At 46.0% G+C, this 60948-nt stretch overlaps 1 protein-coding gene across 2 annotated transcripts; it reads left to right on the plus strand.

Moving 5' to 3' along the window:
- The first annotated feature begins 2753 nt into the window (after positions 1 to 2753).
- Positions 2754 to 54551, plus strand: RXRG (retinoid X receptor gamma). 2 transcript variants are annotated; one of them, XM_041003208.1, is made up of 10 exons: positions 2754 to 3183; positions 25876 to 26123; positions 36235 to 36379; positions 39293 to 39472; positions 44911 to 45071; positions 45186 to 45315; positions 46743 to 46875; positions 48045 to 48136; positions 49510 to 49615; positions 54074 to 54551. In XM_041003208.1, exons 1-10 carry the CDS (start codon positions 3135 to 3137, stop codon positions 54219 to 54221), a joined length of 1392 nt encoding a protein of 463 aa, XP_040859142.1. In that variant the 5' UTR covers positions 2754 to 3134; the 3' UTR covers positions 54222 to 54551. The 2 variants fall into 2 exon arrangements, with proteins under 2 accessions (XP_040859142.1, XP_040859143.1); XM_041003209.1 differs by lacking the exons at positions 2754 to 3183; positions 25876 to 26123 and having other exon boundaries at positions 36249 to 36379; positions 46743 to 46877; positions 48035 to 48136; positions 54074 to 54248.
- Positions 54552 to 60948: the final 6397 nt, after the last annotated feature.

A 60948-nucleotide genomic window follows, 5' to 3' on the forward strand; every position in this document is an offset into this window, starting at 1 on the left:
GCAGAGACAGTGGGCAGGGTAGGAATAAGTGATGGATTAGACTGTACTCATTTTTAAATTTGTGTTGGAAATGGGAACTCATCTAGCCTGCTCCATCATTTTACAAACATAAAGATGGAAACAGAAGGTAAACAAGTTGCTTAAAGTGAGATTGACATCATCATAAAATTCATTCACATCGATGGAGCATTGACTATGTAGCAGGCATGCTCTAAGGGATTAGCCTGTGTTGAGTCATTTAGTCCTCACAGCAACCCTATGAGGTCACTGAGACCCAGGGACATTCAGTAACCTGCCGATATAACACGGCTGGAAACAGTGGAACTAGGATTTGCACCCAGTGAGTGGTGCATTCTCGGAAGACAGAGCCTTTCTGGGACATAGAACAAGTAAGTGGCAGAGCAAAGTGGCACTAGCGAGTGACCCTTCGGGAACGTTGTTATGCCTTCGTTAGATTCTTTTGAACATTTTAATCAGTAATTCAGGTAAGACATAGAAGGCAGTTCATCATATTTTCAGAAGTCATGAAATGAGGGTAGAAATTAGAAAGGTACTAAATGCCAGAAATAGGGGTCCCCAAAAATTTAGGATGATGAATGAATTAAAAATGTTTCATTTCAGAGAAATATAGGCAGATAATGCAGGTAGGGCTCAAACCAATTGTCCAAGAATGGGGGAAAGATGTGTACAAGGCTACTGTAAAAAAAAAATCCTTGGAAAAATGGAATTCAGAGAGATTCATTTTGTACAAACATTTTTGTAAGCTACACATGATTTTTAAAAAATAATATGTATTTTCTATGATCTGTTAAAAGACTATCAAGGAAAGAACACAGTTTGGGGAGCAAGGAAATTTTAGCAAGTTAATCGTCCATTAATTGATATATAGAGCTGCCCAGATGGTAATGCGAGAGGCCAGTGCTCCTCCTGAATTCTGCACTGCTCATCTGCCCAGGTCTTTCTGAAAACAAACCAAAAAAAATGGAAAAGATTTATTCGGAAACTGGAGCATCAGAGATAGGGACGGGTGGGGAGAGATACCACCCATTTGCTGTTTTGAATCACTAGCCCCAAATGGCTGCAACATCCAGACCTGAGCCAGGCCAAAGCCAGGAGCCTATAACTCATGCCAGGTCTCCCAGGTGGGTGGCAGGGGCCCAAGCACTTGGGCCATCTGCTGCTGCTTTCCTAGGTACATCACCAAGAGTTTGGATATGGAGCAGTTATGCCTTGATGGGCACTTACATTTGGGATGGCCATGTCACAAGTGGAGGGTTAATGTGCTGCAGCACAGTGCTAGTTCCCTGCTTGGCTTTCAGCCCATGCTCTGAGATGCAGCAACCAATCCAAAGAGCTGTGGGTTCTCAAGCATTCTCACAGTGGGCTAGGAAAAAATTTCCTCTTTCCTGACCTGCCCTTGCTCTGATCCCTAACTTAGGCTTCCTTCCATTATGGTCCTGACTTTGTTCTTACCTCTAACCTTTCAAATCTTAGCTTGTATTCTAGGTTGTAACTTTGGGAACTTGGGTTTTTCTGCTGGGGTTTTTCTGACTTGACTTACCTCTTTGGCTATGTCTCCTGGGCTACATCGGAAGCAAACTCATTCTTACTGTAGCCTTTCAGTGCTCAGCCAATGACACCAGCCCTTGCTGAGTGTGCTGACAGCATCCCATCACCCTGCCAACACTTACATGAAGATGAAAAGATGTGGATCATATCCAGGCAATTGCATTCAAGTTTGGCTAACCTCCTCCCCAGCATGGAGGAAGTCTATGTAAGCTAGAGTTTTAGACAAAGGCTAGGTTTGAACAGACTTGAACACTCAGTGCTGCATGCAGTGACTGGAAGAGCCCAAGAGTGCCTTGCGAACGCTGTAATTATGGACACAGCCGATCTGTGCCTGAACTTACGGAAGTACAAATTTGCAGAAACACAGCATTTGCACTGGGAAAGAGCCCCCAGAGTCCTATGTGTGTGTGGCTCCGGGGAGCAGCGTAGGACTGGGAGCAGCAAATTTCAACTCCAGTAAAGCAACTTTCTTATAGTAAGAGCCTTCTAAAGACAGAAGGGCATAATAGTGAGCTCCCCGTGGTCAGAAACATTCAAGTGTAGGCTGGAGAGTGCCTTGTGCGAATGCTGTACAACACCCAACCATCCAAGGAATGTTCAGACTCTGATGTGTTTGGGGGTGGGGTGGGGGTTCCTTCCAGCCAGAAGACTCCGTGGCAAGGGGACCCCATGGGAGTTTTTAAAATGATAGCATGATGGCAGTGGTGTGGACTCTGAATCCATCAGAGTCTGACCACTACCTCCAGCCAACACCTCCCCACCCAGCAGTTTTTCAGGTGTGTGAGAGCTGGATCCCAACTGCATGCTCCAGCTTCCTTTGGTGAAGTATAACAGATGCTACCAGCTGTGAAAGCTGGAAGTTTAGTTTTCTACAGCTGGAGCTCCAGCCTCGTGCGGTTCTAATATTGTGCCTGTGAAAGGGCTCCCCTCTTTCTTGGTCCCGACCTCCCGCCGCCCATTCACAGATCAAATACCAAGTACATTGGGCAGCCAGACGCCAGGGTGGGGGGGAAACGGATTTTAATAAAGCCTCCATTGATTTTCGCGGGTGCAAGTCAAGGAAAAGGCACCTAGAGAGGCTGTCCCATTCCGCTTCTACCTCTCTCCTGACCTACTCCAGGTTATACATCGATTGGCTTTTCAGATAATAGATGGTGCCACCCGGTAGGCACCTCAGGGAGCCAGCCAGGAGCTGGAAGAGTCGCACGCAGCAGCCCAGCCCCGACTTAATCAAACTAGCAACAGGATCTCAGGCGGCAGCGTCGTGGTGGCAAGAGTCGCATTGGCGCGGCGGCGGTGGCGGCAGCAGCGTTATGCGTGGTTACTGACAGGCACCAGCTGCAGCCGCCACAACCGCTCCAACGCACTATGTGGACTCTCGGATCTCGAGGCAGATTCCTGACTAATCCCAGAGGGCTGGCCCAGCCCCTGCTCCCAGGGCTGCAAGGAAGCGATGACCACTCTTGTTAGCCCAAGTTGAAGGGAGCCCGGCTGCGCCTGGGAACCGGGAGAGGCCGTGCTCTTCAGCAGACGCACAGCAGAGGGCTATGAACTGAAGAGCAAACATGTATGGAAATTATTCTCACTTCATGAAGTTTCCCACGGGCTTTGGCGGTGAGTATGCCACTTGGGCTTCACGTGGGGACCTGTCCCGAGGTGGCAGGAGGAGAGAGCGGGGACTCGGCGTGTCTGGATGAGTGTTGAATGAGACAGAGAGCAGGACTGTTTACGTGCATCTATAGTGGTGCATAGCGTGTTTCTGCCAGTGTGTGTGCGAGCGCCTGTGGGGGTGAAGCAGAGGGAGTGAGAGGGGGCAGATAGAAAGAGAGGGAACTGACCACAGGAGGGGATACGCGGGCAAATAGAGTGAGGAGCGGAGGATGTTCTCCCCATAGCTCCCCAACAGCATGCTTGAGCATTTGCCTCCTGACAAAGAGCTAAAAGCATTGTTAAACCCTGATGTGTTTGCGTGGGTGTGAAAGTCTAAGAGTGATAGGCAGATTGCAAGGATGTACCTGTTATCCAAATTGTGACGGAAAAAAAAAAAAAAACTCGGCCAGAGCAGTTTCACCTAGGCGATGGGTCCCCGCGTTACTTTGTAAACAAGGGCGTGCTTGTTTTCCTTCAAAGCAGGTTTTCCTCTAATTGGATTTTTGAAAAGAAAACACAGCTCTTTAATTTGCCACCCGGTTTTCCTGCCTACGTTGGTTTTCCTTTTGATTTGCTAATAGCCTCTTCTCCCCTCCCCTGGGGCAGGTGGTTGGCAGGCCCCCTTCCCAACACTGGGATTCCCGCAGTTCTCCGACTCTGCAGAAGGTGGTCTGGGGATGGAGGTCTGGGCTCTTAGCAGAGAACTGGCAGGCTGAAGATCCCAGCCAGGCAGGGCAGCCCTGTCACACTTTATGGAAGCTTCCGGAGCCTGTGTCCCCCAGCTGCCTGGACAGGCAGTCACATCCTTGACTTAGTGACAGAAGTAGCCTGCTACCCTCCCCCTATTTCCCTTTCCCCCAGCTTGAAGGTACTAGAATCAGTAGCTGACCAAGGGGCCTCTTGCTCCTTGGTGACACAAAGCTTGTGCTCCTGTGAGGCAAAGGGGGAGCCTTTGCCCTATAGATTCTGGCAGGCAGGACAAAGCAGACATTTTTTGTAAGGTCTTGAGAACTGAAAAGTTCCCACTCTGCTGACCTCCCCTGTGGACAGACAGCCAATTCATTGGAAGGCTTGGGAATAAACCTTGCCTGCTTTGCAGGCCAAGCCCTTCTAAAGGGCTTGGTGGGACGTTGCAACATGGACTTGGTCTCTGCCCTGGAGGGGTTGAGCCCCACGGTTTGCTCATTCATTCAGGTTTCTGAGCCAGGCACTGGGAATGCAAATATGAATGAGAGATGGTCTCGGCCTCCCTGACTGGGCCAGTCTCATTAAGCAGGCACATTATAATATTGGGAGATGTGTGTAGCATCAGAGGCATAAGGAGGTTGCTGCTTGGACCTGGAGGTAAGGAGTCATGGAAATGTTCCAGAAGGAATGTTCAAGTTGTTTGGGCCCATCTGATGACGGAGTGAGAGTGGCAGCCAAGGCTGTGACCTGGACATTTGATCTCCAGTGTAGAGCTGGGCCCCTTACAGCTCCATTCTCAGGCTGACTCAGAGCAGAGCATTGCTTCTTTCTTTGCATCTGAGTTCCCGTGTTGGTATCCGCTGCAGCTGGGGTCTTAGAACCCCAAGCTCCATGAGATTATGGCTTCACAAATGCCAAGGAGACACTAGGAGACAGGTGGGGAGAATGGAAGTGTTGAAGGTAGAAGGATTAGGGAGGGAGCTAAGGTAAGGGCTGGAAAATAAAGATCTAGTGCAAAGTTCTGGCATGGGAGGAGGGGGACGTGGGGAGGCTACCTGCATTCTAAGGGAACCTCCAGAGGATATTAGCACTTCCGGTCTAGGGATGTGTAAACTGAGGCCTGAGGGAAGGGACTAACTCGGGCTGCATAATTGAGGGGTAGAGCACTTCCACAGATGCCTCTTTCTCAAATGTTTGATAGTGTTTCTTTAATATTGATACAGTGAAGAGAGAGTAACAGGGAGATGAATTTAGCTCCTAGTTGGTTGCTCACTAACTGTGTGACCTTAGATGGGCTCCTGAACCTCTCTGTGCCCTAGTGTCTTCATTTCTAAAATGTGATGCAGCATCTCAGCCTATAATGTGGGAACTGAATGAGCCAGCACAAGAGAAAGTGGCTGTCCCTGCAAGTTAATGTCGTCATCTCCTTTGTTTTGCTAAGACACTAACCTGTTCATTAGTGTAACAATAGGCCATGAGTATAGAATGATGAATTAGAAACCTGCCAAAGTAAGTGAATAAAACCCATGTGTTTTGCAGTTGGAGGTTTCATGATTGAGAGGACTCTAGTATTTTAGTGAGATTATGTTTCAAGAACATCACGGTACAGCAGGGAAGAAGCAGTTTGTTGCAATGTGGGAATGCCGCCTCTTCAGCTACTTTTCCTTGTCCTTCCTGAGGGAGGTGCACAATGTGGTTAGTTTTGTTGATGTTTTCCATTTTGTTTGCGCATATCCATTAACAGGAGGCCAGGAAGTCTGAGAATCCACAGTGCTCAGGCAGGGAGGGAGCAGCAATCCTCCCCACCAGGTAACAGGGACTTCCAAGTGGGCAGCTCTGCAGCTCTAACCACCTTCTCCCTTGTGGGCAATTTACTAAATAATCTGGGATGTGACTCCATGCTCTTTCACACATTAGCAATGGAAAGTTAGAGGGCCCCTGTGGTTTGTGTGAGAACTTCCGAGGAAGCCATGTCACCCTTGGGAAACAGCACCCAGGATTTGTGTCCAGAGCCGGTGCTCCCCGGATTGGTAAAGTGCCCTAGGATCCATGAAGGAGAGACGGGCCAAACTGGCTGGAGGTGGCAGCCACCTGGGTTGCGGTTGCCCCACCAAGGCGTACATTCTCCCACTTCTGGGCTCTGCGGTGAGAGCCTTTTTTCTTTCCCTGCCAAATCCTGGGTGTGCCAGCTGCTCAGTAAGAGATTTGTTTTTCTGGGCTGAGACAGTTGCTGCCTCTTAGAAGATGGTAAAAACAAAGCCTGTAATCTCCCCATCCAATTGTGCAGTAATCCTCAGGATGAGAAGCAGCTCAGGGAGAGAGGGGCTTCACACCTCTCGTTGAGCAAGTGCACTGTTTCAGGCAAGCCCGCTGCCCCTCTAGGCACTTGTCCAGTTTCCATTCCCGTAATCCTCAGAACAACAAATAGGTATTAGTACCAGAATCACCATGCCCCTTTTGTGGGTGAGAGAACAGAGGCGTGGGAAGAGAAATAACTTGGTTAAGGTCTTACAGCTGGACAACGGCATGACCTTCGAGTCTCAGCTCTGTGGAGCTGTCTCTTGTGATTCCTGTGTGGCACATATGGTTGATGACAGCTGCTATCCACTGAAAGACGGAAGCCCCATCCACTCTGTAGCCTCAGCAATGACTGGTGGCTACACATGCGATGGCCTGGCCATTGAGCAGTGAGCTACAAGGGGAGGGGTAATAGGGAGTTAACTGGTGACTTCTCCTGAGCTTCTGCTGATGTGCACAAGAGCTGCCTGGCTCACTCAGGTCAAGTGTAGAATGCTCGCTTTTCACCCGAGAGGAGCCCCAGGGTGGGGTTAAGGCAGTGGTGCTTGTATAGATATGTATTTGTGTATATACATGAGTGTGTGTGCAGGACGTATTTTTCCCCTTGCTTGGATATGTGGGTGGTTAATTGGAGCCTCTATGGGTGTAAGTGGTTAGGGTTTGAGTAGGAAGGAGGAACTGTTTATGAGACGAAGGAAGGAACATATTTAGTGTAAACTATTTTCTGAAACATTTACAATCTCACCAAGAGATGGGGAGCTGAACAGAAACTGAGAGAAGACATTCTGTAAAGAGGAGTCAGAAAGTCCCAGCCCTCCCTGCCCCCTTGTTATGTGGCTTCTGGATACACAGGGAATTCAGCCACCAGAATCAGACGGATGCTTGGCAGGTGCCTCTGGAGGAAATTTGTATCCGCTCCTCTTGTTTGGAAGTAGAAGACAGAGCCTTGGCAAATAGAAGCAGCTTATTTTGTACAATGCCTGGGTTTGGGTGGCTCTCTTGAGATTGATTCAGTCTTGGCTCAGTAATCCTCTCAAATGATTCAGAATAGTAGCCAACATTTTTGAGGCACCTGCCATGTGCCAAGCTTTCCTCCAAAGGCATTGTATGCATCATCTCATTTAATCTGCTCAAGGATCTTTGTGGGGAAGACACTATCATCAGCACCATCCCCATTTGACTGAGCCAATGGTCCAGAATCTCCAGGCTGAGAGAAGAAGATCCAGGGCACAAATCCAGGCAGGTTTGTGCCAAGGAAGCAGTGCCGGGAGTTCTCCTGGGGTTGTCGTCCCATGATGGGGTGGGTAGTAGTGGCAAGGGGTGGAGTGCCCAGTTAGCTCCAAAGGATTGCATCATGTGAAAGAACATCTTGGATATTCCATTCTTTCCTTATGTTTTTCACAATTTATGTATCATAATACTTTTTTTTTCTTTTTAACATATAAATGTTCGGCAAAGAAAGAAAATTACTTTGAAAGGGGGCAGGTGACTGGGCCCTCAATGGTACTAATTACACATAGGCTAATATGCTTTTCCAGTGGATTGCTGATTTTACTGTGGAGGACCTGCCTTTCCATTCTGGAGCAGCAGGATTTGGCAAACTTTCCCCCTCCAGGGCCAGATAGCAGACATTTGAGTCTCTGCTGGCTGCCTGGTCCGTGACAGCTGTTCACATGCTCAGGTCATTTGTAACACCAATGCAGCCGTGGTTAATGCATGAACACATGTGGACGGATGTAGCTGTGTTCTGGTGGGCCTACAGATCACTTGGGAGTTTTCTTTCCATGTCCCATCTCTGATTTCTCCTCAGCAGCGACTGCCACCACTTCAGTTTAAAGCTACTCTGCCTCCCACTTTTCTGTCGAGATGCTGAACTTTCAAACGCAGGCAGAGCAGCCTGCCAATCATCTGGTCTGTGCCCTCAGTTGCAGGGAGGACACCTGGGAGAGCAGGTGTGATTGGCCCACGATGCCGTGGTCTTCAACTGGATTTCCCCATATCCCTCAGAGACACCTGGGATGGCAGCAAAAGCAGTCCTCCTCCAGGCTTCAGTAAAGTAGCTCGATGCTACAACCGTGTAAGGAAAGGCTGTCCCTCAACTTTCATTTAACAGGATTAAATAAAAATAAAGCCCGACAATTTTTTAAATTTCATTTCATTTATTTATTTGTTTATTACATTGCATTATGTGACACAGTTTTTTAGGCACTGGAATTCCCCCTCCCCCAACCCTCCCCCCGTGGTGGATTCCTCCACCTTGCTACATTGCCACAGTTCAAGTTCAGTTGAGGTTCTTTCATTGCAAGCATATGCCAAGCATAGAGTCCAGCATCTTATTGTCCAGATAAGTTCAACGTCTTCTTGGGGAGACTATCTCTGGTCTGAAGGTAGAGTCGGCAGAGTGTCATCCTGACCAATCAAAAGCCCCAACATAACATCCGCAACAATCCACAACGTCATGGAATTAGTGGACATAGTATTGAGTAACCAATATGTTAAAAAAAAATTTACGTTTTACAGGTAGTATTTTTCATACTGACATCATTTCATCTTAAATTAAGGCAAACGTGGTATCTAACCTTTTGGGATTGGCTCATTTCTCTTAGCATTATGGTTTCCAGGTCGGCCCATTTAGCCACAAAGAACTGCATTTTGTTGGTTTTTTTTCTTTTTTTGATAACAGAAGTATTCCATGGAATATATGAACCATCGCTTTCTTATCCAGTCTTCTGCTCATGGGCATTTCGGTTGCTTCCATGTTTTTGCAATTACTGATTGTGCTGCTATGAACATAGAGGTGCATGTTGGCTTCTTGTGAAACAGGTGTTTTGGATATATTCCTAGGAGTGCTATTGCTGGATCATATGGTATGCAGATTTGAGTTGTTTGAGTGTCCTCCATACTGATTTCCATAGAGGCTGTACCAACCTGCAACCCCACCAGCAGTGGAGCAGTGTTCCCTTTTCCCCGCTTCCTCGCCAGCAAGTGTTGTTGGTGTTTTTTATGTGGGCCAGTCTTACTGGCGTTAGATGGTACCTAATTGATGTCTTAATTTGGATTTCCCTTATTGCCAGGGAACTGGAGCATTTTTTCATATGTTTGTTTGCCATTTGACAAATTGTAAATACACAAGGAAAGTTCACTTTTTCCATGGAAGAATTGGAGACTGGTACTAAATCCAGCTAAAGGAAATACAGCTGTTCTGATAGTATCACTGCATTGTGAAATGTGAGCAGAGCCAAGGAAGTAAGGCAGTGTGAGTTGTGGGGAGGAGTATTCTGTCCAAATGAAGTGCTGTCTTCAGAAAATTAAAATGTTGGGGCCAGCACTGTATTATAGCATGTGAAGCCTCTGCATGCTTCATCTGTACCCCGTCTGAGCTCCACTTCAAATCTAGTTGCCTGCTAATGCACTTAGCAAAGAGGAGGATAGCCTAAATACTTCGGTGCCTAAACCACTGTGGGAGATCCAGATGAAGCTCCTGCTACCTGACTTCAGCCTGGCTCAGCCTTGGCGATCAAAGGCATCTGAGTATCTGAGGATTAGGCCAGTGAATGGAGAGAGAGAATGAATTACAGCTTATTCAAGCTCATGGCAGAGCATGAATTCTTGAAGTGATGCAGAATGGAAACCAGAACCTAGGACTTCAAACCCTATAGTTGTCACGGTAACCTGGTCCCAGGCCAGTGACCTTGGTGAGGGTCTGTAACACTGCAGAGTGTTCAACCTGGGGTCCCTGCTCCCTTTCATCAGTTGTCATTACCAGATGGACTGTGAAGGTTGGAGACAGATGGTTATAACACAGTGTTAGGCATTCATATAGCTTCACATATCTAAACACAGAAGGGACACAGTTTAAAAAAAGGAAAGCAGGAGTTTGCAGGTTAAAGATGAATTGTAAACTCCTTGGAAGATTTCAGAATTTACTACAAAACTTTAACATGGGAAGGCATGTGGTCTTTATTAAAAAATATTTGCAAGAAATCAGAGACACATCACAGGAAGTACAGAATAAATATGATTATGTGTCTTGAATGACATTTGGTCAGTGACAGATTGTAAGTATGATGTTACCTTCTATAACAGTATAAGAGAACTGGAAAATTCTATTTGCTTAGTATTTCAAAAATGATTATTTTTATCTATGTAAAAGCAGAAGGAGAGACAGGGAGAAAGACAGCCTCCATCTGCTGGTTCACTTCCCAAATGGCTGTATTGGTAGAGGCTCAGGCTAGGTTAGGCTCAAGCCAGGAGTTAGGAACTCCATCTAGGTCTACAGGGACCCAGGTACTTAGGCCATCTGCTGCTGCTTTCCTAAGCACAATAGCAGGGAGCTGGATATGAAGCAGAGCAGCTGGCACTCAAATCAGTACTCAGATACAGGATGAGTGGTCCCAAGTGGAAACATAAACCACTATGTCACAATGTAAGCTCCATTTTACTATTTTTTAGAACTGTGCCCCTCCTGTGTTTATACATGTGTAGATACTTGGGTATTTAATGCTGGGTTACAACCATCTGCAATATCCAGCACAGTATCTTGTTTTGCAAGTTTAAAGCTTAGATAGAGCAGGCTGTACCACATAGCGCAGGTGTAGCATGAGGCTATGCCATCTCGGTTTCTGAACACAAACTCTATGATGTTCCCCCAATAACATCGTTGTGCTTTTCAGAACCCCTCAGTGACGCCTGGCTGTTTAACCATATCCCCAAAAAGGTTGATTGCGTGGGTTTCATTTCTGAGACTCACCATCTCCCTTATCTCTCTTGGTCAAGAACATCACAGCGAAGCAGGCTCTTAGAGCTTTGCAGCTCACGACACCTGTATTTTCTGGGCCCAGGAATGCAAGTAACAGAGCAGGGAAGAAACGTGCTAGTCTGATGAGAGATACGTCTACAAGTGAGTCATTCATCACATACTAGCTATGCACTGTGCGGAAGCTGTGCAGGACATCAAGAAAGCAAGAGCCTCCACCTAGTTACAAACTCTGAAGCCCCAGAGCATTGTTTCTGGATTTTTTTTCCCCCTTGGGACTGAGTTTAAGTGACGGAATCCAAAAAACACAATATATTTAGAAGCAGAGAACAACTAATGGCATGTATGTTACCTAATGGTAACAGCACGCTAGGAATAGATGTTGCTGTATTTTAAAAGGATTGCAATTTTTAGAAAAGTCGGTAGTTAAGAGACTGGGGAGAGCCATCTGGAAAATGAGTCTATGGAGACAGTGAAAAGGATGGAGGTCAAGGATTCCAGAGCTGGGTGTGGACAAAATTGCTGTTCATGGACTTGAGGAACAGGAGGTGAGCTGGGTGGGCCCTAGATAAAAGCCTTGCACATTCCTGGTAGACTAACAGGCGTATACCTGATATCCCAGCATGCAAAACTGGCTTCCTGGGTCAAAGTTGTTCTTTTCTTTTTTCTCTCACTCTCTTTTAAAAAAATTTTTTTTTAGTTTTTTTTTTCTTATGCTACAGTTTCATAGGCTCTGGAATTTCTCCTCCGCACCCCCCCCCCTCCAGTCTCTTTCTCCCCCTGATTTCCCCTATATTACTACAATAGTATAGTGCTTCACAAGCAGTGAGAAGTCCATCATTCTGCTATTGAAGCGTATCCTGACAGTGGCACAGAGTCCAGCATCCTATTGCTGAGATAGATTGAACAGTTTCATTGGGAGTCCATCTTCAATTTGGAAGCACAGATGCAAACTGCAATATAGCTTTACATCTGAGTATGATAGTCTCTATTACACAGCTACTATATATCCCCTTAAATGAAAAAGCCAGAAGACAAAATCAACAACTGTAAGAAAAATGAAAAATTTACAGCAACATGAAGTAAAATGCTACTGAATGACCAATGTGTCACTGAAGAAATGTAAAAGAAAATCAAAAAGTTTCTTGAAGAAATGATGCTACCATATGACCTCCCTGTTGTCACTGAAGAAATTTATAATAAAAAGACTTCTTTGAAGAAAAACATCAAAATCCATGAGATGTAGCAAAAACAGTATTGAGAGGGACATTTATAACATCAGTTGCTGTATTACAAAAATAGAGATATCTTCAACAAATGATGTGATAATGTATCTCAAGGATTTATGAAAAACTGAAAAATGAAGAAGAAGAAAGTAATTATAAAAAGGCCTAGAATACCTTTTTCCATTCTTTCACTTTCACTTTTGCATATCTTTGTTAGTAAGATGTACCTCCTGTAAGCAACAGATAGATGGATTTTGTTTTTTCAATCATTCTACTCATCTATGACACTTGATTGATGAGAGTTTAAGCCCTTTACATTCAGTTTAATATTTACAAGTAGTAATTTGGTCCTATCATTTTAGCAATTGATTGCTCATTGTTCGATTTGGTCTTTTGCTGTTTTACTGGGAAGTTCACTTTTGCCTTTGGCTTTGGTAGATGCTATTTCTTTTCTCTGTCAATAGAACATCTTTAAGTATTATTTGTAGGGCAGGTGGATTATTAGAGCTTTTTTTTTGCTGTGGGAGAATTTTATTTAATTTTCAAAGAACAAGAAAAGCTTTGCTGGGTAAATTATTCTAGGCTGACAGTTTTTCCTTCTAGAATCTGGAATATGTCACTGCATTCTCTTTTGACCTCTAGGGTTTCCTGTGAGAGGTCAGCGGTGAGTCTGACTGAAGTTCCTCTATATGGTATTGCTTTTTTTCAAGTACATATTTAAGAATCTTTTCCTTGTGTTCAACTGAGGAGTGCTTAATTATCATGTGTTCTGGTGAGGGTTGCATTTGGATCATCCCTATTTGGAGTTTTGGGTCCCTCCTATACTTTGGTTCCCAATTCTTTCTCCAGATTAGGAAGATTTTCATTTATTATTTCATTGATCACACCTTTAAATCCGGCTTCTCTTTCTATGCTTTCTGGAGCTCTCATAACTCTTATATTTGGCCTTTTATTAGTGCTCTGTAATTCCTAAATACTCTTCTTAGCTTGACTCAGTTTCACCTCCAGCTTTTTGATTTTTCCTGATTGCTGAGGAAATGTTTTCTAGTTCTGAAATTCTTTCTTCTGCCTTGCTTATTTATCCTGAGGCTTTCAACTGAATTTTTAATATGCCCCATTATCTCCTTCATATCGAATAATGTGCCTTGATTTTGCTTGTGTTGCTATTCCTGTGTGATATATTCCTTAAATTTTTTGAACTCCTGTATGTGCTTCTCATTGTTTTAAGAAGGTTTATAACAAGTTTTAAGAAATTCTTGATCCCTCATTACCTTGATGTCTTCCTCGGGTAACTTTGAGGTTGACAAAGGCTTTTGCTCCTTTGCTGGGGAAGTATCAGTAGTATTCACTGTGTCTCTGTGTCTTGTTTAGCTCTTGGTCATTGCTATTCTGGTTACCAGATTCCTCTCCTTAGGATCAGTTTATAAGCTGAGTTGCCCACGAGTCTAAAAGTCAGTTTTACTTTGGTACCTGGTTCTTCATTTAGAGTCACTTTTGCCAGCCCTCCAGCAAGTTTCAGGCCTGGGCTGTTGTGCTCGGTTTTCAGCATGTTTCCATAGCCCCAGCTCCTGGCTCACCACTCTCCATCCCCTGTGGCCCTGTGCTATGGCTGCACTGCTGCCTTCACTGCCTTTCTCCCAGCCTTGATTTGAGCAGTTCCTGGGATAGGGAGACAACAGCTGTGCTAAATCACTGGGCTGTCAGTGGTGCTGGTCTTGTTGGAACCTGCTGGTTATTAGATCTATGGGCCACCTGGACCTATTTTGGGTGGAACCCATAGGATGCCAAGTCGGTACTGTTTTCCCTGTGAGACCAGTGCACTGCATTGAGATGTAAGTGAGTTCTCTCCTGGCTCAGGGCCTGTGAGCTTGCTGTTGCTTCTTCAGCCCCACAGCCTTTTCCGCAGCACACAAAATGGTGCCCAGTGTGGCACCGGTTGGGGGTCTGAACTATGAAAGCCACCCTCTTCCTGCACTGCTTCTTTAGATTTTGCCACTCTGCTTCTGCTTAGGATTGAACTCAGCAGGATGAGCAGTTCTATGGCTGGGTTCACCTGCTGAGCACCTGGCTGCTGCTGAGCTCTGATCACAGATCTCTGACTGCCACTGGGGTATCTACTCATTGCAACACCACTCCACTGTCCCTGCAGCTTCCCTGTGTCCACAGGTCTCCAGGTGTCCCTCTGCTGTTGGCCTGTCCTCTCCTGTTTCCCAGGATCAAGGGCTCTCTGCTTCACCCTGGCTGATGATTCTCCATTTAAATGTGTCCTTACCCTATTCCACCATCTTGACTCTCTGTTTTCTTTTTTTCCCTCTGCCTCTTTCTCTTTTTAAGTATTTGTTTTAAAGGGTTATTTGAAAGTTAGAGAAGACAGAATGGAAGGGGGAAGACAGAATGAGAGAGATCTTCCATCAGCTGATTGACTCCCCAAATGGCTACAACAGCCAGGGCTGAGTCAAGCTGAAGCCAGCAGCTTCCTCTGGATTTCCCACATGCATTCAGGGATGGAGTCACCTTTCATTGCTTTCTCAGGAGCATTAACAATGACCTGGATCTGAAGTGGAGCAGACAGGACTTGAACTGGCCGCATATGGGACACTGTTGCTGCTTGCAGCCAGTTAACCCTCTATACCACGGTGCCAGTTCCTATAGAAGCATTCTTTGTGCAGTTCCTAGGTGATTCTGATTTGTTAAGGGACAGCACATTCCCCAACTGCCCAGCAAGGCTTCTAATTTGATCCTTAATTTCCTGGGTGGAAAGGGAGTGTGGAAGCAAAATGGCACTAATGTGCAGAAAGATTGAAGAGATACTGTGAAATCAGCCCGGTTTAGATCTGTTGTGCTTTGGGAGCTCGGTTTCCTTATCCATATAATGGGTATGATTTGTGCTTTACACACTGTTAAGTTGAAACTCAAATGAAAAAAAGTGGCTTCCAGGTGGCACACTATGTTTGCAGTGCCTACTACAGGGCTGACACATAAGTAATTGGCACTCAACCAATATTTTTTGGGTGACTAACTTGTTGGAAAAAGCATACATGTAATGAGTTTTTTGAGTGCAAGTGGGTGAAAGGCCTGGTGTTTTTGTTGCATGTGAGCCTATGCAAGCTTCTTAACTTCTCTGAAATTATTTCCTCTTTTATAAATTGGGTGCTCCCTTCGCTCCTCAAAGTCTGGTTTCTAAACAAAAGCAGTGGTGCTTATTAATTCATGACACAATTAAGTTGAAACGGTGATAAAATTGGTCATGTTACGAACTGCTTTGTATTTGCTCATTCACAAAAAAATAATACTAAAGGGGAAAAGGTTTGTTAAGCAAATAAAATGGTAGAAGTGTGGCCTCTATTTAAAATACATCTGTTTTCAAGCAATTTAAAAAGCAGAGTGGAGCATCATTAGCATATTAACGGGGTGTTAATTACCAAAGACTCTTTGAAAGCAGGTTTTATAAAATCCCCACTTAGTAACCATTAGCTCACGGTGCTTGAAGCGCAAACTATTCACGTGTGTTACTTAGAAGTAATAAAATTGCAATTTAAAAGTAATCTGCCAACTTGTCACGAATTTAGACTGATTTTTCTCTCAATTGATCCAAATGAGTGAGGTTTTGCTATAATTACTTATAATGCCAGTAATAATGAGGCTGGGTCTCATTCTCCCTGCTTTTCACTACCTCCATCATTGTGGATTTGAGCATGAGGGGAGTGAGGAGGGATGGGAGTGATGGGGTGGGGGAGGTGTTGAGGACAGGGACAGGGGATGTTACTTTCTCTCTCACCCTCCTTAAAGAGCTGGAGGAAACAGCCCAGACCACACCCTGTACAGCCAGTCAGCCCTCCTCTGGGGTCTGCAGGAATCCAGGTAGCAAAGTTTTCCTCTGGAGCACTGTGGGCTGCCCTGGGTTGGCATTGCATTCAGTGGGGTCAGCTCAGCAGCTAAGGCATGATTTTGCTCTCATATTCCCAGAGACAGAAAGAGGGTCTGTCCTACATGCTAGATGCATTTCTGTATTGCCCTCATTGGGACAGCCAGAAAGGGCTGTGGTTATAGAAAAGGCTTCCCACCAAACGCTGGAGCTTCTAAGCCTGGCTGCCCACCTGCAGGGTGCTTAATACTCAATACCTTCTTCTCCCATCTGTTCAAATGTAGTGCTTTACCCCAGTACATGGGTCTAGCATCCCTGCCAATCTCAGTGTGATGAACCCTAATGCTTTCGTGATAGTGTTTTTGGGTGCAAATGCTGAGAATTATTTAAACCTAAAAAAAAAAAAATGCATCTTAGCAAGTTCCTGGTGCCGGGGTGGTTCTTTTGTGGAGGGAGGAGGCAGGAGAGGGTTAGACTGTGCTGGAAGACTTGATGAAGGGAAACAGGGCTAGGCTTTGAGTTGTGAGGGGCTGGGGTCACTACTGGTGTGTCCAGGTCAGCATTCCAATGGAGGTCAAGAGTTGGATTGGGTAGGAGCAGAAAAATCTGTCCTGAGAAAATGCTAGAAGTTGCGAAGTTGAACAATGCACTGCACAATGGAGCTAGGATTAGAACACATATCTGCTGGCTTCTCCCGAGCTAGAGTGTTGCTTGCATGATTGGTATCCTTGCTTTGCAAGTTATTTAATTTCTCTATCCTTGGACGTGTGCCTCTGTAGCACAGGAATGATAAGCATATCAACCTCAGAGCCAAGTTGCCAGTTAGAAGTGAGTACATCTACACGAGTGCTTAGAGCCATGGTTGGCTCGTGACAGTTGCTCAGTGAGTGTTAGCATTGGCTGTTTCTTTAGCACAGACAGCGTTGAAGGGCCTTCACAGGTCAGCCCCCTGTCCATCTTCCTCAGCAGCCCACCTGTGTGTTAAGTTCCTTAGACAAAGAAGAGCAATCAGGTGTCTGAATATTCCTTGGTTGTCAGCCTTGGCACGATGTCACTGCGTGGGTTGAAGGAGGTTGGCTGTGGTGTGATTGTTCTCTGAGAGGGAGAGATGCTGCTGGAATTCGTTCCCGAGATGCTCTGGGCACTTCAGGTGGACGGTACTAACTCCAGGAAATAGCAAAGTTTTGGCTCTGTCCCCTTCTCCATGGGTGGGCATTAGCCATTGTCAATGATTTATGGCAAGTTTCTTCTCCATCCTGAAGTGGGTTGCTAATGGGAGAGTGAACTCTCCATCCTGGCACAGCAGCAAAAAATGCCAAGCAGTTTGCTCCCATGTCTGACCAGTTAAAAAGACTGCGTGCTTGACATTTTATTTTTATTGGCCAATGATGAGGTTGCTAAGCAACTTCTTACCTTGGTAAAAATTCTGTGGTTCTAAGTACTCTAGCCTTGCTTCTCTCTCAGTAAGTCTCTCTCTTGCACTCTCTTGCCGACAAACACACACACACACTCAACTTGTTGTTCAGAGATTTCAGTTCTGGTAAACATCAGGGATGGTAGCTTCTTAGGCAAATAATTTTTGCTGGTGAACTCAATAGTTATTGTATTCGTTGATTAGTCAATAAATAATTTTTGGCAAGCATTTGGCACACTGGTTGAGTTACCTCTTGGGATACCCACCTTACAATATCTCCTGGTTGCACTTGCTTTCCATTCCAGCTTCCTGCTAATGTGTATCCTGAGAGGCAGCAAGTGATGCCTTAAATACTTGGGAAACTGAGTTTCTAGTTCCTGGCTTCTGCTTGATTCAGCACTGGATGCTGTGGACATGTGGGACATGAATTAGTTGAAGGGAGATATCTCTCTTTCTCTCAGCTTTTCAAATAAACATTTTAAAGAAAATATTAATTTTGGAACATCTACCATGTTTCAAGCTTAGTGCTAAGCATCATAATGATTATTGTTACTGGTAATGGGGTGACATTCAAAATAGGTCACCACCAGTAGGGCACAAGGAACTTGGGCATGGGGGGTCTCTATGTCAGGCTCCATCGTGGGGAGATCTGAGGGGGTTTGTGGAAGCGTTGAGGTAGCTGGGGGGATAGAGAAGCACTGAGGCCTCAGAGCAATGGTTTATAAACTAACCACGCAGATAACTCACACTGATGATAAACAGCTGTCTTATCCTTAACAACGTATGACAAGGATGACCCTTAACTGAGCACGCGCCCTTTTCCTGGCTTGAGATAAGCTCTTTACATACATAACCTTCCTCTGTGTTTTTTAAGCATACACGATCTCCCCTTCCCCTTTGTAGGACAGGAAGTAATTATAGCTACTGTCACTGGCCAGTGGACCTCTAGGATAGGCATATTTGTCTCCCTTTGTGGGTGAGGAAGCTGTGGTTTCAAGCTCAAGTTTCTTGCTCAGGTTTACATGGCTGGAAAGTGGTAAATCCTTGAGTACAACCTTGGACTTGCTGGTTTCAGAACTCTCATCTTCTCCATGGCAGTGCACTGCCAGAGCTGCCGTGCCTCAGTGCGCACAGGGACTGCAGAGACCACTGTACTATACTGTGCTCTGCGGGGTATATTACAGCTGTGACTGGCAATGAATGCCAAGCAGCCTCCAATTTTAACATGGCCAACTACATTGGCAGGGTCCCATCAGCAAGTGGTCCTGCCTCAGACTGTTCCAGACATTGACCCTCTCCTGTTCCTGCTCTTCTCCCTTTTCCTTTTCAGAAAGCCATATTGTACCAATGCCCATGAAGCCAGATGTGATCTCAGAGGCTACCAAATGAGATCCACTGGGGATGAATGATCTTAGAATATGAGACGTTTGCCTTGGGTCTGTTACCAGAAGAGACGGGAACCTCTTGAGAAATTCTGTAGTGCTTCCCAGCAGATAAGCCATTTTTAATGAAACCATTGCCTGCATAAAGAGAATTAGCCCCAAAGAGCATGAATTTGCCTATTTTCCAGGCTTGTCGGCAGAGGGCCTGGAAGATTATGCAGTAGGGTGTGTGTGTGTGTGTGTGTGTGTTTGTTTGCGTGCATGTGTGTGTGTGTATGTGGTGGGAGGTAGGGTGGGAGATACAACATCAGGGATCCAGCAAGGCAGGCGGGCTGCAGAGGTCAAAGGTCCTCCAGCTGGGATTGGGCTGAGGAACTGTCTCAGTCTAAATACCTCAACCTGTGTGATTTACCAATCACAGTGTTGATTTCCCGGTGCTGGAGGCTGCCAAGTGCAGGGTGAGGTGACTGCTAGCAGATGAAGATGTGTTGAGGAGTCAACTTCTTACTTCCAGTAAGCTTCTTTTGAGTTCTTACAGGACAGAGGGGGCAAAGGGAAATAAGCACTGTGTCCTGTCATTGCTGCTAGGAGATGGAAGGGCCAGGCAGCTCCCCCCTCCTCAAAGCTTTTCTTACAAGGATACTTGTCTCACTCCTGAGGCTGGAGCCCACAGGGCCACCTCACCTCTCAGAGGTGCTACCTGCTGATACCATCACTGTGGGGTTCAAGTTCTAATCTGAACATCAGAGAAACAAATACATTCAAGTTGCAGCAAAGGCCAAGGAGGGGTATTAGAGGAAAACCTGGCTTTAGATTTGGATGAGCTGTGCTCTGGGCTGAGGCTCAGAGTCCAACCTGAGTTTGTAGCAAATGTTCCTCATCCTTCTAGAAGCAGCTGACCCAAAAAGCAAGATTTTCTGTCCTTTTACATCAACCTGACTGCCTGGTGAGGAAGGGAAAGAAAAACATTACAACCATGTTTCTAGAAAATGTGAGGTGCCTTTTGGTATTGGCTCTAGTTACCAGGTGACTGGAAAGAAGAAGAGGAGGACTGAGAGAAGCAGATAAAGATGTAATTGACAGGCCTGGCGCAATAGCCTAGTGATTAAACCCTTCCCTTGCATGCTCTAGGATCCCATATGAGCACTGGTTCTTGTCCTGGCTGCTCCAATTCCCATCCAGGTCCTGCTGGAAACTGTGGAGGACAGTCCAAAGCCTTGGAACTCTGCATCCATGTGGGAAACCCGGAGGAAGTTCCTGGTTCCTGGCTTTGGATCAGCTGAGCTCTGGCCATCACGGCCATTAGGGAATGAACCAGTGGTTAGAAGATCTTTCTTTCTGTCTCTCTTTCTCTTGGCATATCTGCCTGTCCAAAAAATAAATAAAACAAATCTTTTAAACAAATGTAATTTACAAGGGTGTACTACTGTCTACTTGTGGGAGTGGATTCATTTCCCATTGAGAAACATAACTGTCAAAAGTCATTATTCCCCACCTTTTTGGAGGGGTGGGTATTTTAGTAATAATTTATTTCTTCTTTAATTCATTCTCTGATTTTGAGGCTACATTTTAAAATCTTATTTTATGCTACAGTTTCATAGGCTCTGGAATTTCTCCTCCGCACTCCCCCCCAGTCTCTTTCTCCCCACTGATTTCCCCTATATTACTACAATAGTATAGTGCTTCACAAGCAGTGAGAAGTCCATCATTCTGCTATTGAAGCGTATCCTGACAGTGGCACAGAGTCCAGCATCCTATTGCTGAGATAGATTGAACAGTTTCATTGGGAGTCCATCTTCAATTTGGAAGCACAGATGCAAACTGCAATATAGCTTTACATCTGAATATGATAGTCTCTATTACACAGCTACTATATATCCCCTTAAATGAAAAAGCCAGAAGACAAAATCAACAACAGTAAGAAAAATGAAAAATTTACAGCAACATGAAGTAAAATGCTACTGAATGACCAATGTGTCACTGAAGAAATGTAAAAGAAAATCAAAAACTTTCTTGAAGAAATGATTCTACTATATGACCTCCCTGTTGTCACTGAAGAAATTTATAATAAAAAGACTTCTTTGAAGAAAAACATCAAAATCCATGAGATGTAGCAAAAACAGTATTGAGAGGGACATGTATGCCATCAGTTGCTTACAAAAATAGAAATATCTTCAACAAATGATGTGGTAATGTATCTCAAGGACTTATGAAAAACTGAAAAATGAAGAGGAAGAAAGAAATTATAAAAATCACAGCAAAAATAAGTAGAATTGAAACTAAAAATCTACAAATTGCAATAAGAAAGAGCCATTTTTTAAGAAAATGATCAAAGCAAACTTAGCCAGACTAGCAAAGAAGAGCAAGAGAGAAAAAAAGAAATAGGATTAGAGATGAAAAAGAAAACATCCTAAGAAACTAGTAGGATGATCTCTTCTTGCTGAATGGATCTTTTGATCATTATGTGGTGTCCTTCATCGGTTTTAATACTGTTCACAGCCTTTCTCCTGCTCCTGATTTAAGCAGTTCCTGGAATTTGGGAGACAACAGCTTAGCTCTCAGCTGTTGATCTTGCTGGAATCTGCTGGTTATTAGATCTATGGGCCACCTGGACCTATTTTGGGTGGAACCCTTAGGATGCCAAGTCGGTACTGTTTTCCCTGTGAGACCAGTGCACTGCATTGAGATGTAAGTGAGTTCTCTCCTGGCTCAGGGCCTGTGAGCTTGCTGTTGCTTCTTCAGCCCCACAGCCTTTTCCGCAGCACACAAAATGGTGCCCAGTGTGGCACTGGTTGGGGGTCTGAACTATGAAATCCACCCTCTTCCTGCACTGCTTCTTTAGATTTTGCCACTCTGCTTCTGCTTAGGATTGAACTCAGCAGGATGAGCAGTTCTATGGCTGGGTTCACCTGCTGAGCACCTGGCTGCTGCTGAGCTCTGATCAAGGATCTCTGACTGCCACTGGGGTATCTAGTCATTGCAACATCACTCCACTGTCCCTGCTGCTTCCCTGTGTCCACAGGTCTCCAGGTGTCCCTCTGCTGTTGGCCTGTCCTCTCCTGTTTCCCAGGATCAAGGGCTCTCTGCTTCACTCTGGCTGATGATTCTCCATTTAAACATGTCCTTACCCTATTCCACCATCTTGTTTCTCCCATTTAAAAAGAAAAAAAAGACCAAAAAAGCATAGTTACTTTTTTTCTGAGAACAATTGGGTCACTGTGATAAGCCAAGCACCAAAATATGTTTGCATAAGGCAATTAATTCTTTTAAAGTTTTATTTTAAATCTGATAATTAATGGCCATGTCCTCTGGGCCATTGACTCAGCAGCAGGGGAAAACAACATTTTATTTTAAGATTTATTCATTTTAGTTAAAAGTTGGAGTTACAAAGAGAGAGGGGAAAAGCAGAGAATGAGGTCTTTCATTGCTGAATCAGTCCCCAAATAGCTGCAATCACCAGAACTGAACTGATATGAAACTGGGAGCCAGGAGCTTCTTCTAGGTTTTCCACATGGATGCAGATGCCCAAGACATTAGGCCATCATCCACAGCTTTCCAAGGCCACTAGCAGGGAGCTGTGCTGGAAGTAATACAGCCAGGACTCCAATGGTGCCCATACCAGATGCTAACCATTGCAAATGGAGGATTGCCTGTTATGCCACCATGCCTGCCTCACAGACCATATTTTTAAGTGAAACCGAACTTGAGCTTATTTCATTCTGTCTCAGCTGTGTGCCAGCCTTACCAGCATTGAGTAGTCATACTGCCTTATTATTTTACTAGTCATAGTAATAAACACAGCAAGAAAGATCTTGGAATCTCAAACCACTTGCAAATCATCTCATTTTGTATTTTAAATATCTGATAAAATTTTCAAAGTTCATGGTTGGAGGTAGGTCTTTGTGTGCACGTTGAGGTTTCTCAAATATCATCCATTTTCGTGACATTTTGTATGCTACGTATCCCATATACTTAGGCTAATTCTTATTTAAGTTTTATGATTTACTTTTATTTGAAAGGAACAAAAGAGACGGAGGGAGAAAGACAATCTGCTAATTCACTTCAAGATGCCTGTAATGACTAGTGCCCAGCCATAAATGTAATCTGATTCTCACATTGCTATTGTCTCCCATGGTCTAACTAGTTCAGGAGTTGGAACTGGGCATTGAACCCAGGCATTCTGAAAGGGAATGTGGGCATCTTTACTATGGGTTAAAAATGCCTTTCTCTGGACTGATTCTTTAAATCAATTTAGTCTTTTTCTTAAGCTTAAATAATTACCTTTAGGAGGATAATTTTTATAAAGTGAGGACACAATCATGAGCCATAAACAGAAGAAAAGTAGAGAAGAAAATAGAACTATCACTATTATCTAAAAGTTTGCCAACACACCATCAAAAAGTTTTTGTCCCTGGTGATACATACAGGTGGTCTCCCTTGGGAAGGCTTGGGTTGATGAATGTGCAAAGCTGACTCTCTCGCTGCCTGTCTCTTTGTTCTGGTGTCAGGACCTGGTTTTGACCCTGGAGTCTTGCAATAAAAGGCACATTCTCAGGGAGGTCTGTTTAATGCAAACTCCAAAGAGCCCTTTGGTGCATTTGGGAAGGCAGAGCTGGAGGGGAAAGTCACTTTCCTTCAGGTGGCTTGGCCATGGAAGCAGGAGAGCTGCCGGTTTGGTGGAGTTCATGGCTCCTTACCCATCAAGTCAGGGCTGAACTCCTAACTCACCTGTCACAGTTCATATTAGTCACTGACTCAAGGTATCCATACATGGCCAGCTTCAAATGTCATGGCCTTCCAGTGACTCAGAAGAGTTTAACATTGTTCTTTCTGCTGGTTGGCTGCCTGAGAGGCTGTTAGGCTTCCCTGGCCTGAGTTCTGAGAAGTGGCCCTTTTGCTCTCTCCTTCAGAATGACTTTCAGCTTAAGATTGTCTGGTGATTGAGTCATCTTTTATTGGGTCATGTGGCTGGCTCCCCAAATCGCCCAAATGTAGGCAAGAGTGTGGGCTTCAGATTGACGATTCCAATCTCGATTTTGCCGCTTACTACCTGGGCAATGCCAAGTATCATAGTAGAAATGGAGGAAGAGGAATTGACGCAATTTCTCTTCTGTCTCATGGAAAAGACAGGGAAATAATCGGCAGGGCAATATTGTGAAGTGTTAAGAGGGGAGCAAAAACAGGGTCACCAACTGTAAGATAACAGACATGGCATTCGACCAGACCAGGGGTGTCATGAAGGACTTTGGGACAACTGGACATTTGAATCAGATAAGCATTATCTTTTTTTTTTTTTTTTTAAGATTTATTGGGCCTGGTGCGGTAACCTAACAGCTAGAGTCCTTGCCTTGAAAGCACCAGGATCCCATGTGGGCGCTAGTTCTAATCCCAGCTGTCTCACTTCACATCTAACTCCCTGCCCATGGCCTGGGAAAACAGTTGAGGACAGCCCAAAGCCTTGGGACCCTGCACCTATATGGGAGACCTAGAAGAATCTCCTGGCTCCTGGATTCAGATCAGCTCAGCTCCGGTCATTGTGGTCACTTGGGGAGTGAATCATCAGACAGAAGATATTTCTCTCTGTCTCTCCTCTTCTCTGTATATCTGCTTTTCCAATAAAATAATATCAAATCTCAAAGAAAAAGATTTATTGACTTTTTTATTTGAAAGGCAGAGTTACACAGAGAGAAAGACAGACAGTAAGAGAAAAAAGAGAGATTTCATTTGCTGGTTCACTCTCCAAATGGCCACATCAGCCAGGGTTGGGGGCAGGCTGAAGTTGGGAGCTAGGAGCTTTATCCAGGTCTTCCACATGGGTGTTGGGACTCAAGTACTTGGTCATCTTCTGTTGCTTTTCCAAGCACGTTAACATGGAGCTGACTGGGAGTAGAGCAGATGGAACTCAAACTGGATCCCATGTAAGATGCTGGGATTGCACACAGCAGTTTAACTCCCTGAGCCACAGCACTGGCCCTTATAGATGTACATTTCAATTCAATTTTCCACTAAGTTCTTAAGTGCCTTGTATTTTGTCATAACTTTGTTACACATATTCTTACATGCCTGCTGCATAGGGATCCAGAGCTGTGACTCAGGACAGGATGGTTCATCATGTTTCCCAGGTTCTACTTTGCTGCTGCAGATCTCCTGGTGTTTAGAGTTCTTCTAGAGAGTATGTTTTATGCTGGAATCTAAGATGACAGAAGGGTGCCTTTGTCCCTTTCATCTTGAGATAGCTACTGGCTCAACTGGTCTGAGAAAATTGGTACCAGGTGGCCACCTGCTGTCATGCTTGTCAGTTCAAAGCCCATTCCCCAGATACCTGTGACCACAGCATCCTGTCTCTGAAGACAGAAATGGTTGCCTTCGGGTCTGTCTGCCTTTTGATTCTTGGGCCTCTGTGGCCTTAAAACCAGGCTCAGCCATTTCAAATCTCTATCCCTAAGTATTGGAGAAGTGAGTAGCAAAAAGAACTTGCCAGGCCTAGAACTTCAAAAGATTTGGGCAGTCAGGCATGTGATGGCAGCCACTTCTGCCCCATCATCGTTATGGAGTGAGACCCTTGGACCTGGAACTACGTTCTCTCCAGCTCTGACTCCCTTGCTTGCTGAATGTGGGTGAATTGCTCAAATTTCAGAGCATTGTGAGTTTGGAGTGGGGAATTCTGGGGCAGCCTAGGCACCTGTTCACTCCATACCTCTCATTGGCGTTTGGTGTTGACTTACCTTCCCTGTATGTTCAGACCAGACCCGGGCTTGTGTGTTGTGTCCTTGTTGTACTTTTCATGGGTCCAGAATGGACTCTAGGTGAGACTCCAGTGAACAAGCACATCTTCCTTCCTCTTTGTTTTTTTCTTTCCTTTTTACTTCTACCTTTTCATAGATGTGTGCGCCAAGGTGCATAGGTGTGTAGATGTGGCTAACAACAGGGAACAATACAAGAGACAAAAGTCAGGGTGGGTCCAGGTCCCTGCAAGTACTTCTCTATGCTCCTGTAACCTCTCATCACCTGTTCTTTTCCCCTTACAGGCTCCCCGGGTCACACTGGCTCCACATCCATGAGCCCATCAGCAGCCCTGTCCACAGGGAAGCCCATGGACAGCCACCCCAGCTACACGGACACTCCAGTGAGTGCACCAAGGACTTTGAGTGCAGTGGGGACCCCCCTCAATGCTCTGGGGTCTCCGTATAGAGTCATCACCTCTGCCATGGGTCCACCCTCAGGAGCGCTGGCAGCCCCTCCAGGAATCAATTTGGTAGCGCCGCCCAGCTCTCAGGTGAGTATCCTTTCTCCCAGTGATCTTTCTAGCTATCTTCAGTGGACTCACTAGAGTGGTCCTGGAGCAGACTCGGCATTCTGCAAATGCTTAGTGAGTCTCTCGCTGGAGGGCTGGGGTTGCCTCTGCAGAATTCCCTTCTGCAGGGCATTGGTTCAGTGAGTCCTGAGGTTGATCAGTCCTGGGGAGTGATGACGGTTTATAGCCTGGGAGGCAGTGACCAACTCCATGAGTCTGCCTCTTGATTACAGTTCTGAGGGGTGGAGCCCTCTTTATTCTTCTCAAGTCAATAATGAGCATTTATTGAATCCCTGATGTGCCACATGTTATTAATAATGGACCTTTAGAAATATTCAGGGCATATTTGGTCTCTGTAAGCTTGCAAGTGATGGGCAGACATCATGTGTGGATAAATGTGGAGAAGGTAAGCTGTGAAATATTCCTGCTGCCCCTGAAGCCATGGGGACTCAGGAAGGAAACTATCTTAATTCCGGGCACCTTGTGTTATAGTGGAGCAAGAGGATGTGTTGATGGCAGAGACTCGCTTGCTGCCCTGCAGGGCCTACAGGACTGCCAGGTGTCCTTCCACTCTTTCCTGCAATATCACATCAAGAGCATCATCCCACCTCCATGTCCCTGCCATGTAGGTTGCCACTGCTGCATTCAGGCTGCATATTAAGCAATTCTGAGAGCACAATCGCCTACAAAACCAGGCATTTGCCTATTCGTTCTCAAGTCTGTAATAGGCTAGGATGACTTCGCTTCAGATGTGGGTGAGCCGGGTTCAGCTGCAGGCTGGGCACAGATCTGCTCCTCCAGTCCCAGAAGTTTCCTGGAGTATTCTTTTTTTATGATGTCTCACAGCACACCCCAAGGCTAAGCCACATTAGACAACAGGGTGAAACCTCTGCTTACACGTGTCTAGTTTTACTGCGATCGCAAGAAAATCATGTGGCTGATTCCAACATCTCTGTGGCAGGGATGGCTGTGTCTCATCCCAAAGCTAAAAGACAGGGTGTAGAGATGAGGAATTTGGCACATATTTTCCCTCTCCCTGGATTACAATGGAGGAACCACACTGTCCCAACCCCAATACATCTGGGGGAAGAATGATAGAGTGTTAGAATGCTCAGTTATATGTGGCTGGGCCATGGGATATTCAGATGTCTAATCATGCATTACCGAAGGTGTCTGAATGATGCTAACCTAAGCAGGCAGATTGAATGAAGCAGCTGGACTTTTCCAATGCAGGTGGGTTTCTTCCAACCAGTTAAAGGGTAGAATAGAAAAGATCAACCTTCCTCTGAGTAAGGCAGCACTTCCCTGCCCAAAGACTCACTAGATGAGGTATCACTTTTTCCCCGCCTTTGGATGTCAAATATTGGCTGTTCTTGGACCTCAAGCCTACTGGTCTTGAGCTGGTGCTGCCAGCTCTCCTGGGTCTCCAGCTTGTCCATTCCCCTCTGGAGCTCAAGTTTGTGAACCTCATGGTTCTCATGAGATAATCTCTAAATAGATATGCACACACATGGGCACACACAGGTACAGATGTCACCTACTGGCCCTGTTTTCCTGGAGGTCATTCACACGGTCCTGAAGCCACCTTCAAATTTAGATTTCAAAGACAAAATGGGACTCCCCTTGTGCCAGTAGTGTTTCCCACTAATATGGAAGAAACTCAGAGTCCAAATTTGGACTTTTTCCTGAAATACCTCACACACTAGGGGTGTGAACGCAAAGCTAGGGGGAGTCACAGAATCTTAGAGCTAGGAATAACCTAAAATAACTGTTGCTTTGGGTTGGAGACCCTCAATTGTAATGATTCCAGGAACTGGGAGCCAGGTGAGTGACACGGATGAGTGAATGATGGTGCATGGAAGTCCACACAGTTACTGGAGACTGTGGATGTCATTCAAGTTCAAAGGCTTTAAAACACTCCACCAGCTTGGTAAAGAACTTCTGTGAGTCACAGTTGATCAGTGTTTTCCACCCCAATTGTGAACTGAATGGATGTCTGTAGGATCTTTTTCAAAATATACATTTTCTCCCATTCTGTATTTTGACACTTGTAAAGATTGCAAAAGCCCCACAGTTCTTCCTGACTACCCCAGCCCTGTCTAAGCAGGGATCGCTCAGCTGGTCTTGTTTTAATCTATTTTTCCATAAATGAAGCAACCAGGCTTGTTGAGCCTGTGTGATTTGTTCAACTTGACACAGCCTGTCAACAGCACAGGCAGGGTCAGGACTACAGGCTTCTGACTTGGAGCTCTGCGTTCTCTGATACTGTATGCACCTCATGCTGACTTCAGCAGTGACCTTCCCACTAATTGCTATAACTTAAAGATTGGACACTCAGTGTGCCTCCAGGGACGAGTGCAGATAGGGTGCAATGAGAGGGTGTGTCTGCTGTCTTAGATGTAGAAGCAGAACCCAAGAGGAGCCGAGAGAGGGGCTGTTGGAGCTGCCAGCCACATTCCTTGCTGCCAGTAGAAGGGGCTGTCCAGGGCAGAGGGGACCTGACAGCAGTGCTATGCCCACCTACTGGCAGTAGCAGAGTGAGTGCCAGCCTCCCCTCCAGCATGCTCGAGGTTGATGATGTGCTTTCTCTCTTGTAGGCATACTCCAGGGGGCAAGTCAGAGCCAGTGCTTAGAAAGACACACTGAAATTCTGACGTGAACACGACTTGCAAAGAGCATTGATGTTCACTCAAGAAAACCATGCATGAGGATCTATGACACATAGGGCCTTACCTGGTGCTACTCTCAGGGGGATAAGCTCTGAACAAGGTGATCTAAGGTCGTCAATTCTTGTGGCAGACAAGGCAGACAAAAGCCTATAGAATACATGAGATGGTTTTAAATAGTGAACATTATATGAAGAAGTAAAACAGGGTGAAGTGAGACAGAGTGGCAGGGCTCATGAGTAGGAAGTGGGTAAGGCACCGTCCCTCTGAGGCCGCTTTTAGCAACCACACTCAAGTCTGATTGGGCCAGACCTGGCCAGTAAACTCATCTCCATAGCCGTGTGAGTGGCAGGGCCGCTATTCCTGGACTGAATGTCTGTACAGAGGGCTTGGGGTTGAAAGGTCAGCTGAAAGCCATGGGCCTGGCCAAGTGGGCTGGGCGCAGAGGCCGAGGCCAACAGTGGCTTTGGGAAGTGATATTAAAACTTGCCAAGTGCTGGTGAGGCACAGCAGCCTCAGATGCCGAGCAGAGTCCTGGCCTTGGGCTCCGGAGCTCATAGCAGGAGGACTTGACCCTGGCAGCTGGTGCCCCAAGGCAGCAGGCCTTGGGGTGAGCTCCGGTGAGCGGCCCTCTGCACTTTCTGGGCTGACTGTTCCCATGCATCGTGCCTTCCCAGCCCAGAACTGGTTCAGAGGGGACTCTTGGGGAAGCCCACTCCTCCCATGGTGACCTGGTAAGTGAGGGAAGGGGGCTCCATGTGGGGGCAGCAGGCATGTGTCCGGCTCTGTCCTTCTGCTGTCTGAGCTTCTCTTTTGGCTCTCATTGGGCTTCCTGGTTTGAGGAGGTGAGAGCTGACCTAGAGCGATGGGGGTTGAGACCCAGGTACCTTTGCAAACCACTTTTTGTTTCAGTTTCTGTTCTTCTTGTATGGACTTACACATCCTGGCGCTGATAACCGACAGGTAAAGGAGATGTGGATTTATAAAATCACATCATCAGCTCCACAGTATTTTATGGCGGGAAAGCGTCATTGTTAGTATTGCTTGGGGTAGGTATTAGACACATGGATTACCATGTCTTCAGGTGAAAAAGTTCTAGAGACATCCAGTTCAACAAATGCTCATTGAAGCAGGCCCAGCAGTAAACACTAGAGAGACCCAAAAAAGGAAAAACTATCATTTATTCTCTGCTCTGGGAGAGTGGGTGGGGGGTGGGACAGGATTTAGGAGGAGAGAGCAATCTCCCACCCACAACAAATGCTAAACATTTAGTTAGGGAGACATTTATGTACCTTACAGATATAGTGATCTAGGCTACATTCGGAGTGTGTGTGTGTTTATGAGAGAGAGAGTCTGCTTTGTACGCTGAGCAGACCCTACGTGTCTTCTCCCCTCCTGAACCCTGGAACCCTGCTTACTGACCTGGGTTCTGTCCTTGGTAATTGCTGCTTAGGTATTTATTGGTAACTGAGTTAGTATCCTTTGAAACCTGTTTGCATTTTTATAGAGAATATTTAGATAATTAAAATTGCAAATGTTAGAGCTGGAATAGACCTTAAAGGTCATCCAAGCCTGATGATGAAAACAAATAAAGCCATAAAGCCTTTGCTTCCAATGAAAGCATATTTGGAAGCCCGACATACATGCTAAATAAAAACAGATCTGGGTGAATCGGGGGTGGGAGATGGGAAGCCTCCACCACCCCATCCCAACCGACTTCTGCACAGCCTCCCTCTCTCTCTCAGTTTGAAAACCACTGATTTAGAGACGAGGAAGCACAATCTATGCCAAGTGAAAGGACCAGGTCAGGATCACACAGGGAGAAAGGAACAGTTGTAGAGAGGAATCCAGGCCCAGGGACCAGGCTCATTACCCAGCATGATAAAGTTACCAAGCTAAATGGCAGGAGCTAAATGGGACAGGAGCACCTGCTTGTAGCCTGGACGTTTTGAATCTGGGCTGAAGACATTTCAGATGTGTGGGACCTGTTGTTCCATGATGGTTCCAGAAGCATCCAGAAAGCATTTGGTCTCTGTGTCTGCATGGGGGAGGCAGACAAGCCAGCAGCCAGGCAAATTTCTATCCTGTTTTCAGGCAGCAGTCGGCTGGTGTGCAGGACCACCTGGTAAATCTTCGCTCTAAAGTGCCTTTTCCAGCAGAGCTGCCTCTAATGGAACAAGACAGCAGTGGGTTAGGGGCCTCAGGGCCAGGCAGCTAATGGGTTTGTGCTCAGATGGTTGCCTTTGCTCTTAGTCCACACAAAACCCAAACCACCCAGAAAGATGGGCAGAGTATAGAATAGCAACACAACTGTCCCAACCTCTCTCTCCCACCATCTCCCAGACTCATGAAGAGTGGATGTGTTAGGGAGTACCTGCTCATTCTGATCAGGGAGAGTATACCCCCAATACAGACTGCTTTGCCAGGGGTTCCTCGCCAATGCTTGAGTTGCACAGGCAAATGGAAATTGAGAATCTCCTGCCACTCAAGGCAGACAATATAGTGATGGAAGAACAATTACCTGGGACCCCTCTAGAACCCTGGAGTTCTTTCTACCTCCTTCCAGTTAGACCTGGCAAGGAAGCTCACTGGATACCTAACAGACTCTCTTGGAACAATGGCCTGAATGTCTCCTTTGACCTGTTCCCATGCTATTGTCTTCTTCATATCTCCACAGTAGAGTCTCAAGGTCTTTATTTTTTTCCCCTCCTGCTTCAAACCTCCAGTGGTTCTTCATTGCCTCCCAAACTAAATCCATCCTCCTAACCCAACAATCAAATCTCTAAACTCCATTGTAGCCCACCTCTCTCCACTGCTCACTGGACATACCAGCTTCCTTCTGGACTTCTGGTCTCAAAGCCTTGCTGCCCAGTGTTGGCTCCATCCAAATCCTACCTGTTTTTGAAGGCTTTCCAGTCCCAGCCCGAATGCCACTTCTTTTAGAACGTCTTTCCAGGTCAGAGTAGTATGCAATCTTTCCATCCTACACTATCTCAACCGATTTTGAATCTTGTAAATGGCCAGTTTCTTGAGGTGATGCCTGTGTCATCTGAGACCTAAATGGAAGCAATAATTCTCCTGTGGTTGCTGCAGCATGATGGCAATGAGATCAGCCCTTCTGGAGACCGGGTGGAGGAGAAGAAGGTGAAGTCCTCTTGAGCCACAGGTGACAGTGGCCTGCTTTTTTCATTCCCTTGACCTTACTTGTCCACTTGAGTATTTGAGAACAGTGCTGAGGTCAGCTAGAACACTTGTGTTTTTCTGTTTGAGTCAGTCAGGAAGTGTTGCTGCCTAGGAACACATTGATTGAGTTCCCACCACCCCCATGGTTCTTAACCCTGGCTGCACATTAGTATCATCTGGAGAATTTTAACAAATGCCAGTGCCAAGACTTTAGTTCAGACAGACTGAGTCACAATCTCCAGGCAGAAGCCCCAACCATTGGTTTCACAAAGCTCCTTTGCATGCATCGAGGATTCAGAATCACTGTACTACCCCAAATTAGAACAAAATATTGGTCACAGATTCCAGATGTTGTGTCTTAGCCTTGAAAGGAGTGGAGAAGGTTGTGGTATATTCTAGTGGCTAAGATGCCTACATCTGGAGTTGAGTGTTCGACGTTAATAATTAAGATGCTGTTTTGGAAACTTGCATCCCATATGTATTGGAGTCCTTGGGTTAGAGTTCTGGCTCTGTTCCTCATTCTAGCTGATGTGCACCCTTGTAAGGAGCAGGTGATGAATCGAATGTCTAGTCCCTCCCACCCATGCGGGAGACCTGATCATGCTGCTGGCTTCTGATTTTGGCTGGGACCAGTTCCTGCTTGTGGTCATTTAGGGAGTACATCAGGGGAAGGGAGATATATCTTTGTATCTCTGTCTTTCTGGTTGCCTGCATTTCAAATAAATATATATCTTAAAAAGATTGCAACATCTTCAATCAGAGTACATGGGTTTGATAACCAGCTCTGCCTCTTAACTCCAGGTTCTTGCTCAAGTAGCTGCTGAGAGGCAGTAGGTAATGCTTCCAGTGGTTGGGTCCCGGTCCCCCAAATGGAAGGCTTGGATCGAGTTCCTGGCTCCTACCTTCAGCCTGGTCAAGTCTCAGCTATTGTAATCCTTGGAAAAGCAAGCCAGTGGATGGAACCTCTGCCTCTCCCTGTGCCCCTGAAAAAAATTAAACTTTTAAAAGATTTTAAAAGGATCATAAGGATTTCCTATCACTTATGTGTTTTCATCTACAGTAAATTATTGCTAACAACAACAACAACAAAATTCCTATGCTGTTGATTGGTTCTTTAGTGTGAAGCCAGTACAGAGTTATTTTCTAACCCGAATGGCATTTAACCCACAGTCTCTGTCCACCTCCTGTGCTTAGTGCACTGAGGAACTAGGGACTTAAGAAGGAATTTAACTCAGTCTCCACTGTGGGTTATGTTTTATTGATCACTCCTTCTATTTTAAAGGTCTTAAAAAGAGGGGGAAAGCCCTACTTTTGGGTCCGTTTACGAAGTACAGTTGTTTGAGTTGTATGTTGCGAAGTCAGACAGACCATGGCAAATCAGGGACCCTTCCTTGGGCTCTGGATATTTTGTCAGCTGGTTTCTACTAGGCAGATGCACACCAATGCATGCTTTCACCATCTTCATTTAAATCTGCTTGTCAATTTTCTTAATCTTTGCACAGAATCTGATTTCATGAAATGGTGCATTTTTGAGGCTTTGCAAAGATACCTACTAGATTTTGTTGCTCTGTACCCATGGCACTCAAATAGTGCTGATTGGATGACTGACTCATGTCTATTTGACTTGTTTTCTTTGAGGACTATAAAATATTTATCAGCATCGTCTTAGTTATCTCCCCAGGAGCCCTGGGGAGCTCAGGGGTGGTGGTAGGGAGGAAGTACACGTTGGTGATAAAGATGACTGGAATGACCATTTATTCAGCCTTTCCCAATCTACCAGCTGGACCCCACACTGGGCACTGGGAAGTCAAGGTATGGTATATGGCTCTATAGATTTTGTAATTTCTCAGAAGAATACTCTGTTGCTTATAGACAAGTTCAAACTCATGATCTGGTGCTTCCTGTCGTGTGTGTGTGTGTGTGTGTGTGTGTGTGTGTGTGTGTGTGTGTGTGTGTGTTGCTGTAACAATTTGTGCATCAGGATTGGCATTTTCAGTGGGCTCATGAAAATGACCATTTTAGCTCTCCTTCGCTTCCATGACCTGTGACCTCCTGCTAGAGATGCACCTGTGTTTCCCTCTGTACCCCAGAGCCTGGCACAGTCCCTGGCAAGGTGAACACTCAGGGAATGTCTATTGATTGATTAATGAATGGATTCACATTTCTTGCTTGCCTCTCTTAGAGTCTCAGTCTTGCCTGAGGGCCAGAGCTCTTCTTGGAGCACTGCTGAATAGGTAGTGGGGAGTTGATAAAAAATTTACAAAATGCACAGCTGACATTGTACTAGGTGTGCAGTTCAGCATGGATTTCCAGCTCAGTAAAATGCATGAGTTAAAGGAATAAAATCAGAGAGATTCTGCTATTGTCTAATGCTGATTTGAGTCTGTTGTCTATGAGTTACCAGTTATAATTCTGATAGTTTATACTTCCTGTCTTCCTCACACCTTCTAGGGTGATGTAAGATTTCTCTGCTCTCCTTCCCCATTTCCGAGCAGCATAGGGCCTCACAAGTATATTAGGTTTTACAATTCTTTGATGTAGATCAGAAGCAGTCTGACTCATATTGATTGTTGATTCATTGGTTACTTCACAATATCTTATTGCATGAGATACAGGCTGTTTGGGGTTGAAATAATATTACTGTTTCAGATTGACATCATTTCATAACATCCACATCAACAACAACAACATCAACAACAAATCATATCACCCTGAAAAAAATAACGTGCCACTGAATAACCAACACATGCATGACAAAAGGAAACACAGAAGTCTCTTGGGAAAAATGATGCCATCATATACGGAGCAGGCAGACAGGAGGCGGTTTGTATCCCAACCCTGAAGACTCCTAGATCCTCACTAAGGACTATCAGTATGAGGACTACATCCCAACCGCCAAGGAGACCACGGGGAATTGGAGTGCCTTCGGAGGCCGAGAACTCTGAGGTCACCCACCTCCATTTGGATCTCCACATGGGTTGGAAGAAGCCCAAATCCTGCCTTGCAGGATCCAAGGTCATCGGAACGACAACCAGGAGCACTGAGCGGTCTGCAGAAACAGAACAGTAAACTTCCTTCGGGACTAGGGAGAGGAGCTTTCTTTGGTCCTTGCCTGGTTCCAACTTTGGATCCCCACCCTCTCTCATAATGACCATCAGGATCACTCCAGAAACCCCTCAAAACAAACTAACAAACAAACAACTAAACAAAAAAAAAAAACCCCTAGAATAGATAGACATAGAACTGCAAGGAAAGCTTAGAAACAGACGGGAAATGGGCAGTGGGGATGCACTTATAACTCACTGGGTGGGACACAAAGATTAGTTACTCCTCACTAGGGTATTGAAGATTTCTCTGCACACCCCTCCGAAAACTGTTCACCTAAACTGTTGACATATGTCTTGTTAGAGTTATAGAGTTAGACTACCCGAAAAACAGCGAGGCTCTGCAAAATCTTGCTTCAATGCTATAAACTGCTAAATACTAAAATTAAAATAGACATGAGACAGCTGAATAGTAATCTATAGACATTCTCAGGTGTATAGCAACCAGTTGTATATAAACTAATAATTGAAATGTCAATGTAGAAGTCATAGGATGTGGTTCAGAACTTGCACTCTTTTTTTTCTCTCTCTCTTTTAACATGTTGGTTACTCAATACCATGTCAACTAATTCCATTACATTATAAATTGTTACTGATGTAATGTCGGGGCTTTTAATTGATTGGGATGATACTCTGCCGGCTCTATCTTCAGACCAGAGATGGTCTCCCCAAGAAACCGTTGAACTTATCTGGACAAAAAGATGCTGGACTCTATGCTTTGTAGATGCTTGCAATGAAAGAATCTTGACTGAATTTGAACTGTGGTAATGCAACAAGGTGGAGGAATCCACCATGGGGGGGCAGATTTGGGGGAGGGAGGAATCCCAGTGCCTATAAAACTGTGTCACATAATGCAATGTAATCAATAAAAAAATTAAAAAATATTTTAAAAAATCAGAGAGATTCTAATGGAGGTGTGTTGTGATTTTAGGTTTAGATTTTGGCTCTGGAAGTGATTTCATTTCTGTCATGTTGCCTTTTTCCCCCCTCCCTTAAATTCATATCACAGATATGCAGGTGCTCTGTACTTAGAAATGGCTTTCTGAAGTAGAGCTTGTCTTGAGTGTGCCCTTGTTGCATTGGGCCTGGGGATTGGGGTGAACCTGGCTGTGGACTTTATTGTGTGTTTTTCTCTTGCAGCTGAATGTGGTCAACAGTGTCAGCAGTTCAGAGGATATCAAACCCTTACCAGGGATTCCTGGGATTGGAAACATGAACTACCCATCCACCAGCCCCGGATCTCTGGTTAAACACATCTGTGCCATCTGTGGTGACAGATCCTCAGGTACATGCTGCAGCAAATGCTCTTCTGGCTACCCAAGAACACAGTCCTAGGAAGAGACTTACCCTACCACATGCCTGGACCAGTGCATCCTTTAGGATGGCCAGCTGGAACTAGCCTCTAAATTTTTGTCACTGACTTCATTTCATAGACTACACTATCTGTGTGCTTATTTTTATTAAAAAAAAAGTTACCTATTTGTTTATTTGAAAGGCAGAGTTACACAGAAAGATACACACAGAGGAAAAGAAGGGAGGGATAGAAATAAGAAGGAGGAGGAGGAAGGAAAGAAGGAAGGAAGGAAACTTCTATTTGTTAATTCACTCCCCTACATGGCCACAACAGCTGGGGCTGGTCCAGGTTGAAGCCAGGAGCCTCAAACTCCATTTCATGTCTCTTATATTGGTGCAGGGGCCCAAGCACTTGGACTGTCTGCCATTGCTTTCCCACAAGTGTTGGCAGGGACCTTGGTTGGAATTGAAGCAGAAAGGACTCGAACTGTTACTACAGTATGGGATACCTGCATTGCAGATGGTATCTTTACCCATTGTGCTCCATTTTTAAATTTATCTTAAAGACTGAATAATGAAGAGTTGTGGTAAGGTGGGGAGAAATGCACACAGAGAAAGAGAAAGAGAGAGAGAGAGATCTTCTATCTGTTGGTTCAGTACCCAGATGCCTCTAACAGGTGTGACTGGGGTATATAGAAACCAGAATCCAAGAGCTTTATCTGAGGCTCCCCCGTGGGCAACAAGAAGCCAAGCACTTGGCTCATTGTTTGCTGCCTCTTATGCACATTAGCAGGGAGCTGGACTGGAAGCAGACAGGACTCCATCCCAGACATTCTAATATGGGATGGAGGCATCCCCAAAGGCACCATACATAACTCACCACACCACAATGTCCACTCCAGTATATATGAATGAGGAGCATCATTTTACACTGGAGGAGTAGAGTCACAGATAGCTGCTTTGAAGGTTCCCTCTGGGGTGACCCCGCTGCATGTATTACTGGGAAAGAGCAGCTGTTGTGCTTGCCAAGGAACTCATATTTTTAACATTAAATTCAAAAACATTTTTAACATCGTAAAACAGTTCCAAACAATTATGAAAATAACACCTCAATAAACAGACATTTGGAAGAACTAGAAAAGTACAAAGCAAAATAAAAATCATGAGAAATGTCCCCAAGAACGATAAGCCCCTTAATATTTTAATATATTTCTGTGTTTTACAACATTCCAGATTTAAAATAAGTTTTTAGAGTCAAAAACAAATGTGCTTTCACAAATTTATTTTCTTCGATCCTCTTCACTTCATTCCCTTGCTTTCCACTCCTTCTGCTCCTTTCCCTGCCATCTACTCCTCTCTGCACCCATTTTGAGTGCATTCAAGTGTCTCATTTGCTTGCTTAAGAGATTGAAGGTTGTTTTTTTTTCTATAGCTGTCTGTAATGGCTGACTGAATGTTTCTCATCCTCTCATTGTCATTAAAGCCACTAAAACTGTGCCATGCCACGGAAAGTTCCAGGCACCTGGAATTTTGAAGCTCCATGGGGCTATGCTTGCTTGATATCAGAGCCATTTTTAGATTGTGCAGACTTCGCCATTGCCATAACAGAAAGCCAGTCTCAGTTCAACAGAACATTTTGCTTGCCATGGTTATTTTAGTGCAAAGTCTGGGAGGTTAATTCATATATTGAAAAGGCATGGGAATGACTGGGTCATAGAGTTGACAAATTGTTCCCATGTTTTTTAAAGACAAATATTTCAGAGCTGAGTGCATTCATTTCTTTGTGCCCAAGATAAAATACTGTATTTATCATTGCTGTTGGCTCGCTGAATTAGTAGAGTCAGCTAATCCAGCTTTCCCAGCCACCATTTCATTTTAGGGTGATTTCCTTTGAAATATAAGCCCTGGGAAAGCAGATGTTTACATCTGCTCCATCTCAGGGACTTCACATGCATTTTAAGATCAACCTAAACAAAACCGATTTAGAATATCATGTCAGGTCCATAGCTACGTGTCATCACATATCAAGTTCAAAAATCAGATATAAATGTGTTTGCAATAATCTGTTTTCTTGTATTTGTCAAGTTCTACAATTCCGGGTACCTGAGCACCACTGCCAGGTGTGTAGTACAGAGAAGGCTTCTTTTTAGAAAGAGGATTATGATTGATTGATGATGCCTGTGTGGGGATGGGCATGGTGGCTATCCTGGCACAAATTAGACATACTTACCTGGGATGATGAGAACTGAATGATTGGGGTAGCTAACAAGGCAATGAAACATGCAACAGGTAATTTTGGGTCAAACAAAACCAGATCTATCAGATGTTTATGTCATCTTGCAACACCGAGTGTCCTATTTGCTGTAACTATTATTTACCAATTTATTTCTTCAGTGGGCAGTAGCCTTTACAAATTCTTAATTCAGAATCTGCTCATAGTTAATGATAAAGGACACTAATTTCCTAAGACCCTGGGCCTCAATGATGAGGAATATTAGTTTGGCTATGATTCTTCACCTCCTAAGTAGTACATGCCAACTGCATATCTTATGTAGTATATATACACTTGCCTTGAACTGAGGAAGACCATTTGCTTCATCAAACCCAAGAGTTGCCTTGATCAAATGAATGTAAGTGTAATCTTGCGCCAAGAATCCTTCTACTGGTGCTTCCTGGAATTAGCGAGCCAGAAGGAAGACAGGAGAAAAGTGGACTTACTCTGCTGTTATGGGTTCTGTGATCCAGTCCGTGTTTTTCTACTGGTATTATTTGCTATCTGTCCCACTGCCCAGATGACATTCCTGTTCCCATGCTAGGGGGGAGGAGGGAAACCCAGGGGTTCTTATGAACCAAAGACCCAGATAAATACAGCACGACTGATAGCATGCTCTTGTCTTGCAACCAGGAAAGCACTATGGAGTGTACAGTTGTGAAGGCTGTAAAGGTTTCTTCAAGAGAACCATAAGGAAAGACCTCATCTACACGTGTCGGGATAATAAAGACTGCCTCATTGACAAGCGCCAGCGCAACCGCTGCCAATACTGTCGCTATCAGAAGTGCCTTGTCATGGGCATGAAGAGGGAAGGTGAGGCTCCCCCAGCATACCCTTCCACTTAAGGGAGAAGAGTTTACATCTGAATAACTGTAGGAGATGAGTATATAGGAAAAGAACCCCTGTGCATTGGACTGTGTGCAAGGAAGAAGTTTACAGTAAGGGTTAGGATGACTTGGGGTAACATGACTTTTCATGAATTGCAAATGAAGGTCCCCTCACCCCCAGGAGGTGTCTCCAGAGTAAAGGGAGTGAAAAATGTCTTCCTCTGCTAGGGTCACCCTTCTTCTGCTGGAGCACAGATGGTGGCCCTCTCACTCGACCCTCTCCCTCTTTTCTTGTGATAGCCAGGCAGTAAGTCTCTGAGCTCAGGGACCAAGGTCCTTGCACTCAGCTCTCTCCCTGGACACCACACTGACCTTCAAGTTGAAGCCAACTTCTCCCTTGTCAGCCTAGATCTCCCTCTGCAGACAACTCCAGATTTGATTTCACTCTCTGGAATTTTGTAAGCTGGGTCTGCTGTAAACCCTTTCAAATTGGTGTACTGCATGGTCTTTTAGGATTATGGGCATTAGCAGGTCTGATGGATCTGGTCTTCTCCTTAGAGACCATCATTTAAGCCATTACATCTTTTAATTTATAGTGTGGGTTAGTTGGACTATTCGGGTGTCAGGAAAAAAAATCCAGAGGCACTTTCTGTTCCTTTCACAGATAAAAATGTCTTCTCATTAAGTAACACAAATAAATTGAAGAGGTACATAGTGTCACTGATGCATCTTAATAGATTTTAGAGTAAAGAAGTTGTGTCTCCTTGAGGCCATGGGGACAAGAGTTGCAGCCCTGGTAGACTCTCCCTTCCCCACAAATGAGTCTGATTGAAAGATCCGTGAAGGGAATGTTTCTTTGCTCCCCTTCTAAGAGGAAACGCCACCCATCAGAGGGCAGGAAGATGTTCTTGGCCTTTTGAGTTGCTGGGAAATAGAGCCTTCAGAATCTCGAAATCAGTTGCACACATCACATGGGAGTGGAGATGGGCTCAGACGGGTGAAGTAGGTTTTCCAAAGACCCAAAGGAAAGTGGTCAGCAGACGTGCTCTTTGTCCAGCTCCCAGGTTGTGCCTGTCTCCTGCTGGTGTGCGACGCGTGCTGTGACATCTAACAGAATCTCCCAATCACCAGACTCCAATTTGAGATCCTGATTATCTGCCTTTCCTCGGTCCAATTGTCACAGTCTCCCCCTTAGTAGCAAATGGCAGTTCCATTTTCCAGTTGCTCAAACCCAAATCTTTTGACTGTCACTTTTCTTCCATGCTGTATGTGTAATGAATGAAGAAATCCTGTATCTTCTTCCCCATATGCTCAGAAGCTTTCCATGCTTCAATACTTTCACTCAACCAATTCACCCAAACCACCAATTTATTTTGCAGAAGTTCTAGTTGGCACATAACACTGACACCTCTTGTAATAATCCAGACAGCATCCTAAGAGGTGTCCTTGTTCTCATCTTTGCCTATGTACAGTTTCCTCTTGGAATAGCAGCCAAGGTGAAGCTTTAGAACAAGTGGATGATGGCAGATGATTCTTCCATCAAAGTCCTCCAGCACCTTTCCTTCTCACAAAGAGAAGACAAAATCCTTGTTATGACTTCAAGGTTATCCCTGATCTGGGCTGCCCATAGCCTCTTTGCTTCAGCCTTCCGGCCTCTTTGCTGTTCCTCCAGGATAGTAGGGATGCTGCCACCATGGGGCCTTTGCATTTGCTGTCTATCTGCCTAGGCTCTTTCTTCATGTATTTGCAGCAGCCCCCTTCTGCTGTCCTTTCAGCTGGGTCCTCAGTCATAATCTTCTCGGTGGAGCCTTTCCTGGCTACATGATCTACTACTCCCAACACTTCCAACCTGTTTCTCACAGCATTTCTCATTCTTGAACACCTTGTTTATCCTGTCTACTGTGTGTCTTCCTTAAGGCAGAAGTTCTGTCTTATTTTTGCATTTTCTACTTCTGTATTACTAGTAAATAGCTCAGTATAGCCTTGAATTGTGTGATAGGTGAAAAATGAATGCTGAAATCAGACATTTTAGAATTGTATGTGTTGCTAAAGATCTCTTACTCATGGGGTACTAACAGTGCATACTTTGTGCTTATGTCATAGCTGTCATGACAAGGAGATCAGTAGTCTTACAGAATGGAACATTTGATATGAAACATTTCCTAATCAAGGCTATCTTCATTGAGATCGAATGGAATTAATGATCACGAAAAAGTAATGGCTACAGGAGCTGTCATCCCCCTTCTAGGACAGACGAGATAAATTTTTAAATTGGTTTGGAGAAGTAACAGTTTTCATTAAGCCCATAATACTGAATTAAAGAAAAGTGACTGGCCTGTGTCAGAGAAGTCATCATTTCTACAAGCAATGCAGCCAGTGTGTCGTTCAACACTCAAGCTGGGCATCATCCAGCTCCATCTGGATCAGGGTGGTCAGTGGGCCAAATGGGGAGAAGAATGGCTCCCCCTTTTAGAAACTACATAAAGCAGGGCCTACTATGCCAATTGTAGGCCTTCTTTGAAACCTAGCATTGCTTGTTAAACCACACTTTAATAGAAAATTCAACACAGGTTTTGCTCCTCTATTTAAAAAACAAATGTGAAAAAACTGTGATGAAAAGCTAAGTAGTAAAAATCAGAAGAAGAGAAGGAGCCGTGAAAGTTCCTAAAGAAGGAATTAGCAGCATGTGGCACTGAAGAGGCACAGAGACAAGTTGATTCATCATCTCATGTTATGAGGGGCTACTTGCAAAAGACCCCTTTCTGGGCAGCCTGACCTTTCTCATCATTGTTTCTGGCATTAGTTTACAGAAATTGAGGTTGTTTGGATCCTTTCTTGAGGACAAAATAATGAAATCCTAGACCAGATAACAGAGACGCTATGAAGGTTGTAGTAAAAAAAAAAAAAAAAGAAAAAAGAAAAAAGAAAAAAAGATGGAATTGAGGTAGACTCAGGATTCACAGGCCTGGACCTGTTGCCCTTTCAGAGTACCTAGTGAGAAGCCACTCTTCTCTGCTGCCACGCATCCACTTCCTGAAATACGAAACACTGGTTCCAAGAGGCTAGGACCCGCCCCACCCACCCCAGAAAATGGCTGTCAGGATGGCTAGGCCACTTAGGAATTCTGGAAAAGTCTATTTCTGTGATTTCTGATATTATGCATGTAATCTGAAGAATGGGCAATGAATTATCTCTGAGGCCTTTTGTGAACAGCTTTGGCATCCATTTGGGGCTTTGTGAATATAGCAAGCTCAGTGACCTGGAGTTGTTGAGATGGGTTTGAGATGGCCTTGGGAGCATGTGTGCCCTGCCACTTCCAGATTGCAACCTCAGAGAACTTCCTAGCTTCTCTGTGGCTCATTGCACTCCAGAGGGTTATCGTGAGGATTAAATGAAATACAACCTCTGTGAAATATTGAGCATTATCCTGATACAGGGGAAGAGTTCCACAAATGATGAATATTGTACAATAGATCCAGGTCATATGAATGATTAATAAGGCGAGAGTTGGACACTGTTTTAGAGCATCTGCTGTTTCTAGGATGCAGCCCGAGTTGCAGAGTAACTTTAGTTCCCAGTGTCTGCAATCCAGAAGATACCCTTCATTAACATCCAGGACTGCTCATTTGTGATGGGTATAAAGAGAAAAAAATCATAAGAAAGGATCATTCCATTCATGGCAAAATCTGAGCTAAAGTCTAATTCCCTGAAACCAAGGTTATTTTCTTTGAAGTTTGAAGCTTACTTTTCCTGAATGTTACCAATCGGTAGAAGAAATTGGTTGAGAACCACAAAAGGAACTTAACAAAATTTGCTTTCCCCCATCTTTTAAAATCAAGACAAATAGAAGCCTGTGAACTCACCTTTACAGAGTTAATGCAAGAAGCATTTAGTTTGGACTGATAAATCCAAGCATGACGAAATGCATGTTAGAATTTTGTACATGGTCAGTAGATGGGGACAGACAAGGTGGACAGAAAGTGAAGATGAGAAAGGAAAAGGAAGAGAAACAAGGAGAGAAAGGAGGAAGCTATAGACAGAGAGGAAATAGACATGTTTGTTGAACTCTGTCATTTATTTCATTGATTACCCCAAAATGATTTCCATTAAACACTACAACTCCTGCTTTCCAGAGGGGGAGGCTGAGGCGTAATGGGCTACGTGGCGTGTCCAGGGCCATTTCACTAGGCTGTGGTAGAGCTCTGACACTCGGGTACATGGTCTTTTCTCTTCTCTCTCTTGTTTGCTCTGCTCTGTCTCTGCTCCTGTCAGGTTCTCCTTATTCTCACTGCCTGGGTTTATGAACTCCTGCCTTGCTTCCATGTCCATCCCACTTTTCCAACCACAGAATTCCCATTCTCATCTGGAGGCTGTGTGGGGTCTCTGTGCTGGACTCTGGAGCCTCAGCGGCCACACCGCACACTGACCTAGAGGAGGGCCATAGTCACTTGCATGACAAACTCCACATCCAGTGTCCCAGTGCCAGCCCATTCTGTGGCTCTTTCTCCCCTCCGAGACTAGGGGCTGCCTTTGCAAGCAGGCTGTGGGCACGAAAGGAGAGGAGCTGAGTCAGAGTCACCAGTGAAGGAGCTGTGACTGTCAGGATAGTCGCCTGCTTCAGAGTGTAATTTTTCTTGACTCTTGACATATGAAACAATGAGTTCTAATATTGAATTCTGCTTATTACTGCTGGGAATAAGATGGAAACTGCAGCCTTCTACATAATGGAAGAATACCTACTAACCCAACAGAGGTAAGGGAGGAAGAGGCACCGATCCAGAAGGTTTCGAGAGCTGGAATGAACTCTGCGGGAAGCCTTAGGTTTGGGGGAGGCTGAGAAAATCCCAGCCCACACCTCTGCCTTAGTACCCTCCCCCTGCCCCAAATCAGCACTGATTGGAAATGTCATGTAGGTGACAGCCCTCCACCCCTTCACTTACTGCATCCCTACAGCTGGCTCCCTGAAGATCTCCCCTGACAAGTCAGATCAGCTGATGTTGTGTTCGGGCTGGTGCACGAGGGGCAGACCTAATGGGACGTGAATGCCAAGGCTGATGCATAGGATCTGACAGAGGAAATTTTAAAGCGATGTGCTTGCTACTTAACTATTGCCTGCTCATGGTTTACCAGAGCAGGCAGGTGAAGGAAGAATGCAAGAGACAGTAACCTTAGAAGACAGGATAGAATCAGGTTGTACTGGAGCTAGGATGTCCATCTCTTAGTGTGGTCACTATAATAGGTTGGACAAGAATGTGGACGAAGGATGAACAGTCATAGCCAATGCTTCGCTTTCCTTGTTTCATCTGCGAGCATGGTAACAGCCCCATCATATAGATGAGGAAACTGAGGCTTAGAGAGGTAACTGAGTTTTCTGCACTTGTCCTGGGCATTATGGTAACTTCTGCATGTCCTGCTGCATGTCAGCTGTGCAAGAAGAAAGGCAGAGGAGCCGGGAGCGAGCTGAGAGTGAGGCCGAGTGCGCCAGTAGTGGCCATGAAGACATGCCCGTGGAGAGGATTCTAGAAGCTGAACTTGCTGTTGAACCAAAGACAGAATCCTATGGTGACGTGAACATGGAGAATTCGGTGTGTGTCTCATATCTCCAGCCATCTCCCATTTCTTTCGCGGGTCTTGATATCTGGAAGGGGTGTTTTAAAGACCCAAGACCTGCTCCCTCACAGTCCTTTGTTCCTTTTCAGACGAATGACCCTGTCACCAACATATGCCATGCTGCTGATAAGCAGCTTTTCACCCTTGTGGAATGGGCCAAGCGTATTCCCCACTTCTCTGATCTCACCTTGGAGGATCAGGTCATTTTGCTCCGTGCAGGTAAAGCATGCTGGGGTTCTGTTTTCTCTAGACGATAACCTGGGGTGGCATTTTGAAATTACCTCTAGGCTTCTTAAAGAAGTAATCTGATGGCTACAACTTGCCCAAGATGTATACTATACTGATGTGATAATCCTATCCAAAGACCCATCTTTTGATTCACTCGCTAAATGCCTGCAATGTCTGAGACTTGACCAGACTGATATGGGGACCTCAATATGTGCTCCCCATGAGAGTGGCAGAAAATCAGCTACTTATTTGAGGCATCAGCTGTTGCCTGAAAGGGTTTACACTGTCAGGAAGCTGGTGTCGGAACTGTATCTGGGGGTCCAACTCAAGCACTCTGATGGGGGATGCACTTCTATTCACCACCAAGTGAACCCCAAGGCTGTTAGGTTTTTAATATGAGGAGTCATCCAAAAGATTGTGGAAAGACACACTGTGAAAAACATGTGTGAGTTTCAGACTGTGCACTGAAATAAACTTATGTTTTGATTCCATGTACAAACTTCTGAAGTAGCTCATGTGATTTGTAGACTTTCTGACCTAGATAGGACTTCCAAAAAGCTTTCATTCCCAAATGAAGCATCCTTAATCACTGGAGAAGTGGGGCTTTGTACCCATGCAAATTTTACCATGGCTTCATTACACTCATTGATTTTTGCAAACTGTTGAATCACCTTCATTGACAACAATTGGAGGCAGTACCTCATTACTGTAATGAAGTTGGCAGATAAAGCTATTCCCATTTCACAGATAAGGTAGAGAAGCCAAAGCTTTTGTCTCAAGCATGCATTACCAGCAGTACAAGGCCCCTTCCTGTTTTAGGATTCCTTGTGCTCCATTCTTTCTTGCCTCTCGTTTCTGGGACAGCATGCAGCCAGCCGGCTGACACATGCCATGTCTCCTCTTTTGTCACTGAACCAGCAGGGAAATCTCATGAAGATTGGCTGAGCTTTGGGAACCAAATGCACTCATTCATTCCTGTTAGATAATGAGCAATCCCTGCATGTCAGCTGAAGGCTACACACTGTGCTGGGTGTTACTGGACAATGCCAAAGAAATAAAACTAGCTTGTCAGGTCCTGAAGGCAGACTCCACAAGACATATGCACTTTATCTGCCATGGCAGCTAACATAATGACCATGCTCTGCTAAATGTTCAATCCATATTTGTTGGCCTTTTTATGAAGAAGAGGGTTTTTGTCTTCAGGCAGTCATTCTGAGTTGGATGGGAGAGGAAGTGAGAATGCACGGAGCCTGACCATGTTTCTTCACTAAGGGCTGTTCTTGTCTTGAACCAGTTCGTAGCCTCCCTAGAGTTGCAGACGTTATTTCATTATGCGAGATGGTAATATGTAACACGGGATGGTTGTCCATGAAGAATGCAGTTGGCTCTCCCTTAAGGCTGCCTCTTCTCCTTTGCAGGGTGGAATGAACTGCTGATTGCCTCTTTCTCCCACCGCTCAGTTTCTGTGCAGGACGGTATCCTCTTGGCCACCGGTCTGCATGTCCACCGAAGCAGTGCCCACAGCGCTGGGGTCGGCTCAATCTTTGACAGGTGTTTCCCTTCTGCTATCCTGAGTGTCTGGGGCTGGGTATACATATGTGCAGATGCACACTCATGTGCCTGTAGGTAGTGCTGGCATCTAGGATGAGCAGCTTAAACAGCTGTCCTAGACCATGGAGATACCACTAAGCACATGAAAATAGAAACCTGGGGAATGGGGGACAAATTCGAAGAAAAGTTGGGATTGCAATAAGATGGAGGCAGCCAGAGGCCAACATATTTGTTAGGCAGATAGAACAACCCATTATCCCTGAGAGTTTTTCAAGAAGAGCTTGGATGACTGTTACCAGCAGACAAGCTGGAAATAGGTTGAGGAAATGCTTGCTTTAGGGGCCATGGATAGGGGAAGGGCTAAGGGTCATCTTCGAAGGCCAGACCCACTGGGATGGGCTGAGTTTATGTTGGACTCTGTGTAATCCATGGGGTGGACTAGTAGCAGCTCAGAATCTTCTGTGTCAGGCAGTGGTGCCTCCACAGAGATTCTGTGCCTGCATGGAGTTGAAGGAAAATTAAAACATCTCATTTAAAGACATGAATGAAATCAGTGACTTGGCAGTGAGAGGAGAAGACCCAGTGAAGAGAAGAACAAACCTAAAAGGGTCTTTGTCCAATGTCAGGGCCTGGGACTTCCTTGGGTCAGCTGCATGTCCATCTAGCGTATTTGTGCTCCGTCCCTGGGCTGCTCCAAGTGTTCTGTCTGGGTGGCGACGATGTGCTTGCTCGTTGGGACGACTCAGCCTCTTCAGAATACACGTGGCTTTCTACCCTTTCATCTCATGCTGCCCACCGCTGTGTCCTAGACACAAATTGCCCTCTCCCTGCTTAGCCTGGTGCATTCCTAATTCCCAAAGCTTCTGGGGTATACCTTCCTAAGCCCCTGCTCAGAGTCCACCATTTCCTTTTTGAGGCTCCCTTGCACCTGGCTTAAGACAGTCATCTTTCTGGACTTTTCTGTTACTGTTTTTTGTTCCAACATCTGTCTCTTCCATTAAAGTAAGTTTCTTGGGATGATCAGGGACAGCCTGATTCACCCCTGAACTCCCAGTAGCTGGTGCATTATCTGCAAAAAAGGGTGGGTACAGTGACAATAAATGTTGAATTCATGTCCTTGGCCCTTGCCCTCAGTTGCCTCACACTCTGCCTTTGTTTCCTGTGACCAGAGTTCTAACGGAGCTGGTTTCCAAAATGAAAGACATGCAGATGGATAAGTCGGAGCTGGGATGCCTGCGAGCCATTGTGCTGTTTAACCCAGGTGACTGCTGCTTCCTTTAATGGCTGCGGAGTGACCAGCTCTCCTCAAGGCTGATGGCCAGTGCTCAGCTCAGCAGAGACTGAACAGTAGGGCCAGGAACGCAGAGAACACGAGGGTGAACCACTCTGGGCTTCCACTGCCTGAGCCATTGTGAAAAGGGTTTTTGATTTGGTGTGGAGTGGGAGTGATGAGATGGTCTGGTGATGGTGAAAGAGGCCATCAACAGTGATCAGAGCCTGGATGTGTTTGTAGGTAAGGTCAGTGGGATTTGCTAAAGGGGTAACTGCAAGATGTGAAAGGAAGAGGGGTGTTAAATAGAGCTCTTAGGGTTTCTGTTTTATTTTTCTGAACAGTTGGAATAATGGAGTCCTTATTAACTGAGATGAATACAAATCCAGGGGCTCAGGGGAAGCAAGTTCTGGGGGTGGATGTGTAGGAATCAAAATTTATCCTCCAACAAACAGACAGGATGGATCATCAGCTTCTAAGATTAGCCATCCCAGAATCAGCTTTTTTTCAGGGGCAGACTTTAAAATGTTCATGGAAAAACATAATTAAAAGATAAATTTATTTTGATGTCAAAAAAACTTTAAACCCCATAGTATTTTCATCAATATGTTTCTCCGTGAACTGTTTTGGAAGTATTTTCATTTGAGTTCAGACTTCATGGGAGAAGCAGGTACAGAGCTGCCATGTTTAGGTTGGCAGATAAGGACAGGAGACGGCCATGCAGTCTTCTGGGGAGTGAGTAAAGATGGAGCAGAAGGCTGTGGCTTGGGCCTGGGGCGTGGTGAAATCTGAAGGTCAGGAGAGAAGGAAGGGCTGGTAGATGAGCCTAGGAAGGGTCAGTTGGTGGGGAAGGGAGAGAACAGGCCCACGAGAGAAGTACTTCTGAAAGGAGGCAGTGATGACCAGTTAGCATGAAGCTGTAGAATGGGGGACTTCCTCTCCCAGGTTAAGCAGGCAGCACACCCATGTGCAGCAGGTGCGATTCCCTCAGTGGACCCCATCTCAAAGCTCCACTCGAGCTTGTCACATGGTAGGCACTGGATACATGCATACAGCAGATCTTTCCAGAATGACCCTGATGAAAACAAACTCGCCTTGGAGTCGGTGGTGGCTGCATTTGGCTATTCATGGAATTGAGAAGCTTTGCTCCAGTTTAGAGGGTGGGGGTGGAAAGGGGGTGGTGTCAGGTTGGGCATAGAAAGAATGGGGGCGCACCAGTGTCCAGTTGTGTTTATTGCACAGTTGCCCCTATTCAGGTATCTCCATTAAGGCTGGAGCAGGTGGCCAGGGTAGTGAGGATGGCCCCTGTCCAAGTGTGTCTGGCCTAGGCAAAGACCAGCAGCTAACTCAGTTGCCTTTTTCAGATGCCAAGGGTCTGTCCAACCCCTCTGAGGTGGAGACTCTACGAGAGAAGGTTTATGCCACCCTGGAGGCCTACACCAAGCAGAAGTATCCAGAACAACCAGGCAGGTGAGAGAGGGCTGGAAGAACGGTCCTACCCGTGCTGCCACTCCCACTCTCCCCTTAGAGGGCACTCGGCACCACACAGAGGTCTCTGGATGCCACTGGATCTGTATGACAAGCAGAAAGCCACCAGCGTGTTAGCCCACGAGGTCAGAGGTCCTGTTTGTCTTGCTTGCCGCTCACCACCCACGCATCAGCTGCCAAAGCAGTGCCCAAGACGTAGCACCACAGTTCCCCTTGACTGTGGTATTGCTTCCTGTGGTTTTGGATATCAAGGTTAACTGCTGTGAAGCAGAACATTCCAGAAATAAACAATACACACATTTTAGATCACTTCTATGATGGCATATTATTAGAATGACTCTTCTTTACTGTGAGTTGTGATGTTGATGCCTTCCTGGGCCTAATGCGTGCATTGAACTTGTTGTGAGTACCTATGTGTGGAAACAAGCATAGTGGATTCATGGAGGGTCTGGGCCCACTGTCTATTTCAGGTATCCCCTGAAGAGCTTGGAGTTGATCCCCCAAGGTGAGAGGGCAGTATGGTGTGTGTATTTAAATGCTGGGTGAGCAAAAGGACACGTCAATGGAGGGTCAGTGTGTTGAGTTTTCTATAAGATGTAGAAACTAAAGAACATTGGGCCAGGACCCCAGCTCATACAGCTGGCACGAGACAGTGCCCGGTTCTGAATCGACTGTGTTGCTCTCTGCTGTGCCCTCATGGGGGCCCTATGCCATTCAGATACACACTGCAGTAGGCCCAAAGCTTGGCCACGAGTCCCCTAGGTGCCATCTGCAACCGCCAACAAGGTCCTAGGTCTGTGTCTGGGCTCCTCATGTGGGAAGAGGGATACTGTTCTAGAAGCTCTCACGCCGTCTGACAGCATGGGAACTCCTGCGTCACTGAGAAAAGTTCGCCGGAGCACAACACAGGGAGGGTGTCCCCTCTCCCTGCTAACTCCAGCGACAATGGGAGCAGCTGGGAATGCTTCCAAGAGCTCTTGGAAATGCTTGAGTGTGGAAAAAAACCATGCATGGATTTAAAAAATGTGTCTGCCAAAGTGAAAGTATCTTTAGATTCCCTATTCCGTGAGCTTTATGAAGCAACCTTGTATGATCTTCAGATCTCACAGAAAACTGGAAACGAAGCTGAGAAAACTGCCTTGAAGTTGGGGGAGTTTTGTGAGATGCTCATCGAGTGTTGCCTGTCAGGGAAGCCCCATTTTCTTTAACCTTCCCATCCCGAGCTGTAAGCCACTGTCTTACGTCCAAGAGAAACTGAGTTGTGTATTTTGCTGGAGACTGAGTCTGAGTGGGGAATTTCAGCCCTTTGGGCTTGAGTAGGCAGACCTCATATATCCATGGGAGGGGTTAAACCATGTAGTACCAGAGGTACCCGATTTCAGATGTTTAACCTGGTGGGAGTTTATTTCTTGAGCATCCATGCAGCTGAGTAGGCAGTTGGTGCGGGGGTGGGAGGGGTTTTCTCAGGCACCTCGACTCCTTCCTTCCCATGGATCCACTGGGACCCAGCACCATGCAGTGTTTCACACCCCGTTTGGGGAAAATGACAGAAGTAGAGGACCCAGAGGCCAAGTTCAGTGGGGCGACCCTCACTCACGCACTCCCATCTGGCTGAAGCTTAGCCACAGGGCCCTGCTGCACACGGAACGGGAGGAGAGTGTATCTGGTGGCAACAGGTGGCAGTTGCTTGTCTGGCAATGGGGAGACTCAAAGTGCCCTGCTTAGGGGTGTAGATGCGGCTGGCCTCAGACAACCATGGGCTCCGGGTAAGCCCTAGGTGGCACGCTTTCTGCCATGGTGTCCAGCTCCATGGTAGCAATGGCTGTGGGCACTGAGTGAATAGTGTAGGCAAGGCGTTAGGAATAACAAGCCTTAGACACACATCTCTGCTAAACACTGGGAAACAGACAAAAGAAGCCCAACTCTTGTTCGCTTTCTCCTAGTTTCAAAAGCAATACGTAGTGTAGTCAGAAATCAGGACAATATTTAAGGCATAGAGCAGGTTTAAACATTGACTACAAATACACTCATATCTTTTTTTCCAGGACACTTGTGTACCTATGTGTATGCATACAAGAATGTCTGTTTACCACTAAGGAGTGACAATTTAGTGTATGATATTTTTCTTTTTCCAGTCTAGGAATTTTACCAGGTTATCAAAAACTACAAATTATCATTTTTAATGGTGTTATAATATTTTGCTGTGTGGGCATATCCTGATGTAGTTTAGTCTTTGCCCTATATAACTTAGGTTATTTCCAAAGGATATCGCTTTAGAAACTTTGGGATTTGACCGTTTTCCTGGAAGAGGTCTTCCAGGCAACCCAGGGAGATAGACCACAGGACTAGGACAGAGCCTGGATGTTCAGGAAAGTGGCAGAAGCGAGGTCCCTGGCTGGCCTGCTGTGTCCATCCAGTACAGCCTGGACGGGGATGGAGGCTGCCTTGTCCGAATGTTCTGCAGGTTCGTTCCAGCTTCCCAGGCTTGACCAGTGGGCGCTGTGCTGCAGACTGCTCACATCTGGCGGCCAAGGAAGCCTTCTCAGCGGTGCAGTGCTGCCTCCCCATGGGCACTGTTGAGAATACACCTCACGGGGGCCCAAGTCAGAGACAGAAATCAAGACGCAAGAGGCAGCAGAGCTCACACACAGTCTCCCCGTGCAGCGGGCACTTCCACGGGCCAGTTCGCCTTGAGTTCCGTGGCTGTGAGTACTTACTTGATGTGGTGCAGTAGAAAGAGAAAGAGAGAGCACAACCGTGGGACAGAGGCATCCGTTATCCACGGGGTTCACTTTTCAAATACTCGCGTTGACTGGGGAGGTAGGGAGGTAAGAAGACCTGATGCAAGGAACCAGGAACTTAACTCAGGTCTTTCCCACAAGTGGCAGGAACCTAATTACTCGAGCCATTGAGTCCGCAACAGCAGGATGCTGGAATTGAGTGTAGAGCTGGGATTCAAACTTGGACACTCCACTCTGGAATCTGAGTGTCCCCACTGGAATCTTAATGTTAAGCATGGGCAGTGAGCATCGATGTCCATTACTACAGTTATGTCTGTTAGCCACGGTCTTGCTTCCTAAACTCAAAACCAGCATCATGTCATATTTGGCAGTTTACAGATTGTAAAACTTTTTGGCTATTTCAGAGTTCAGTCCATTTTACATTGCCTTCATAGAGACGCCTTTTGCTTTGCTTGATTCCGTGACACTCTGTGATACTAACCTGTGAAGGGAGCGTCCTGATTGGAGTGAATTTCAACCTGCTCTGCTTCTGAACTCTCTCCCTGCTAATGTGCTTGGGAAGCAGCAGGTGACAGTTCCAGTCCTTGGGTCCCTGCCACCCACATGGGAGACCTGAATGGAGGTCCAGGCTTCTGGCTTTCGCCTGGCCCAGTCCCAGTTCTGTTGGGGTATTTAGGGAGGAAGTCAGTGGATAGAATATGTGTGTTCCTCTGTCTCAGTCTGTTGATCTGCCTTTCAAGTAAATGAAAATAAATATTTTTTTAATGAACTTCATTAGCAGGGAAGGATTAAGAAATGCAGAAAGCCACATGACACAGAGCAATGGGTCTAGACGGCTGGGGAGGGACGCATAGACGTGAGACAAAGTCCTCCGCATGCAGCTGCCCCTTCCTTTTGTGAATCCCAATCAGAGAACAGTGTTTGGGGCTGTGTGCATGTGCCAGTGGTGAGGGCACGTGAGGTGTAGGTGGTATGGACGAGTACGTGTGAGATGTGTGTGTGTGCATGTGGGTCAACACCTTGTCTGGAGCATGACACATACACACACACACAGCTGTGGTCTCCCCATACAGATGGTGGGTTCTCTGGGAGGCAAGGACTGTAATTTCTCTCCCTCTTCCCAAGAGGTAAGCAAAGGCTAAGAAGTGGCCCGTGGTAACTGGTGACATTTAGTTACAGATTGGAAATAAAGATTTGGTCGTCTGAATAAGCGATGGTCACTTCACCTAACTGATGAACATGGGGGTTGGTGTCCTCAGAGCAGGGATGCCTCAGCTCTCGCCAACAGCAGGTGCTCCAACGTGCTCACCTGGTGAGGACAGAACATCTGATGTGCCATGCTCTAACCCCTTGGCATGCAGAGAGTAAGAAGTGCCTGCTGGGGGTCAGCCAAGTGAGTTGGCCTCAGTTGTCCAGCCCCTCCTCTCTACCACTGTGAAGCAGGGTTGGGTGGGGACATGGCCACAGGATTCAAATGTACTTGAGAGGTCATGGGGTTAAAGTTTCTGCCATGGCCGTGAACTGGCCCTCTAGCCTGTTTTTAAAGTTCTCTGGACATACAGTCTCCATCTGCCTCTCCTCCCTGTCTAGGCTCTTCTGTCCCAGGTTGACTGATAAGACCCCCAGAGATTGCCTCTCTGCAGCAGGTGCCCTGTGCGTGTCTCTCTTGGTCCCTAACGACCCTCTGGCTCTCCTCCAGGTTTGCCAAGCTGCTGCTGCGCCTCCCAGCGCTGCGCTCCATTGGCTTGAAGTGCCTGGAGCACCTGTTCTTCTTCAAGCTCATCGGAGACACGCCCATTGACACCTTCCTCATGGAGATGCTGGAGACCCCACTGCAGATCACCTGAGCCCCAGCAGCCACGCCTCCCACCCAGGATCACCGCAGGCAGGTGTGTGTGGACCCCACCTGCACACTTCCCTCCTCCTCCCAGCCTGACCCCCTTCCTGCTCTTCAAATGTGTTGCTTATAATAAAGAAAACCTTTTTACACATGAGACTTTTATAGGTGGAGTTTTGTATAGATGTTAAAAGTGGCCGTTCCTTGCTATTTAAGGTGCTGGGGTTCTTTCTGACAGTTCCTGGGGAAACTCATCAAAAATTGAATTGGTTTAAATGATGTTTTTCCACTTGCCATGGAAAGTGAACAAGGATATAATACATATGATATTGCCACTGCTTGGAGCACAAGGGGTGTGTTACTGTGCTGCCCCAGAAGCTATCTTGGGTGTGTGCAGGGCAGAGGTGTTAGCCAGTCTTTTGTGTTGATAATGAGTTATCTGAGACAAGCTATGGAGGAAGAGAAAGGGCACGTTTAGCCCAGTTTTGGAGATTCAAGGTCAGATGGCAGATGGCAATGGCAAGGAACATGTGGAGAGAAAGTCACGCATAGAACCAACAAGGGAGGGGGAAGAGAGAGAGCTAGAGAGAGTGATTGAGAGAAAGAGAGAGAGCAACCAACCCCAAATTCAGAAGTTGATAACTCCCTTGCAGGAAGGCCACACCCATATTGACAAAGGACCACCCAGTAGACCCCATCTTCCAGAGGTCTCAAGGTCTCACTTCCTTCCAGTCATACAGCCCAAAGGATCGGGTTTTTGTTTTGTTTTGGTTTTGGTTTTTTTTTTTTTTTTTTTTTTTTTTTTGCTTGTTGGTCTTATTTTTTTAAGATTGATTTATTTTTGCCTGAAAGTCAGAGTTAGAGTGAGAGAGCTCTTGCATCCTTCCATCTGATGATTTGCTCCCTAAATGGCTGCCATCAGCCAGAGCTGAGTTGATTTGAAAGCCAGGAGCCAAGAGCCTCTTCCAGGTCTCCCATGTTTGAGCAGGGGTCCAAGACCTTGGGCCATCCTTTGTTGCTTTCCCAGGCCATTAGCAGGGAGTTGGATTGGAAATGGAGCAGCCAGGACTTGAACTGGGGATACCAGCACCACAGGCAGAGGACTAGCTTGATGTGCCACCTGCTGATGCCAGGAACCAAGCTTTAATACATCAGCCTTTGACAGGCACCCAGACTCATCTCAGGATGGAAATAAGAGACACTGGGATCTGAGGTCCTGAGCCAGTGAGTCCAGAGCTCAATGCCTGAGTCTCAGCCAGGCTTCTGGGAACAGATGCACCCCAGGAAAGAGACACTTAATCAACGTGGTCTAATTTTTCAGTTTAGGCACTTCCAACAATGTACAGAAACTAAAATTGTTTGATTACTGGAGAAAGTTTACGGATCAGCAATGGAATGAGAAAAATTAATTCTGCTGGGTGTTTTTCTTTTTTTAATCTGAACTACAATGAAAAAAAGTCAAGGGGCTAAAACCATGGTACAGTAGGTTAAGCCTCTACCTGAGACACCTGCATCCCATATGGGCAATGGTTTCAGTCCCAGCTTCTCCACTTCAATCCAATTCCCAGCTAACACATCTGGAAAACCAGTAGAGGATGGCCCAAGTGCTGGAGCCTCTACACCCATGTGGGAGACACAGAAGAAACTCCTGGCTTCTGGCTTTCGACCAGCATAGTTACAGCCATTTGGGGAGTGAACCAGTGGATGGGAGATCTCTCTGTCTCTCCTTTTCTCTCTATAAATCTATGATCTATAAATCTATAAAAATAATAATTTTTTTTTTAAGAAATGAAAGTTGAGCAAGGGGAGGTGAAATTGAATGCTGGGCTGGCTGACCTCTTCCCTCCTCCAGCGTAACTCGGCTGCCTTGCAGGAAAGGTGCAATACGCAGCTCTTCATCGCTGTAACAGACGTGCTCCGGGGGAAGGAACAAGTGATATCTTCGTTCGCCATTTTGGAAGTTTGCAGTCCAAGGCAGGCTCCTCGCTCAGGCCCGTGATGAGGGTAGAGCCTGGCTATAGTGTAATATTGATGAACCCTTGAGTGAGGCAGGAAGCTGGACTCAGCCTCTATGGGGTACGTGCCCTGTGACCTCCAGGTGTCTGGTTACCATGATTGCACAAACCAGCCACCCTCAGTCCACCAACCATTAATATCAGACTTTGGGGACTGGGCCCTATGGGTGACACCCAAATCATTATCCAAACCCATAAATCTTTCAAAAAAAATCCACTGCCTCCTGCCCCCAAAGATGTCCAGCTGAATTTCCCATTTCCGACTGTGATTCCTTCTTCGCCAACTTGTAGCTAACCCGTGGTGAATGCAGGCTGCTCCAGGCCCGGTAGGGCCTCTGTTTGCAATCGTCTGGAGCCTGGTATCAGCCAACATTGCTTTACATAATCTCACTGAGCCAGAATAGAAGCCCAGGAGGAGTGGACACAGCTTGGGCCCCTGACCCTCTTGGCCTCAAGCATCCCCTCCTGACTCTCGCACACCCCAGGATGAACAACCAGATGGTGTCCAGGCCCAGATGCAATGCAGTGCTGCCCTCCATAAGGAGTGGCTTAGCAGTATCCACAGCAAGCCTTGGAGCTCCCAGCTCAGCAGCAACCCCTCCTCCATTAGTACATAGCCCTGCCAAGCAGAATTGGGACCATGGGAGGACACGCCAGCCACTGAGAACTGGTGCCTTTTGAGTCCCTTCCACAGATTGCAAACTGAATGCACCTGTTCCTGCTTCTCACAGGGTTCTTGTTGCGTGCAGGCCCCAAGAAGCCACGGATGCTGTCTTGGACAACTGTAACCTGACTCTGGTGTTTGGGTGACCCCTGGCTGGGCTTGGTCCAGGTTCTTGTCTCCAGCCAAGAAGGACTTCAAGGAGGAGACGTAGAGACGTACTGGGAATCAGAACTTATGTAAAGGAAAGGAGGAGTACAAAGAAATGAGCGGAAGTGCCAGTGTTGTGGCACACCAGGTTAAGCTGCTGTCTGTAGTCCCAGCATCTCATGCAGACACTGGTTCAAGTCCTAGCTGCTCCACTTCTGATTCAGCTCCCTGCTGATACAGCTGGGAAAACTGAAGAATAGGCCAAGTGCTTGTGGAAGAAGCTCCTGGCTCTCGGCTTTTGCCGGGCTCTGCGCTGCCCATTCTGGTCATTTGGGGAGTGAATCAGTGAAGATCGTTTTTTTTTTCCCCTGTTTTTCCTTCTGTCTGTAAATATGCCTTTCAGCTAAACAATTTTTTAAAATGGGGGCAGGGGAGCAGAAGCTGGAGAGAATGAACTAAAAAGCATTAGACAACTCTCCTACACACACACACACACGCACAGAGTTCAGGTTGGGGGCACTGGAAGTGGTGTCGGGGCTGAGTTTAACTGAATATTCAAAGAGGGCGGAATTGGGGACACTTTAGTGTCTTTCGTTGACAATCTTGGAAATGTTATGGTGTTAGGTGCAGCACAGGAGCAAAACTATTGGCCCTGGTCATCTTGTTATAATGGTATTCTAATGACCTAAAGGTCCTTGTTGGAACACAGCTGGCAGCCAGCTTGGATATTTCCAGTGGGCGCTGCCGATAAGTTTGAAGCATTGCAGAACTTGCAATTTCTGCCACGCTGAAGGTACCCAGCCCAGCTTGTGCAGGGTTGCTGCACTGGCCAGCTGGCGCCATCTTGTGGTGGGTCGGCTGGAGCAGAGACATCATGGGCTGTGCTGGGCTGCAAGGGGACCCTGCCATCAAACCTTCTCATGTCGCTGCTAGCTACCTGCCTGCCTCGTCCACTCCAGCTGCAAGACTTGCAGTTAGGGAAACTGAGTCAACTTCTCCGGCTCTCACACCCTTCCCTTATTTGTGATAATTCCACCTTTTATGGATAAAGAGATAAAAGACACACAGCACCCAATGTAAACACATTTGTATGAGGTATGCTTGCGTGTGAGTCCTGATTTTGCCATTTGTGACAGAGTCAAATCTCACTGAATCTCAGCGAGTAGTCTGTAGAATGGGTAACTGGATGTTACACACCCCCAGTAGGGCTCTGACGAGGACTCCCTGAACTGTCTCGAGTAAACCTCCTAACACAACGGCTAGCACAGCAGATGAGCAAAAGCGTCAACTCACTTTCTGCTGACAAGTGAGCATTTTGAGTTTTGGAGGAAATTGCCACGCCAGCCTATTGCCCAGCCTGGCCTGGGTCATCCAGGATGCTGTACAAGGCACCACAAAGTGGTGTTTTCTAGTTTTGATGAACGGTTTTATCTGAGGTTGTGTTTTCATCAATAAAATGGGAATAAGTCACCTCAATTTCCTAATGATGCTGCTAACGGGAAAGCCATGGACAAGCTGTGAAAACCATGACAGGACAAGTGGCACTGAGCCTGCAGAACCCACAGTGCCAGTCAGATGAAAGAAAATTCATTTTGGAAGGTGCCGTGGCTATGAGCGAGAGCTTGGAGTTGACCCAGCTGGCCTCGATTAAAATTGATAGAATAATGCTAGACAAGTGTCACGTGACCCCTTCGACTGTAGCTTTCTACCTTGTGAACTGACCATTGGAGCCCTAGCTGTTCATGGAGGCTTGGAGGGACATACTGCCTTTTCCAGCTTGTGTTGCACTGGCTCCAGTCGCTTTGCCATCCCCATGGCATTAGAAACCGGGCCCCAGGCACTCATCATCCTACCTTTGCCTTCTGTGGTTGCCTTGTCCTCCTCCTGGGTACATCGCCCCCACTTCTACCCCAGCAGAGGGAGCCCAGACAGCCTGTAGGAGCCCTAGTGCCCCAGGAGGCAGCTCCAGCTAGTAGGTCTGTGTTGAAGACAAGCCCAGGCTTCTTAGCAAGCAGGGGCCACAGGAAAAGCACCTGGTTTTCTCTTTCCTCACCCGTTCCTTCCCACACTCACCTCCAGCCGGCTGGGTGTGGTTCTGCTGGGACTGCCCTCTCTGCCGGGTTCCAGTCCTTTCCCAGCTGCACCTGTGTGTGGCCAAGTCAGCCTTTGCAGCCAGTGCAGAGGCAGCGTCTTCACAGAACTTGTCCTCATCGCTCCATCTCAGAAATTCTACCATCACTCTGGGGAGTCCACTTTGAACACATTTAACACTGCATATTAAATTCATAACCAGTTGTAGCAGAGTACTTCAACAGTTTTGAAATCCATGCATTGCTTTTTTTTTAAAAAAAATGCATTTTACATGAAATTTGAAAGCTCCCTTGTGTGACTGATTTCAAACAAACAAGCAAACCCTCCTTAGGATTAGTTTCATTTTTCTTTGATTGTGTTTGAAGCCCTTTTACATTATCAACTTAACTTGATGTTATCAGCCAATGTAATTTCTGGTTCAAAAAGCTGGGAGCAGAGGACACAGCCCAAAGCTGCCATTCAATTCATGCCTAGTGTAATTGGTGCCACTGGTATCATTCCCCCTCAACACAGTCACTGCCATAGAACCATCACAAAGGAAATCTCTTCATTGGAGCCATGCTCCCCGCCCTCCTCACCCCCCCCCCCAAAAAAAACTCTGGTCTGGAGTGCCCTGTTGACAAAGAATAACAAAGTATTCCCTTCTCGGCTCTGGTCAGAGCTGCAGTGGGCAAAGAAGTTAAGCCATGACTTTTTAAACTTTGGGAAATTTACAACTGAGTAATGAGGTCCAGTGGAACCCAGGTAGCCTGGACTGGGTCCTTGGGTCCACCTGTGAAAACCAGTCCTCAGTGGAAAGAATGGAGCAGTGGATGGCAGGCCCAGATATACCTGGAGGATATGGCAGTCCATTGGAGCCTGGTACCATAGCAAAGGAAGGAGAACAGAGCAAATTGAATAACTACCCCAACCAAACGATGATAGCAAATATCTGGGTGAACGGAGACTCTAAGGTAGGTTGACTACATCAGCCAAAAGACATTGGAAGGGTTTCCCATCCCTGGATCGGCGAGACCCTTGATAGCATTCCAGAACCATCAAAACCACTTGGTGTGTGCACCATATTGGGACCCAGGGTTGATGTTGGGTGGCTGTTTCCCACCCCCGGGGTACTGGGATGGTTGGGAGGCTGGTATTGGCTCTTCCTCTTAACTCCGCTTCGGTTAGACACAGCAAGAAGAAAGAGGAAATTTGGAGACAATGATAGTACACGGGATCTTAGCCAAAAGGCTGAGAAGTGATGGCAAACAATGAGCACACCCACTTTTCTCTAACCCTGGATCCTTCCCAGCCCGGTCAACAATGCAAACATCATCAAAAATAAAAATGTGAGAAACTGAGTAACGAGAAAAGTGCAAGAAGGAAATCTATGCAATGACATAGCTCCCGCACTTTGGGGTTTATGAAGCACACACAGATATGTAGTTGCAGTCTAGTCTTTAGATGGAAAAATAGGATGTCTTTGCTTTTGTTTTGTTTAAAGTCAGAGAGGCTGAGACATATCCACAGGTCCATTCACCCCAATGACCTGCAAGAGTGGAGGGTACGTGAGCTCGAAGTCAGGAGCTGGAGACCAGTGGGGTCTCCCATGTGAGTGGAAGGAGCCCATCAGCTGCACTCAGAAATGGAGTCGGAACTAAAGTCCAAACACCGGAGCTGCAAGGCGGGTGTCCTGAGCTTTCTCAAACACCTGCTGCTGGAATCTCCGGCTTAAAGACAAAGACATTCAGGATCTGGGAATTCAAGGACTTATCCTGGGATGTACAGGGTGGGCAGAGAGGAACTCGGTTCCTCTCACTGTGGGGGCACAACAAGCACCA

This window comes from Ochotona curzoniae, unplaced genomic scaffold (genome assembly GCF_017591425.1).
Source record: "Ochotona curzoniae isolate NIBS_2020 unplaced genomic scaffold, NIBS_Ocur_1.0 scaffold_2683, whole genome shotgun sequence".
Lineage (NCBI taxonomy): Eukaryota > Metazoa > Chordata > Mammalia > Lagomorpha > Ochotonidae > Ochotona > Ochotona curzoniae.

Excerpts from the sequence above, each read along its gene's own strand:
- RXRG (XM_041003208.1), top strand. The coding sequence starts at position 3,135 with ATGTATGGAAATTATTCTCACTTCATGAAGTTTCCCACGGGCTTTGGC. Across the intron at positions 39,473-44,910 it reads CATGGGCATGAAGAGGGAAG|CTGTGCAAGAAGAAAGGCAG; the intron begins GTGAGGCTCCCC and ends GCTGCATGTCAG. Across the intron at positions 45,316-46,742 it reads GGTCATTTTGCTCCGTGCAG|GGTGGAATGAACTGCTGATT; the intron begins GTAAAGCATGCT and ends TCTCCTTTGCAG.